Source organism: Symphalangus syndactylus, chromosome X (genome assembly GCF_028878055.3).
Source record: "Symphalangus syndactylus isolate Jambi chromosome X, NHGRI_mSymSyn1-v2.1_pri, whole genome shotgun sequence".
Taxonomy (NCBI): Eukaryota; Metazoa; Chordata; class Mammalia; order Primates; family Hylobatidae; genus Symphalangus; species Symphalangus syndactylus.
Genome location: NC_072447.2, coordinates 107,649,030 through 107,721,118, shown reverse-complemented (window position 1 = coordinate 107,721,118; position 72,089 = coordinate 107,649,030). Strand labels below are relative to the sequence as shown.

The 72,089-nt window shown below is 36.4% G+C and overlaps 1 protein-coding gene and 1 long non-coding RNA gene across 9 annotated transcripts; one reads left to right on the top strand and one right to left on the bottom strand.

The window, feature by feature from the left end:
• Positions 1 to 17,339: 17,339 nt before the first annotated feature.
• TCEAL4 (transcription elongation factor A like 4) lies at positions 17,340 to 28,822 on the bottom strand. Of its 8 annotated transcripts, XM_055267024.2 has the most exons (5): positions 28,521 to 28,822; positions 27,836 to 27,955; positions 19,310 to 19,445; positions 18,769 to 18,851; positions 17,340 to 18,420 (listed from the first exon to the last, which is right to left on the bottom strand). In XM_055267024.2, exons 1-5 carry the CDS (start codon positions 28,581 to 28,583, stop codon positions 17,746 to 17,748), a joined length of 1,077 nt encoding a protein of 358 aa, XP_055122999.1. In that variant the 5' UTR covers positions 28,584 to 28,822; the 3' UTR covers positions 17,340 to 17,745. The 8 variants fall into 8 exon arrangements, with proteins under 8 accessions (XP_055122999.1, XP_055123002.1, XP_055123003.1 ...); XM_055267027.2 differs by lacking the exons at positions 19,310 to 19,445; positions 27,836 to 27,955; positions 28,521 to 28,822 and adding an exon at positions 19,446 to 19,562 and having other exon boundaries at positions 18,618 to 18,851; XM_055267028.2 differs by lacking the exons at positions 19,310 to 19,445; positions 27,836 to 27,955; positions 28,521 to 28,822 and adding an exon at positions 19,446 to 19,562 and having other exon boundaries at positions 18,779 to 18,851.
• On the top strand, positions 19,541 to 70,783 carry LOC134735951 (uncharacterized). The gene is made up of 4 exons (XR_010119555.1): positions 19,541 to 19,649; positions 34,263 to 34,478; positions 70,417 to 70,514; positions 70,661 to 70,783. It is a non-coding gene; the product is annotated as an uncharacterized lncRNA (long non-coding RNA).
• Positions 70,784 to 72,089: the final 1,306 nt, after the last annotated feature.

The following is a 72,089-nucleotide window of genomic DNA, read 5'->3' as shown; positions in this document are numbered from 1 at the left end:
AGGCTGAGACAGGAGAATGGCGTGAACTTAGGAGGTGGAGCTTGCAGTGAACTGAGATTGCCTCACTGCACTCCAGCCTGGGTGACAGAGCGAGACTCTGTCTCAAAAAAAAAAAAAAAAAATTGCATAGCTATCAAGGCATCATTTGGAAATATAAGAGGAACTATATATACTATATGAGCTTCAGTGATACTAGATCAATAGATTATGAGATGGAAAAAAATACTGCACTATCAGTTGCTCTTCTGCCCCATTATTTTAACTTCTAGATAAATATCTGGGAAGCACAGGTATATGAGACACAGAAACGCAAGGCACTGTGGATGCCTCTTCTGTCTGGACAGAAAACTGGAGTCAGGAGACCTCTCTGAGTCCCCAGAGACAGAATCATCACTACTGTGTGTCCTTGGGTAAGTCACTCCTAATGTGCTGACATCACCTCTGTAACACACAAAGATCTTCACATCTTCGGCACTCAATAAAAGGCAATCATAATTATTTCTTGTATACATACTGGGGTATGTCAGGATGAGGGAGACAAAGGCCAACCACAAGGAAACAATACTTTCCTCTAGAGGCCTTTGGGAACCTCACTATTAACTGAGTGCCTGCCATGTGCCCTACATGGGGATAGCTGCTTTATGTAGTAGAGTGGGATATCCCAAGTACCCTCTCAACAGCCTGTGAGTAAAGATTCTTTGCCCCATTAGATGAATGAGAAACCCAAGGCTCAGAAAGATTTAAGTAAACTGTTCAAGGTTACACAAGCTGGTTACTGCCAAGCCTGAGAACCAACCTAGGTCTTAGAATGAGGACTACTATCTCAATGTGTCCCTATGTTATCTCCCATTTTCTCTACTCAACTTCCTTCCCTGTGATCACTGATGAGTCAATAATTATTTCTCAGGGACCTACCGATGTCTAGCACTTTACTGTGTTCTTTAAGAGAAAAGGGCTAGGTATCAGAGGAGGAAGATCTTTCACCTTGGTGAATGATATGCTCTCTGGGTAGGCAGAGAGCATCTTCACATGAGGCCGCTTGGAGAAAGAGCTAAAGGAAAAGTCACTAGTCCAGTGACTTTGGGCCACTGTCAATGGGCCAATAGGGAGCTCAGCGAAGGCAATGGCCAGGTTTGCTGAAAATAAACAGAGAAAGCTTCAAGGAGGAAAAGGACCTTGACTTGGGCCTCAGATGATGGGCGGGACCTAGAAGGAGGTAGGGAGAGAAAACTCAGCTGTTTGACTATAGTTCCTGGTCTTACATTAATTATACTGGCCTATCTTTATTAAATGGTCAGGTTGCCCCAACTTGAAATCAAGGTCTCATCTGATTTCTCCCTCTCCCACAGACAAAGCTCTCCTTCTTGCTTCACTGTATCTCCTGAATCTGTCACTACCTTGGAGCTTCACCATTTCTCATTTGAACTCTTAGAATAATCTCTTCTCTAGTTTTCCTGCTTCCAGCCCTGCCCCTTCCTTCAGATAAATCTTGTACATTACCATCAAATTAAACTTTACTCTTCCCTGCTTTTAACTGCCATTCTCCTGCTTTTAACTTCCCTGCTTTTAACTGCCATTCTCCTGCCTGAAGGCACACCACCCACAGAGTAAATCCTGCACTCTTCATCCTGACATTCAGCATCCATCAGAATTCAGCCCCAGGACACACATTCCCAACCTAGTCATGCACTTCTCTGCCCTCAGTGTGCCCCAAGTATGCCTTATTCTTCGCTCTCATTGTCCTTATGTGTCATTTACTTCCTGCCAACTGCCTTCTTATTCCCCCTAGAGGTCCTAGTCCTGCTCATTCTTAGAGGCCAACCCTCATCACTCAGCCTCTGAAGCCACCCTAGCTAGAAGTGATCTTTCCCTCCCCTGTTGCAGCTACACACAGGGTCTCTACCCTTCATGTTGCCCTTAACAAAGGTTTTTGTACCATATATCCTTGTACCTTTCCATGTCTCTGTGTGTGTGTGTGTGTGTGTGTGTGTGTGTGTGTGTGTGTGTGCATGCACTGGGAGAAAGAGTAGTGGTAGCTCATCAGGGAGGTGGTCAGATGTGGAGATCAGATATGATCTTGTCTTCTATGGTCCCTATGCTGATACATGGTGATTTGCTCAGAAAATCTCAGTCTCCGAAGAAGCTGTTTTCCAATTGGCTCATAGCTGAACCTGCTTTCTGTGTTCACAAAGGCTGGAGTAGAGGTTTAACTCCTCTTCTGTTTAATGGGCTATTGATATAAAAAGAAATTAATCATATTCTGAAAGAAGAGCCATCCCTGAACTCTCAAGTCTAGATCCCTTATCTGTTCTTTTAGCACCGTTATTTCCCCATTGTTAATACTCATTAGGCTTTGTAATTGGCTCTATTTCTGTATCCCCCTACAAGCCCCCTAAAGATGGAGACTGTGCCATATTCATCTTTGCATCCTCTTGCATGATTATTCAAATATCCCATTGATGAAGACAGGTATATATATGTGTGTGTGTGTGTGTATATATATATATATATATGTATGTGTGTGTGTGTGTATGTGTGTGTATATATATATATATCTGCTTCTGGTAATGGCGGACTAGATGATTTAGAGCAACCTACCCATTGAAAAGAACTACAAAAAGTCAGATCTCTAAAAGGCTACAAAGTTAATACAATTGTGAGGAATTACTAGGTTATACTACAAGAGAACAGAAGCATCCAGAGAGGTAAGCCTGGGTCTTAGAACTATATTTTTACTGAAGGCATCTGTGATTGAGTAATAAGCCTGTGCTAAACTGCGTGGAACTTATGGCACATTCAAGGCACTATAGTAACAGAAATCAGAGCCCAAGGCCCATCAAAAGGGGTGGAGTGTTTCCTGACAAACCATCACCCATAGTATGCTGGGAACCTCAAATGTTTATACCTTCAGGGTAATTGTAATAGAAAAATATACTAGCCCTTACAAAGTCTTGTAGCTTGGCTTTGCATCATCTGGGTGGACTAGTGAACTGTAAGCTCTGAACAAATATTATGGTGGTAACAGACAGGAAGCACTTTTTTTTTTTTGAGACAGAGTCTCACTCTGTTGCCCAGGCTGGAGTGCAATGGCGCAATCTCAGCTCACTGCAACCTCCATTTCCCAGGTTCAAGCGATTCTCATGCTTCAGCCTCCTGAGTAGCTGGGATTACAGGCACGCACCACCATGCCCGGCTAATATTTTTGTATTTTTAGTAGAGACAGGGTTTCACCATGTTGTTCAGGCTGGTGTCAAACTCCTGACCTCGTGATCCACCCGCCTTGGCCTCCCAAAGTGGTGTGAGCCACCGCATCTGGCCAGGAGGCACTCTTATGGGCCTGACCAATGCAAATAAAATCTTCTCTGGAGTAAGATTTTTATCATCTTAGGCCTTAGATTATTACAACAATTGCTGAAATACAATATCCACACACAAAGATAACCAGGTGTATGAAAAATATACGTTATGAGTAAGAAATAGAAACAACAGGCAACACAAATAGATCAATATGATTTGAATTATTTGATTGATCAGGTACAGATTATTAAACCACAATACTTACTGTATTCAGATAAATAAAACCTCATCTTGAAGATTTCAATATAAATAAATAAGAAATAAGTAAATAAAATTCATATTTAAAATCTTCCAAAATGTTTCCGACCAAGAAAATTTTAGGCCCAGATAACTTCACTAGTGAAGAAAATAATATCCATCCAACACAGTCTTCCAGAGAATTAAAAAAGAGAGAATACTCTGCAAGTCATTTTAAGATTTGGTATAACCTTAATATCAAAACCCGACAAAGTCATTATGGGAAAAGAAAAATATAGGTCAATGTAACTCATTGACATAACTGAAAAAAAATTTAAAGAAGAAAGAACCTGACCATATATGAGAATAATAATATACTACATATAAGTTAAGGTATTCCAGAAATGAAAGATTGGTATAATATTTGAAAATCAATTAATGTAATTTACCACATTAAGAGAATAAAGTCTAACAATCATATGATTATTTTAATAGATGAAGAAAAAAGTATTTATAATAGAAGCCCTTATTAAATGGGAAGAGACAGAAGGGGACTTCCTTGATTTGTTAGAATATGTTTATAAAAAACATATAGCAAACATAAAATATAATGATGAGTATAGAAAGCTTTCTCTTTGAAGCTGAAGCTGAGATTAGGAAGCCCCAGATCTTTTTAAAATTTGACTGTAGGTCCCAGGCCAGTGAAAAAATAAAAGATGAAGGCAGGAAGGCAAAAGGAAGGAAGGAAGGGAAGAAGAAAGAAAAGGTAGAGAATTGGAAAGGAAGAAATGAAACTGTCATGCACAGACAACATGACTGTAATTTAGGAAATCTAAGAGTCCATATATAAAAATTTTGGAATGAATAAATGAGTTCATCAAGTGTTCTGGAAATGACAATATACAAAATTCAGTTGCATTTCTTAATCAGCAAAAAAACAGTTACAAAATAGAAGTTTTAAATCCAATACATGATGAATGTTACTGAGATCTTTAAATAAATAAATGGAATATATATCATGGTCATGGGTTGGAAGACTCAGTGTTAGGAAGATGTCAATTCTCTTCTAACTGACCTATAATTACAATGCAATCCTAAACAAAACTCCTCCTTCTTTCTCTCCTTCCCTTCTTCCTTCCTTTCATGGAACTTGACAAGCTGATTCTAAAGATTATATACAAACACAAAAAGTCAAGAATAACTTACACATTATTGAAAAAATACCAATCTGGAGGACTTTGCTCTGTCTACTAAATACCAAAACTTATAAAATCTAAATATTGACACATGTTATAAAGTCATAGTAATTTAGTGTGATACTAATCCAAGGATAGCCAAAGAGACCAATGGAATCAAAGAGAGATCCCAGAAACAGACCCATGCATTACGGATTGCTGATTTACAATAAACGTGCATTGTTAAGCACTGGAGGAAAGGATAACTTTTATCAAATGACACTGAATGAACTGCAATATATAATATGGAAAATGTAAATCTTGACCCCTACCTCACATTAAACATGTGATGGTTAATTTTATTTGTTAACTTAACTGGGCCACAGAATGCCCAGACATTTGTTTAAATGTTATCCTGGGGTATTTCTGGATGAGATTAACATTTGAATTGGTAGACAGAATAAAACAAATTGCCCTTCCTAACATGGGTGGGCCTCATCCAACCAATTGAAGACCTGAATAGAATACAAAGGCTGAGTAAGAGGGAACTTCTGTCTGACTGTTTGAACTGGGACATTGGTCTTTTCTTGACTTCAAACTTGAACAGAAAAATCAACTGTCCTTGGGTCTTGAGCCTGTCTCGAACTTGCTGACTATATAGATCTTGGGACTTCTCGGCCTCCATAATCACATGAGCCAATTCCTTGTAATCTCTCTCTCTCTCTCTCTCTCTCTCTCTCTCTCTCTCTGTGTGTGTATATATATATATATGTGCTATATATATTTGCTATAGATTGGTTCTGTTTCTCTGAAAAACCCTAATGCAATACACAAAAACTAATTTGTGGTCAATTATACATCTGTCTTCTAGAAAATAATATAGAATATCTTTATAACTATGATGTAGGCACAGACTTTTTAAACTGGACACAAGAGTACTTATCATAACTATCATTCCATTGAAATTAAGACATTCCATTAGTCAAATGACACCACAAAGAGAGTAAAAAGACATGCCACAGAGTTGGTGAGCTATTTGCAATACATTTCACTGACAAAGAGCTCAGATGCAGAATATATTTTTAAAATCCTACAAATTAATGCGAAAAGGACACATAAGCCAATAGTAGAATGAGAATAATGGGAATAATACAACCACTTCGTAAAAGAGGACATCTAAATTGTCCAAAAAAATGAAAGTGTGCTCAGCTTCATTAGTTATCAATGAAATGAAAAAGGCAGATAATAACAAGCAATGGTGGTGATGTAGAGCACCAAGAACTCTTATCACTACTGATGGAAGTGTAAACTGATACAACCAGTTTGGAAGTTTGGCATCATATATTACAGTTGAACATGCAATTCTCCTTATAGATAGCTACCCAACAGAAATTTGTGTACGTGTATACTGAGAGGTATACATAAGAATTTTCATAGCTGCATTATATATAATATTGAAAAGCTGGAAATAACCTAAATTTATATAAAGAATAAAACAACAGCATAAACTGTGATATGTTCAATAATAGTGTACTACACATCAATGCAAATAAATTAATTAAATCTAAACATAAAAACATGGATTCATACCATAAACATAACGTTTTAGCTCAGGCTGCTATAACAAAATACTATGGCTTATAAAAAAACAAATTTATTTCTCATAGTTCTGGAGGCTGGGAAGTACAGGATCAAGGTGATAGATTCAGTGTCTGGTGAGGGCTGTCTTCCTCACAGATGGCTGTTTTTCACGGTAACCTCACATGGTAGAAGAGTGAGGGAGCTCTCTGGGGTCTCTTTCATAAGGGCACTAATCCCTCCCACTGGCCCCAACTCCTAATACCATCACCTTGGAAGTTTGGATTTCAACATATAATTTTTTGGGGGAGGGACATAAACATTCAGTTTCATTGAATAAAATATGCCAGCCATAAAAAATACATGCTGTATAGTTCCATTTATATACAGTTCACAAAACAGGCAATATCCTAAACTATACTGCTTAGGATGTAAAATATAAAGAAAAACAAGGAAATGATTACCATAAATTTCAGGATTATTATTAGCTCTAGTGGTAAGGAAGGGGGATGACTGAAGGGGACATCAATGGCATTTCTGGACTGCTAACAGTATTCTACTTCTTGACATGAGTGGTGATTACCCAGTTTTTCATTTTGTAATAAATAATTTAGCTCTACATCTTGTGTATGTGTGTGACTCTATATGTGTGCTATCTTTCATGATCAAATGTTAAAATGGCAGAACCACAAGAGAAACAAATTCACAACCATAATGAGAACCTTAATATGTTAAGTTTCAATTGTTAAGTTATCAATAACTGATAGAGCAAGCAGATAAAAATTCAGAAATGATAAAGAAGCTTGGAACAATTTGACAAACTTTTCTAAAGGACATACACAGAACTCTGAACCCAGTAAATGTAAACATTTTGACAAAAATTGACTATTAGATCATAAAGATGTCTCAATAAATACAAAAGGATTGCAGTTATACACATGTTCTCTGACCCTCAATACACTTATACAGAAATCAATAATCAATAGCAAAAAGAAAACTAGAAAATTTCCATATTTGGGAATATTTTTGCCCTTTTCTCACATCATTCCTCCTGGCATTTTGTACTAAGAGAATTTGATTTGGTGTTAGAGAATTCAGGCTCTATGAGGGGCATACTTTTTGGCCCAATATAACTAGTGGGGGTTACAAGTGAAAGGAGAGTCATCAAATCTACTGTAAATATGGGATAATTGATATTTGGAGTGGTCAAAAAATGGTTCCAAGATCAAAGAGCTGATAGTAAGTTCCAGTAGTAACTGGAACTCATGACCCCAATAGTCCATGATCTAAGATACTCTGCTAGACTGCATCTCTCATATCCTGTGAGTTGTATGTGTGGTGATGGGCAGGAGTCTGCTACTTTGTGCTCCATTTTGAAGACAAAAAGACAGCTGGTCCTGGAACCTAAGTCTGTGGACTCTATTCTCAGTAAATTCAATGACTGGCCTGTGTAATTTAAGAAGGCCCTGCTCTCTACATCTCAGAGCTTTTTTCATAACAAATGTCTACTCTCTAGGGGGAAAGATTTTACCAGAGCTCTGTCTCAGAGCTGTGGGGTAACAGTGATTACCTAGCTCCATCACCCTCTACACTGCTTGTGTCATCTAAGGGGAGGATCAACGCTATACAAAAAGAAACACTTGCGAAGGTCACAGGCCAGAGACATAGGTCCACTAAAAGATGGAGATTTAATTGGAAGATTATAGAATACTCCCTATCTCCAATGTCTTATCACTACACCATCAGGGCTCTAGTATAATAGTAAATTACAATGGAAAGAGCTGCAAAAACCAGAGTCTCTCTGTTTGGGAAGCCCAAAGTCAAGAGGGGAGACAAAAACAGGAACACTGAGAAATTTGATGCCTCTAGCACCTATAGCAATAGAGCAAACATTAATCAAATCACAACTCCTAGCCAGATTAACATAGCTCCTTACACTAGAGGCTTATTTACCTTATTTACCTCAGTTCCTATATACCTGATATAGCATGTCTGGTTTTTAACAAAAAATTACAAGACAGCAAAAGGCAAGGGGAAAAAAAGTTCTGAAGAAACAAAGCAAGCTTCAGAACCAGACTCAGATATGATACAGTTTTTGAAATTGTAAGACAAGGAATTTAAAATAACTATGATCAGAACAGGTGTGGTGGCTCATGCCTGTAATTCTAGCACTTTGGAAGGCCAAGGTAGGAGGATCGCTTGAGGCCAGGAGTTCAAGACCAGTCTGGGCAACAGAGCAAGACTTCATCTCTTAAAAAAAAAAAAAAATTAGCTGGGCGTGGTGGTGCCTGCCTGTAGTCTTAGCTACTTGGGATGCTGAGGCAGAAGGATTGCTTGAGCGCAGGAGTTTGAGGCTACAGTGAGCTGTGATCATGCCACCACATGCCAGCCTGGGCAGCAGAGCAGTATCTTCTCTCTAAAAAAATAAAAATAATAATAAATAAAATAACTATGATCAATACATTAAGGGCACTAATGGAAAAAGTAGACAACATGCCAGAATAGATGGATAATGAAGCTAGAGAGAAGGAAATGCCCATAAAGACTCAAAAGAAAATACTAGAAATTAAAAAGAAAACTAACAGAAACAAGGAATGCCTTTGATAGGTTCATCAATGGACTGGACACAGCTGAGGAAAAAGATCAATGAGCTAAAGATATGTCAGTAGAAACCTCTCAAACTGAAATGCAAATAGAAAAAAAAGAGTAAAAAATAAAACAGAACAGAATATCCAAGAACTATGGGACAATTTCAACACGAGTAACATATGCTAAATTGGAATACCAGAAGAAGGAATAGAGAATGAAGCAGAAGAAATATTTGAAGTAATAATGGCAGATAACTTTCCCAAATTAATAGACACCAAACAATACATCCAAGAAGTTCAGTGGACAATGGGCAGAATAAATACCAAAAGAAAACACCACTACACCTAGGCATATAATATTCAAACTGCATAAAACCAAAAACAAAGAGGAAACTGCTGAGACCAGCTCAGTCGTGGAGACCCTAGCCCAGCAGCACTAGAAGAATTAAAGACACACACACAGAAATATGGCATGTGGAGTGGGAAATCAGGGGTCTCACAGCCTTCAGAGCTGAGAGCTCCAAACAGAGATTTACCCACATATTTATTGACAGCAAGCCAGTGATAAGCATTTTTCTATAGATTATAGATTAACTAAAAGTATTCCTTACGGGAAACAAGGGGATGGGCTCTGGCTGGTTATCTGCAGCAGGAACATGTTCTTAAGGCACAGATCGCTCATGCTGTTGTTTGTGGCTTAGGAATGCCTTTAAGCGGTTTTCCGCCCTGGGTGGGCTAGGTGTTCCTTGCCCTCATTCCGGTAAGCCCACAACCTTCAGCGTGGGCATCATGGCCATCAAGAACATGTCACACTGCTGCAGAGATTTTGTTTATGGCCAGTTTATGGCCAGATTTGGGGGCCTATCCCCAGCAGGAAATAATGAAAGAAACCAGAGGGGGAAAAAACACCTTACCTGTGGAAGAACAAGGATAAGAACTGCAGTGGAATTGTCACCAGAAACCATGCAAGCAAGAAGAGAGTGAAGTGAAATATTTAAACTGTTGAAAGAAAAAACAACCAACCTAAAATTCTTTTTTTTTTTTTTTTGAGACAGGGTCTCACCCTGGCTTGGGCTAGAGTGCAGTGGTGCAATCATGGCCCCCTGCAGCCTTGACCTCCTGGGCTCAAGCTATCCTCCCACCTCGGCCTCCTGAGTAGCTGGGACTACAGGCACATGTCACCATGCCAGGCTAATTTTTGTATCTTTTTGTAAAGACAGAGTTTCTACATTTTGCCCAGGCTAGTCTCAAACTGCTGAGCTAAGTGATCCACCCGCCTTGGCCTCCCATAGTGCTGGGATTACAGTTGTGCGCCACTGTGTGCAGCCTAAAATTCTATATCCAGCAAAATTATCCTTCAAAAGTGAAGGAGAAATAAAATAAATACTTTCTCAGACAAACAAAAACTGATGGAATTCAGCACCAGCAAACCTGCACTTTAAGAAATGTTAAAAGATTTTCTTCAGGCAACTGAGATCTACATAAAGAATGAAAGAGGATTAGAAATGAAATAAATGAAAGTAAAGAAAAATATTTATTTTTCTTATTCTTAATTGATCTAAAAGATAACTGAAGAAATAATAGCAACAATATATTGAGTGATTATAGTGTATGAGTAATTGAAATGAATGACACATGCTCTGCATTAAGGTATGTGCACTACATACAAGTTAAGCATAAGAGTGTTATTTGAAAGTGGACTTGGCCGGGCGCGGTGGCTCATGCCTATAATCCCAGCACTTTGGGAGGCCGAGGCGGGCGGATCACGAGGTCAGGAGATCAAGACCATCCTGGCTAACACAGTGAAACCCTGTCTCTACTAAATATACAAAAAAAAATTAGCTGGGCAAGGTGGTGGGCGCCTGTAGTCCCAGCTACTCAGGAGGCTGAGGCAGGAGAATGGCATGAACCCAGGAGGCAGAGCTTGCAGTGAGCCGAGATCGCACCACTGCACTCCAGCCTGGGTGACAGAGCGAGACTCTGTCTCAAAAAAAAAAAAAAGAAAGAAAGTGGACTTAGATGGGTTAAAATATGTAGTAAACTCAAGAGAAATCACTAAAAGTTGTTTAAAAAAGTATAACTGATACTCTAAGAGAGGAGACAAAATGAAACCATGTAAAATAATTAAAACCAGAGGAGGCAGAAAAAGAAACCTTGGACAACAAAGAGAAAACTGTTACAAACATGGTTGATATTAATCCAAATATATCAAGAAACACTCTAAATGTGAGTGGTCAAAATACACCAATTGAAGACAGAATTTGTCAGAGTGAATTTAAAAAAAAACCAACTAGGCCAAGCGCAGTGGCTCACGTCCATAATCCTAGCACTTTGGGAGGCCGAGGTGAGCAGATCACTTGAGCCCAGGAGTTTGAGACCAGCCTAGGAAACGTGGCAAAACCCCATCTCTACAAAAAATGCAAAAATTTGCCAGGTGTGGTGGCATGTGTCTATGGTCACAGCTACTCAGGAGGCTGGGGTAGGAGGCTCGATTGAGCCCAGGAGGCCAAAGCTGCAGTGAGCCATGATCATGCCACTGCACTGCAGCCTAGGTGACAGAATGAGACCCTATCTCAAAAAAAAAGAAAAAACCCAACTACATGTTGTCTACAAGAAGCCCACTTTAAACATAAGACTGAGAGGTTAAACATAAAGCAATGGAGAAAGATATATCATACTACACTAATGAAAAGAAAGCTGGAGTAGCTATATAATTTTAGACAGAGCTGACTTCAGAACAAAGACAATTATCAGAGATAAAAAGGGGCATTACATAATAATAAAGGGAACAATTCTCCAACACATAATAATAATAAAGGGAACAATTCTCCAACACATAATAATTATAATTAGTTATGTACCTAACAATAGAGTGTCAACATATGTGAGGCAAACACTAATAGAAATGAAAGGAGAAATAGATAAAAATCCATTATTAGAGTTGCAGACTTCAATAACCCCTCCTGCCAGTCAGTAATTGATAGATTAAGCAGGCAGAAAATCAATATGGATATAGTTGATCCAAAAGGCATACTAATCAACTTTAGCTAAATGACATTTCATCTAATTTACAGAACACCCCAACAGCAGAACACCATTTTTTTCAAGCTCACATAGAAAATTCACCAAGAGAGAACATATTCTGGTCCATAAAAGATACCGTGACAAACTAAAAATAAGAGAAATCATAAGTATGCTCTCAATAAAATTAAACTAAAAATCAGTAAAAAGATAGATGGAAAACAAATATCTGGAAATTAAACATACTTCTAAATAACACAGCTCAAAAAGAGCTCTCAAAAGAAATGAACCAACCCAAATGCCCATCAATGATAGACTGTATTAAGAAAATGTGACACATATACACCATGGAATACTATGCACCCATAAAAAAGGATGAGTTCATGTCCTTTGCAGGGACATGGATGATGCCTGAAACCATCATTCTCAGCAAACTAACACAAGAACAGAAAACCAAATACTGTATGTTCTCACTCATAAGTGGGAGTTGATCAATGAGAACACGTGGACACAGGGAGGGGAGAATCACACACCAGGGCCTGTCAGGAGGTAGGGGGGTAAGGGAGGGATAGCATTACGAGAAATACCTAATATAAGTAACGGGTTGATGGGTGCGGCAAACCACCATGGAACGTGTATACCTATGTAACAAACCTGCACGTTCTGCATATGTACCCCAGAACTTAAAGTAGTAAAAAAAAAAAAAAAAAAAAAAAAGACACAGCAAGAAGCTCACAGTCTGCAACTTGGAAGAGGACCCTCACAAGAACCCAACCATGCTGGTACCTGATCTTGGACTTCCAGACTTCCAGAACTGTGAGGAAAAAAACATTGCTGTTGTTTATAAGCCACCCAGACTATGGTATTTTATTATAGCAACCTGAACAGACTGGTATGGTTAATGTATGGATTTTTGCCAATTTTTACCTTACCCTCCAACATTAAAGAGACTTGTTACTTTGCTACTTTATTTTCTTCCCCTTACCCATTCTTCAAAGATGGTCCTTTCTGGACAGATTTGTTCTTTTGGGCTAATGAAAAATCGATGGTTATGGGTGGAAAACAGGACCAGATCAGTAATAGAGAAAGGGGGTGACTTAGCAAAATAATTTGCCAGTCTGTTTATTAATACTGAGGAGGAAAACATAGAATGAGTTAAAACCATGAGAGCAGATTAGAGAACGAATTTTTTAAGAATTTAGAATTAGAGAAGTGAAAAAGCACCCACAATGTGCAAGAAAGGTGTAAAGGAGAGAAATGGAGAATTTGCTGTAGTATATAAATGTTCTTTTTGTAGAATCATAAAAAAAAATCCACAGGGAAGCTATGATTCAGTATAGGTTCATCTGTACCTAGTTGTTATTAATAAACATTTAATTACTTTGAAAAAATATTTTGAACTAAATGAAAATATAACATATCAAATTTGTGGAAAAATATGATATGGCAAATGATAGAAATCACAAGTATGCTCTCAATAAAATTAAACTAGAAATCAGTAACAGAAAGGTAGATGGAAAACTCAAATATCTGGAAATTAAACATACTTCTTTTTTTTTTTTTTTGAGACAGAGTCTGGCTCTGTCGCCCAGGCTGGAGTGCAGTGGCACAATCTCAGCTCACTGCAAGCTCCATCTCCCGGGTTCATGCCATTCTCCTGCCTCAGCCTCCCGAGTAGCTGGGACTACAGGCGCGCCCGCCACCACACCTGGCTAATTTTTTATATTTTTAGTAGAGACGAGGTTTCACCGTGTTAGCCAGGATGGTCTCGATCTCCTGACCTCGTGATCTGCCGGCCTCGGCCTCCCAAAGTGCTGGGATTACAGGCGTGAGCCACTGCGCCTGGCCTGGAAGTTAAACATACTTCTAAATAACACAATTCAAAGAAGAATCCTCAAGAGAAATGTAAATGAAAATACAACATACCAAATTTGTGGGATTCCCCAAAGCAGTGCTTAGGGGAAAATTTCTAGCTTAAACGCATATATGAGAAAGGAAAAATCTACAATCAATAATCTAAGCTTTCAAATTAGGAAACTAGAGAAAGAGGAGTAATTTAAGCCTAGAGCAAACAAAAGATATAATAAAAATTAGAGAAGAAATAAATGAACCTGAAAAGAGGAAAACAACAGAGGAAATCAATGAAACCACAAGCTGGTTCTTTTAAAAGCGTAAATAAAATTGACGTATTACTTGCCAAGCTAACCAAGAACAAAGAAAGAAGACAGGCCGGGCGCGGTGGCTCACGCTTGTAATCCCAGCACTTTGGGAGGCCGAGGCGGGCGGATCACGAGGTCAGGAGATCGAGACCACAGTGAAACCCCGTCTCTACTAAAAATACAAAAAATTAGCCGGGCGTGGTGGCGGGCGCCTGTAGTCCCAGCTACTCGGAGAGGCTGAGGCAGGAGAATGGCGTGAACCCGGGAGGCGGAGCTTGCAGTGAGCCGAGATTGCGCCACTGCACTCCAGCCTGGGCGACAGAGCAAGACTCCGTCTCAAAAAAAAAAAAAAAAAAAAAAAAAAAGAAAGAAGACAAATTAACAATATCAGAAATGAGGCCAAGCGTTGTGGCTCATACCTCTAATCTCAGCACTTTGGAAGGCTGAGGCTGGAGGATCGCTTTGGCTCAGGTGTTTGAGACCAGCCTGGGCAACATAGCTCTACAAAAAATTTAAAAAAAGAAATTAAGGTGGAGTTATCATTATTGATTCCATGGACATTAAGAAGTTAATATGAACAACTCTATGCCTACAAATTTGTTAATATAGATGAAATGTACCAATTCTACAAAATAAAATTTTTTAAGGGAAATGAAACATATACAGATTGGAAAGCAAGAAATAAACTGTCCTTATCTGCAGTTGACATGGCTGCCAAAGAACTGACAAATGCCTGGTGCAAAGTCCCAGCATACAAGATTAAGATACAAAAGTCAGTTGCTTTCCTATATACTAGCAATGAACAATTAGAACTTGAAATGTAAAAGTACCATTTACAATAGCAGTCCCCAAATGCAGAATGTGACAAAAGAATTTTAATGTATCACAAATGTATGAAACAACCTCACTGAAAGGGATGGGGGAATAAGGTACTGACATAGGTAAATTTGGAAATGAGTGGAGTCTGTAAGACTAGAGGCAAAAGGAACTGTACATAGCACTCTACTCCAGTTGATAAAGTTGTTTTCCACAGGGGCACAAGTTTACAATTTTGAAGCCACTATATATTTATATAATTAATAAACAATTAGTAAAATGGATGGCAGATGGTAGGAGACAGGTTTCTCACAGTTGGAGTAGAAGGTTACAAATAAGCAAGGGGAGGCTAGAATGATCCATGCAGTAATAGACTGTAGTTGGAGACACTAGTATAAATTCATGTTTAGCCTTATATAAATACAGATGGTTATATACAGAAATATTTGTATTTCCATAAATACTTTATATATGTATGGGTATTATATACACATATCTTTTTGCTATGTCAACTGAGAAGGCCTAGAAGCAATTATATTTCAGCAGCAATGAGTATGTCTAGCACTCCGATCGTTTTTCTAACACCATTCTCCAACATAAGATACCAGGGCTACTTGGAGAAATGGCTGATTCTAGGACTTGGGCAATATGAAAGATAAAGCTATAGCATCTTGTAGTGCCAGAATGTGAGTAAATACTAAAAAAAAAAAAAACCCTCTACAACATAACAATGGAAGCGTGTCAAATGAATACAGGAGCCAACTGAAAGCTCCCAATGACCAAAGCTGGAACACTTTGAGCAAAAACATGTGAAGTAGTATTGTGTTAATCCAAAGTATAAAATAGTCATGAGTCTACATTGACACAAATAAACTGAATATATAAATAAGTGGGGAATAAGAGTCAAATATCCTCTTCAGAAGGATTCCAAATATTTTTTGTCAATACTCTGCCTTCAAGGAGGTAATAATGCCCTACTCCTTAAGTGTGGGCTGCCAATAGTGACTTTATTCCAAAGAATACAATATGGAAAGGGAAAAATAAAACTTAACCTTGGAGAAACCTGACAAACACTACTTCAGTCAGGTTACCACGGATAAGAACAGTGGTAAATATATTGATGGTATGTCCCCTTTATATGAGAATGGTATTTTACCTCTGGTCTTCTTCCCAAACACATAACGCCTGTGTAATCACAAGACAAGCAAACCCAAGTTTTGGGACATTATACAAAATACCTGACCAATACTTCTCAAAAGTGTCAAGGTCATCAAAAACAGGCAAGGTCTGAAAAACTCTCACAGCTAAGTGGAGCCTATGGAGACATGACGACTAAATGTAACCTGAATGGGATCCTGGAACAGAAAAAGGACATTAGGGGAAATCCAAATCAAGTACATACTTTAGTTAATAATAATGTATCAATATTGGTTAACAGTGACAAATGCACCATACTAATATGTTAATAATACGGGACAGTGCATATGGGATACTCTGTACTATCTTTGTAATAATTCTGTAGATCTAAAACCATACTAAAAGTTTATTAAAAAAATACTGCAAGGAAATAAAAAGCTACTCAAGAGCCAGGGGGAAAAAATCACATAGGTAGATAGGTCTGTTGAAATAGTAAAGCAGGGCTTAGCAGAAATTTCCTGGGAGACAATTCCTAAGAAAAAAGTGTTAGCAGACTAGAGATTAACAAATGAGAACAGCACAGCATCTTGTCACTCAGCTTTTTCTCCTGGCTCAATCTCCACTATCTAAATCTGGTGGAAACGGCTATATGCAAAAATATACACAAATCAACAAAAAACATGGAAAGCAGTGTTTTGTAAAAACTTTATAAAATATCAAGGCCCAAGTGACAATTGGGTACTAACAACCTGAGTTAGGATAATTCTATTGCAGGTAGAGAGGGAATTCTCCACTTTTCTGTTGGGACAGTGTTGCTTAGTCCATCATGGTCTCCAGCCCACCAGCAGCAGCTGGGGCCTTAGGAGGGTGCAGGATCCATGAGAAGGGGCACACTACCTTTCAAGTATGGCATTACCCAGGAAGAGTGGCACCCATCTCTCAGCTGTCTGGACTTATTTCTGGGCACAGGTGAGACCCTCCTTCAGCCCTCCCCAAGCACCTGACTGGGTACTGGTTCTGCTAGTGCAAGGGGAGAGAGTAGGAGCCAGCCTAACACAGCTCACACACTCAATACTTCATTTGATCTTCTCCACATGTCTAGGCTAATTTTATCCCAGTTTCACAGATGTCAAGGCTGTCCCTTACAACAATGGAGCTGTAATAACCATCGAGTTGACTCCTCCAGCTTCCAGTCCCAGAGGTAATGCAACTTTTACCTATCATTTTATGTCCTGACAAGAAGAATTTTAAGTATATCCACTGTCTTTATAAGTTCACTGGGCAGTTCATTTGAATGCTTATTCAAATGAATGAAATTCAAATATTCACTGTTTTCCAATATTTTATCTTTTATTATTTTTATGACTAAAGAAATCTGTTTTTAGGAGAAAAATCGACAGATGAACAAAAAAGAACAGAAAAAATCACCCACAGATAACCACTGTTAATCTTTTAGTGGACACAGCTTTCAGAATTGTTTTCTATACTATATTACTAGGTAAGTATCTTTGTAGCTTTACAAAAATGTACTGATGCCATATATTTGGTTCTGCAAGTTGTGTTTTTTAATTTTACAATGCACCATCAACATTTTTTCCATGTAACAGATGAACATTTGCTAATGAGAACACTGTGTTGCAGACAGGTCAAAAGGCTGCTAGTAACAGGAGGGATGCCTAAAGTAAAGTATTACCATAAGGTTAAAGCACATGGCCTGGTAAATGCCTGCCAGGGACACTACACATAAGGAATGTCTTCAATGTCCCTTCGTGGGGCCCTGCAGCCACCCCTGAATTCCCTTGGACCTCTAGGGTAGAAGGGGTCCTGTAAGTTTCTTTGCATCCACAAAAATGCCCCCAATTTCTGTTTGCTTTTTCTCTTCTCATCCTGCACCTTAGCCATATTGTCAAATTCTCTTATCATGTCCTCATTGCTGAAATTCATATCGTGTATGGCCTCTTTATACTCCTTGAGGTAATGAGCCAGCCCCTTATTAGTTTTTCTTTTGGCTTTCCTGGGTACATCATCCTCAGCTGGGCGCTTTCCTGCAGCCCTTGTTTCACTCCCTGGCTCTCCTTCATTCTCTGGCTTTCCCTCTATCTCTGGTTTTCCCTCTCTCTCTAATCCTCCCTCCATCTCTGACTCTCCCTCCCTCTCTGACTTTCCTTCTTTTGCCTTTCCCTCACTCTCTGGCTTTCCTTTATCCTTTAACATTTCCTCATCTCCTGTTTTGCCCTTGTTTTCTGTCTTTCCCTCGTTTTCTAACTTCTTGTCTTCCAGAGTACAAGCTACTTCTGGCTTTCTCTCGTCCTGTGGTTGTTCTTCATTTTCCATCTTGCCTTGGTTTGAAGCCATTCCTTCATTTTCATTGTAGAGTTTTTCCATGTCGAGATTTCCCCTCCTTTTCCTGTCCTGGGGGATGGGGGTGGAGGAAAGAGGAAACAAAGAGGAGACATGGGAGACTGAGTGCATAGGGTGGAAGGCAGGTCTGGATAGTACTTGCATCTCACCCCTGATGAGGGCTCCCCTAAGCTGGCCGGTCCTCCAAGAGGGCCTTCTGCCCACCACGTAGCCCGCCACTCCTCCCACACACGTGAGCCAGCCATTACCTGGCAGGCCCCGCCACTTTCCGTGCACTGGTTCAGCCTGGTAAGGTGTGTGTTCATGTGGGTGGGGGAATGGGCAGGGGCCCCAATTCGGCCCTAGCCGGGCCCTCTACACTCTCAACCCTTGTGGGCCCCTGTCCATGCAGCCCCGTACTTTCACGGACCTACGGGGATTCTGGACAGGTTGCTCCTCCTTTTCAGGCTTCGCAGAGCGCTGGGAACAACAGACGCGCAGACCTGCAGACAGACAGGAGACAGGGGCAGGGTCTGCGCGCTCAGCGGGCTCACACGGACGCGGTTCCCTTTCCTGAGTCCAGGCCCTTCTCATCCAACGTTTTCCTCCCCTACCTCCCCCGCACCCCAGCCGCCATTTCTTTCCAGGCCTCGGGCACCAAACCAGGATGCTTTCCGAACTAATTTTGGGTCTCTGTGCCCTTCTTCCTCAGAGGCAACTCTCCTCCCCAGCCTCGCGGTCAACGTTTTTCTCTACGCACGGGAACGGCAGAGGGGGTTTACTTCCACTGTCTCACTACTGGGGCGTACCCAGCCCACCATCTCCGGCTCCAACATGGACGGAGGGCAGAGAAGAGGATGTGCCTGGAAAGCGAGCATGGATACTTGGGGGTGCTCGCCTTCCTCACCCTCTGCCCACTGCCTACGTGCTCCCCCTCAGCCACCCCTAGCCGTTTTCCCACCGCCATCTCTGTCCACACTCGGGCCAGCTTCCCTCGACTCGACCCGACCCCACCCCCAGCCTTTCCCCCTACCGTACTCGTTCCCCTTCCGCCATTCCAGTGTTCCGCTGGCAGCGTGGAAGGCCCGCACACTGACCTGGAAGAAGCTGGACCAAGAATTAGGAGCCCAGGAACCGGAGCAGACGAGACCCAGCCGCGGGGACAGAGGGCAGGCACTCGGACCGGTGCCCACATCTGCGCCCGGGCAGATCACGTGAATGCCGCAGAACAGGAGTTCCACCGCCCCACGCCCCGCCTCCTAGCCAGCCGCTTCCAGCCACCCACCACCTCTCTCCAGCAGGTACCCTCTCACCTCCCTGGGCCCTTTTGTCCTTTTCTTCTTGTTAAGAAATTAATCAAAGAAGGAATTTTAATGAAAATCACAAAGTTTTTTTTTTTTTTTAATGAGTTGGGCGGTCCAGAGGAGGAGTCTTGATAATGTTGCTCTTAAATTCCACTGAAATAACGTAGACCCACCCGATAAAATCGTATGAATGTGAACTTAAGTACTGTATAAAGAATAGAATATTGCACTTTAGAAAAAACTTAAGAAAAATTTTCCAAAATAAATGAAATTGTCCCTTTTTCCTGACATGTACAAACATAAATTTTCAAATGAATAAAAAATAAAGTTGTATTTGAAGCAAAATAAAAGAACGATTAATTTATCTTAAGTGAGAAACTGAATATACAGAGACAATGACCAGACCACATAGGAAAATTGAACTGTGACCCACAACCTTTGCTGCAAGCAGCTCAAAAAGCCAAAGTATAGCATCTGCAGAAATGTTCAGGACTTTAATCAATTTGCTAGCCTTTCTGGCCTTTTTAATTTTTTTAACCTGATGACAAACAAGAAAAACCCAAATATGAACCCATACTCAATCACATAGGATGCTTGCCTCTAGCTGGCCTGCCTCTAGCTTCCTCACGTCAACAACATCCAATCAGAGCATACTTGAAGTCTTTGTGTTTTTGTTTTCCACTGTAAAGCTTTCCCACTCCCCTGCCTGCCTTTGAATCTCTGCCAGACTCAAATGATGGTGGCTTGACTTCCTTGCTATAAAAAAGCTGTGAATAAGTAGCTCTTGTTTGTTCTCTTATGGGTAGTCTCCGTTTATCTCCACATAAGCTTTTGGTGTGGAAGGCCTTTAAATATAGTCACGTGCCACTTAATAACGGGGATATATTCTGAGAATTGCATCAGGCAACTTCGTGGTGGTGCGAACATCGTAGAGTGTAGTTATACAAATCTATATGGTATAGCCTACTACACTCCTAGGCTACATACTATAGCCTATCGTATTCTATGCTGTCCCTTGTCGTTGACCAATCGATATGCAGTGTGACTATATAACAGAGACAAATGCTGATAGATTAGATTACATGAAAATTTTTAACAGATTTGTTGAAGGATTGGGGACACATGCACTCTCCCCTGCTCTTATTGAATATATTGGTGAAATTTTTCTGAAGATCAACTTAGTAAATTATTTAAAAATAAAAATATCGGCCAGGCACGGTGGCTCACACCTGTAATCCCAGCGCTTTGGGAGGCTGAGGCGGGTGGATCACCTGAGGTCAGGAGTTCAAGACCAGCCTGACCAGGATGGTGAAACTCCATCTCTACTAAAAATACCAAAACTAGCTGGGCGTGGTGGCAGGCGCCTGTAATCCCAGCTACTCGGTAGGCTGAGGCAGGAGAATTGCTTGAACCCAAGAGGCAGAGGTTGCAGTGAGCTGAGATCACACCATTGCACTCCAGCCTGGGTGACAGAGTGAGACTTCGTCTCAAAAAAAAAAAATTAATATTTGATCTTTTGTGCCAGTAATTTCACTTCTAATAGTTACCCACAACGATAATTTTCTTTCTTCAACTTTTATTTTAAGCTCAGGGGCACATGTGCAGGATGTGAAGGTTTGTTACGTAGATAAACATGTGCCATGGTGGTTTGCTGTATAGATCATCCCATCACTCAGGTATTAAGCCTGGCAGCCACTAGCTATTCTTCCTTATGATCTCCCTCCCTGACCCCAGCAGGCCCCTGTGTGTGTTGTTCCCTGACATGTGTCCATGTGTTCTCATCATTCAGCTCCCAGTGAGAACACACAGTGTTCAGTTTTCTGTTCCTGCATTAGTTTGCTGAGAATAATGGCTTCTACCTCCATCCATGTGCCTGCAAAAGACATGATCTCGTTCCTTTTTATGGCTGCATAGTATTCCATGGTGTATATGTACCATATTTTATTTATGTAGTCTATCATTGATGGGCATTTCAGTTGATTCCATATCTTTGCTATTGTGAATAGTGCTGCAATGAACATACGGGTGCATGTATCCTTATAACAGAATGATTTATATTCCTTTGGGTATATATCCAGTAATGAGATTGCTCAGTCAGATGGTATTTCTGGTTCTAGGTCTTTGAGGAATCACCACAGTCTTCCACAGTGGTTGCTGATTTATACTTCCACCAACAGTGTAAAAGTGTTTCTTTTTCTCTGCAGCCTCGCCAGCATCTGTTGTTTTTTGACTTTTTAATAATAGCCATTCTGACTGGCTTAAGTTGGTATCTCATTGTGGTTATGATTTGCATTTCTTGATCAGTGATGTTGGGCTTTTTTTCATATGTTTTTTGGCCTCATGTATGTCTTCTTTTGAGAAGTGTCTGTTCATGTCCTTTGCCTGCTTTTTAATGGGTTGTTTTTTCTTGTAAATTTGTTTAAGCTTCTTGGAGACTCTGGATATTAGACCTTTGTCAGATGGATAAATTGCAAAAATTTTATCCCATTCTGTAGGTTGTCTGTTCACTCTGATGAGTTTTGTTTGCTGTGCAGAAGCTCGTTAGTTTAATTAGATCTCATTTGTCAATTTTTGCTTTTGTTGCAATTGCCTGTGCCTATGTCCTGAATGGTATTGCCTAGATTTTCTAATAGGGTTTTTGTAGTTTTGGGTTTTACATTTAAGTCTTTAATCCATCTTGAGTTAATATTTGTATATGGTATAAGGAAGGGGTCCAGTTTCAATTCTCTGCATATGGCTAGCCATTTCTCCCAGCACTATTTATTAAATAGGGAATCCTTTCCCCATTGCTAGTTTTTGTCAGATTTATTGAAGATCAGATAGTTGTAGGTGTGTGGTCTTATTTATGAGTTCTCTATTATGTTCCGTTAGTCTATGTGACTGTTCTTGTACCAGTACCATGCTGTTTTGTTTACTGTAGCCTTGTAGTATAGTTAGAAGTCAGGTAGTGTGATGCCTCCAATTTTGTTCTATTTGCTTAGGATTGTCTTGGCTATTTGGGCTCTTTTTTGGTTCCATATGAGTTTTAAAATAGTTTTTTTCAATTCTGTGAAGAATGTCAATGGTAGTTTAATGGAAATAGCATTGAATCTATACATTTCTTTGGGCAGTATGGCCATTTTCATGATACTGATTCTTCCTATCCATGAGAATGGAATGTTTTCCATTTGTTTGGGTCCTCACTGAAATCCTCTCTGATTTCTTTTAGTAGTGGTTTGTTGTTCTCCTTGAAGAGGTCCTTCACTTCCCTTGTTAGCTATATTCCTAGGAATTTTATTCTTTTTGTAGCAATTGTGAATGGAAGTTCATTTATTATTCGGCTCTCAGCTTGCCTGTTGTTGGTATATAGGAATGCTAGCGATATTTGCACATTGATTTTATATCCTGAGACTTTGTTGAAGTTGCTTATCAGCTTAAGAAGCTTTTGGGCTTAGACAATGGCGTTTTCTAGATATAGGAGAATTTCATCTGCAAACAAAAATAATTTGACTACCTCTCTTCCTATTTGAATACCCTTTATTTCTTTCTTTTGCCTGATTGTCCTGGCCAGAACTTCCAATACTATGTTGAATAGGAGTGGTGAGAGAGAGCATCCTTGTCTTGTGCTGATTTTCAAAGGGAATGCCTCCATTCAGTCTGATATTGACTGTGGGTTTGTCATATATGGATGTTATTATTTTGAGGTATGTTCCTTCAATATGTAGTTTATTGAGAGTTTTTAACATAAAGGGATATTGAATTTTATCAAAGGGCTTTTCTACATCTATTGCGATAGTCATGTGGTTTTTGTCTTTAGTGCTGTTTATATGATTAATCACATTTATTGATTTACATATGTTTAACCAACCTTGCATCTCGGGGATGAAGCCAACTTGATCGTGATGGATAAGCTTTTTGATGTGCTGCTGGATTTGGTTTGCCAGTATTTTATAGAGGATTTTTGCATCAATGTTCTTCAAGGATATTTGCCTGAAGTTTTCTTTTTTTGTTGTATCTCTGCCAGGTTTTGGTATTAGGATGATGCTGGCCTCTTAATATGAATTAGGGAGGAGTCTTTCCTTTTCAATTTTTTTGGAATAGTTTCAATAGAAACTATTCCAGCTGTTCTTTGTACCTCTGGTAAAATTCAGCTGTGAATATGTCTGGTCCTGGGCTTTTTTGTTGTTGTTGTTGTTAGTAAGCTATTTATTATTGCCTCAATTTCAGAACTTGTTATTGGCCTATTCAGGGATTCAATTTCTTCCTGGTTCAGTCTTGGGAGGCTGTATATGTCCAGGAATTTATCCATTTCTTTTAGGTTTTCCAGTTTATGTGCATAAAGCTGTTTGTAGTATTATCTGATGGTTTTTATATTTCTGTGAGGTCAGTGGTGATATCCCCCTGTCATTTCTGATTGTGTTTATTTGATTTTTTCTCTTCATTAGTGTGGCTAGCAGTCTATCTATTTTATTTTTTCCAAAAACCAGCTCCTGGATTCATTGATTTTTTGAAGGGTTTTTCATATCTCTATCTTCTTCAGTTCAGCTATCATTTTGACTATTTCTTCTCTTCTGCTAGCTTTAGGGTTTGTTTGCTCTTGGTTCTCTAGCTCTTTTAGTTGTGATGTTAGGTTGTTAACTTGATATCTTTCTAGCTTTTTGATGTACCCACAGAGATAATTAATACAGTGCTAAAATAGTCTTATATTTAAAATTTGCACTTTGGGAAGCCAAGGTAGGTGGATTGCTTGAGCCCAGGAGTTTGAGACCAGCCTGGGCAACATGGCAAAACCCTGTTTCTGCAAAAATTACAAAATTTAGCCCAGTGTGGTGGCGCACACCGGTAGTCCCAGCTACTTGGGAGGCTGAGGTGGGAGAATTGATTGATTGCTCTCGGGAGGTAGAGGCTGCAGTGAGCTGTGACTGTGCCATTGCACTCCAGCCTCGGTGAAAGAGCCAGACCCTGTCTCAAAAAATTTATGTTAAAAAGATTCCCATAGCAATTATTCATTGAAAACTTATTCTTTGTTTGTATTATAACTACAGTAGTGATTCCATTGGCTTAGTTTATAATTAAAAAAAATAGAACAGCACAAATGTCCATCATTACAGATTTAGTTACATAGTATTAGTATACCTGCTTAATCTGGTTATCTTTGGGTGTTTGGTTTATAAAAATAATTAATCCTTACATATTGGGCACTTAATACACAGTAAAAATAATTCTTTATTAACTGTTCATCATCCCAATTGATAGTGACACTACTATGTGTGGTGGGACACAAAGGACAGCCACAAGTATGTGATATTGCCCTCTAGAGATGCCACTTATGTTAGCAGCACTGTGCTAGCTACCTTGTCTTATCTGGCGTGCTATTTCATTTATCCCTGGTGGGGCAATTCACACTTCAAGGAAGCAGAATGACTTATAAGGCTACAATTGTAACCAATATAGTACTGAAATAAGCACAGTAAGAGAAATAAAACAAGAAAGCCCACTAACACACCCAAGTATACAAGTTTTTAGTGTGTGATAGGGAAACATTTCTGATCAGTAGTAAAAAATAGGCTATTATAGAAACTATATTTGTATAATTAGTTAAATATTTGAGGGAAAATGAAGAGCTTTATTTTCTGACATTCAGATATCTTCAGGGTAGGCAAGAGACATGAAATAAAAGGCATCCAGGTTGAAAGGAAAGAAGTAAAAGTATCTATTTGCAGGTGATGTGATCTTGTATATAGAACATCCCAAATAATTCACTAAAGAACTGTAAGAACTAACAAATGAGTTCAGCGATGTGGCTGAATATATGATTGATATACAAAAATTAATTGTATTTTATGTGCTAGCAATGAACTATTCAAAGAGGAAAGTAAGAAAACAATTCCACTTAAAATAGCATAAAGATAATAAAACACTTAGAAATAAATTCAATAAAAGGTCCAAGACTTGTACACCAAAAACTAAAAAAACATTGTGGAAAGAAATAAAAGAATACCTAAATAAATGGAAAAACATTCTATATTCATAGATTGGAAGACTTAGTATTTCCAAAATTGATCCATAGAATCAATGTAATCTCTATCAAAATCTTATCTGGCTTCTTTGCAGAAATTGGTAAGCTGATCCCAAAATCCACATGAAAATGCAGGAAACCCAGAATATACAAAACAATATTTAAAAAGAAGGAAAACATTGGAGGTCTCACACTTCCAGATTTCTATCAAGGCAGTGTGGTACTGGCATAAGGACATATAGATCAATGGAATATAATTGAGAGTCCAGAAATAAACCCTCATACCTACAGTTGTGCCAAGAAAATTCAACTATGAAAGAATAGTCTTTTTAAAATGGTGCTGAGACAAATGGATATCTACCTGCAAAAAAAATGAATTTGGGCCTCTTTCTCACACCATCTACAAAACAATTCAAAATAGATTAAAGTCCTAATTGTAAGAGCTAAAACTATCAAATTCTTAGAAGAAAACTTAGGTGTAATTCTTTATGACCTTGGATTAGGCAATGGTTTTTTAGATATGACAACAAAAGCTCAAGAAACAAAAGAAATATAGATAAATGAGACTTCATCAAAATGCACAATTTTTATGATTCAAAGGACATCATCAGGAAAGTGAGAAGACAACTAACAGAATAGGAAAAATTTTTGCGAGTAATGTATCTGATAAGGGACTTGTATCTATAATACATAGAGAATACTTACAACTAAATAATTTTAAAAACCCAATTTTAAAATGAGCAAAGGATCTGAATAGGTATTTCTCCAAAGAAAATATACAAATGGCCAATAAATACATGAAAATGTGCCCAACATCATTAGCTATCAGGAAAATGCAAATCAAAGCCATAATGAGATACCACTTTATACCCACTAGGATGGATATAATAAACAAGAAATATAATGACAGGTGTTTGCAAAAATGTAGAGAAATTGGAAACATCACATACTATAGGTGGGAACATCAAATGGCACACTACTGTGGAAAACAGTTGGGCAGTTCCTCAAAATGTTAAACATGGCATTACCTTATGACTCAACAATTCCACTCCTAAGTATATCCCCAAGGCAAATGAAGCAATATGCCTACACAAAACTTGAATGTGTATGTTCCTGGCAGCATTATTCATTATAGTTAGAAAGTAGAAATATCTTAAATACCTATCACTCAATATATAAAATATGGTATGTCTATACAATGGAATATTATTTGGCAAAAAAATGGAACAAAGTGCTGATACATGCTAAAACATGAATGAACCTTGAAAACCTTGTGCCAAGTGAAATAATCCAGTCACAAATTATTACATATTGTATTAGTCCATTAATATGCAACATTTAGAATTGGTATATCCATAGAGACAGAAGGCAAATTAGTGGTAGCATAGGGCTAGGGGTGGGAAATTGAAGGGAAAATGGTAGTGACTGCTAATGAGCATGAAATTTCTTTTTGAGGTGATGAAAATGTTCTAAGGTTGATTGTGATGATGGTTGCACAACTCTGTGAGTGTACTAAAAAACCATTGGATTATTACCCTAAATAGGCAAATTATATGGCATGAGAATTATATCTCAATAAAGCTGTGATAAAAATCTGTCATAATATTGATTATTTCAAAGTATTATATACGCAGATTTTCACTATAATGGATTGAATTAAAGTCACATAATTTTTCTCTATTATGCATGTTTTAATATTTATATGTTAGTACATTTCCTTGATTATTTTACTTGGATTTATTCTAAGAACTTGAATTAATGGATCAAAAGTTATGAGAATTTTAAGATTTATTGATATATGTAGCTAAATGTTTACTATGTTGTTAATTATAAAAATTACAGAAAATCAAACATATATATAATGTAGAGGGTGGGGTTGTATGCTATATTTTATTAAATTTTTCTATGCTTATTTCATATAAAATTTGTGTATTTAATGAAATTGTATATACTGTTCTGCTACTTGATTCTTTCACTTAAAGCTATATCTTCAGAACATTCCCATGTCAGTCTACATAGGACTACCTTATACCTTTTAATGGTTGCATAATATTCTACTCTTTAGAGTTACCAAAGTTTATTTAATCAATTCCCCATTGATTAGCATTAGAAATGTTCCGTACTTTTACTATTAACAACATTGATCTATTGAATATCTATATGCATATTGCATCCATTTATTTACCTGGGGAAGAGATTTCATTTCCAAAGTTGTTATGTCCCATTCCACATATGATATGTGACCTTTCCATTCTTCCCATTGACAGATGTGGACTTTGACTCTTCCTTTTGAATTTGGGAGGCCCTGCGACTATTTTGATCAGTATAATACAGTGTAAATCACTTTGTGTGACTTTTGAGGTTAGGTCAAAACACCTCACAAGGTTATCTGCCTGGCATTTTTGGAATATTCACTCTTGGAGAAGCAGCTGCCATGTAACAATTCTTCCTACCCTGAAACCACCATGCTGAAAAGGCCATATATATGCTCTTTGATTGACAGCTCCAGCTGTGTTGTAATCCAAAAGCCAGCAATAACTGCCATCCCTGTTAGTGAGCCCTCATGGATTTCCATCCCAGTCCAACTTTAAGATGATTGCTGTCCTAGCTGACATATTTTATTGATTGATTGATTGATTGAGACAGAGTCTCGCTCTGTCACCTAGGCTGGAGTGCAGTGGTGCAATATCAGCTCACTGCAACCTCCGCCTCCTGGGTTCAAACAATTCTCCTGCCTCAGCCTCCTGAGTAGCTGGGATTATAGGTGCGTGCCACCACACCAGGCTAATTTTTGTATTTTTAGTAGAGACGGGGTTTCACCATGTTGGCCAGGCTGGTCTCAAACTCCTGACCTCAGGTGATCTACTCACCCTGGCCTCCCAAAACGCTGGGATTACAGGCGTGAGCCACGGCGCCTGGCGTCCAGCTGACATCTTGACCTCAATATCATGAGAGTCCCAGAATAAGAACCTAGCAGCTGAACACTTCTTGAATATCAATGGTTAAATTTTGGAGTAATTTGTTATGCAGCAATACTAACCTTAATAACCTGTATAAAAGATGAAATAATACTAGGAGTAAAATAAATCATAAATAGATACCCCACAAAGCCTAAAATATTTACTATCTGGCCCTTTATGGAAAAAGTTTGTCAGCCCATGTCTTAGACCAAAGGAAACAATTTAACCTCAACCACCACAACAATCGTCATCATTGAGATGTGATATTGAGTGACTACGAATATAGATGCATATCAGGGTACGGGTATCATTCTATTCATTTGTGGGGGTAACTCAAAATGCATGTAATTTTTTGATTTTTTATTTTTGAGACAGAGTCTCACTCTGTCACCCAGGCTGGAGTGCGGTGGCACCATCTCGGCTCACTGCAACCTCTGCCTCCTGGGTTCAAGCAATTCTTGTGCCTCAGCCTCCTGAATAGCTGGGATCACAGGCGTGTGCCACCACACCCGGCTAATTTTTGTATTTTAGTACAGATGGGGTTTCCTGTGTTGGACAGGCTGGTCTTGAACACTTGACTTCAAGTGATCCACCTGCCTCGACCTCCCAAAGTGCTGGGATTACAGGTATGAGCCACCGCACCCGGCCAAAATACATATAATTTTAAAGTTACAAAAGTATTATCCTGTGTAATTTTGGAACAACCAATACTTGAGCACTGGAAACTCATAATCTAAAAGTTGATAACCTGGCATAGTGGAAAGAATCTAGAATTCAGACTTGGTATTTACTTTAGAAAAGTAACCTCTTCTAGGCCCAGGGGTTAGCCCATCTGTGAAATGGGCGTATAATAGTTGAAAGACAAATAATGTGGAGAGTTGGTAAGGATACAGAGTAACTAGAACTCACATATACATTCTGGCTGGAACTATGAATTGAAAAAGCACTTTGGAAAACTGTCAGTATTTACTAAGGTTAAACATTCATGTATGCTCTGACTCAGCAGTTGCACTCCTGGTATATATGCATCAGAAATGAGTTTTTATGTCCACCAAAAGATGTGAACAAGATTGATCATTAAGTACAAAACATAAAGCAATGCAAATGTTCATCAACAGAAGAATAGTGTTATAGTCCTATAATGCATTACAACACAGAAATGAAAATGAACAAATTACAGCTTCAAACAACATGGGATAAAAACACAAATATAGCACTGATACTTCCATTGTAATCCCTCTATCACCCTCCTGTCTACAAAACCACATACCTGTGGAGTTGAAAATGGGTTCAGTTTTGAGGCCACAAGAAGAAATTCAAAGACAGTGAAAAGCAGAAGCAGCCCCTGGAATTCAGCATGATTGCTGATATCCCCAGTTGTTGGAGTTTGTTAAGAGAAAAATGTGCTTACACATTTTAATTTGAATTAATTACCCAAGTGAATATTGAGGGAGATCAAGCAAATCAACATAGCATTCAGATTTTATTTTAACGTATTTCTTGGCAAGCAGGTTAATGCAGACAGGCACAGTTTCTATGAGTCTCTGACAGGCTCAAACACTCAGTCTAATGCCATGTCTGATAGAGCAGATGCTGGAGTGAAATTCAGGAGATTGTCCTGGGTTCTGGTGTCAGACCTAACCCAAAACTTACCTGGCCATGGGTAAGGTCCTTAAGTTCTGTGAGAAGATTCCATCTGGGAAAGGACTCTCAGTTACTAGAAGGGACAGAATTCATTATTAACAATTATTTTAACAAGTGCAATGACTATGCATATTATTTATTCTTAAAACAAGATTCCTTATAGTGCATGACAAAATATCTGATCAAGCATCAGGTCCACCCAAAGCCATATGGTCCCTGCCTAGTTTCGACCTCCAAAGGCTGATGTTGTTCACACTTACCTCTGTGTGGGAAGATCTTGGAAGCAGAGGTAGTTAAATTATGGATGGGTTTTGGTATTACTTAGTAATAGTAGAAGCCATGAGGGGCAGGGCTGGCCTATCACATCTCTCAGATGGACCACGGGTCAGCATGCAAGGACTGGACTGATGACCCACTAAAGAGAAGTCTGGGTGCTCTCATGTTCCCCTAATGTCCTTCTCAGGGACTGGGCAAAACCTGCCTGTGACCCTAGATTTGTTTTTAAAGTCCCTCAAAATAAGGGGAAAGAGTGGCTACTTTTTCAAACTTTCTCCTCCTCACACCATCCTTATTCTCCTCTTATCCAGTAGTAACAGGCCAGGATCAAAGAGGAGATGGGCAGTAAGGGGCCAGGAATAAGGACCAAACCCATTGTATTGGTGACTGCACTGGGAGCTGGGATTTCATCCTTCCAAGTTGGCGTGGTGGGTTTTATTTTCAGGCATATGTGCTTGGAAGTTAAAAAAATAAGATAACATTCATTTAGCTTGTGTGTGTGTGTGTGCGTGTGTGTCACATTATTTTTCTTAATCAGTTGCCATGTGCTATGGTTTGAATGTTTGTGTCTACTCTAAAATTCATGTTGAAACTTAATATCCAATGTAATGGTATTAAGAGGTGGGGGCCCTAGCAGGTGATTAGGCTGTGAGGGCTCTGCCCTCATGAACAGGATAAACGACTTTATAAAAGGGCTGGAGGGAACTGCCTAGGCCCCTTTTGTCCCTACACTTTCCTTCAAATGAGGATGCAGCAACAAGATGCTTTCTTGGAAGCAGAACCTGATCCTTCAACCGGGTATCAAACTTGCTGGTGCCTCCTGAATTGTGAGAAATAACTTTCTGTTCCTTATAAATTACCCAGTCTTAGGTATTTAGCAGCACAGATGGAGTAACATGATGTATGAGGCAGGAATTATGTCCACGACTACTAGCCCTGAATTTATGTCCTTAAATCTCCATGATTGGAAGCAAAAGATTAGACAATAAAGCTACCAAACCTAAGCAAAGAGCCACACCAGTTTCCTCTTCAACATCCAAGGCTGAACATCCCAGGAAGGCTCTTATTGGTTCAGCAGGGTCACCTCCCCACACTCTGGGCCAATAGCTCAGGGGCTGCAGGTCCTACATTGGCTGACCCAGCAGAGAGTGGGATATGAGCTGTACTCACTGAATGCTCACATCATCCGAGTCATGCATAATTGCAGCTCATTAGGATTTATGATTTTTAAAAAGACTTTTGACTGGGAAAGAACAGAATTGAATAAACCTCAATGAAATAGAATACAAATTTCAGAGTCCAGAGAGCTTGGTAAGGGGATTGGATTGTTTCTTGAAATTTTTGATATATATTTCTGTGCTTTTTGTTTGTTTTCATTATGTATTAACATGAATTCAAAAAAAGCTTGTGATATTTTCATTCCAGTAACACTGTTTCCCCAGGAGTCCTGCTTATAGTACGTTATTTACAGCAGTTAAAGCTGTTTCCCTTAGTCTTTTTTTTTTTTTAACACAGAATTAGAGCACTCTTGCCCAGTCTCCTTGTTCGTCATGCACCCACCAGGTTAATAATCAATCTCATTGCCCCATCTAACCTTTCAGCATCAAGCCCTGTTTTTTTTTCTCTACTTACCAGATTCATCTGTCTCAATCACTCCTGCACTCTCAGTCAAATTATAATGCATTTTTAATGTTCTTTCACTAATGTTTCTATTTACTTTCTGAATTTACAAGAGGAAAATGGCAAAAACGCCGTAACTGTCCTCATGGATTTGATATATTAAAAATGTCTTTTTCCATAATACAATGTGTATGAGACCAATATGCTAGAATAATTTTGGTAAAACATTTGTATGGCATACTGATGGACATTGGCATTTTGAAGCAGCATGATATAAATTAAGTGACTTAATGAAATGTTTTTTTACAAATATGTCCACAGCTCTTTCTCTGAAAGAGAAAGCCTTTTTTTCAAGCCACACATGGCTCTGAAAAGAGCCTTGGTTTCCCAAAATGTTGTCCCAAATGTGTAAGTCAATCATGTGGTACCTCTTTGGGCAGTTTGCTTGCAGATGATTTTGTTGTAGTTTTTCCAGGTCTCCTCTGCAGTAAAATCCTTTTTCAAGTCCTTTTATAAGATTTTTTTAAATACACCAGATCATGATAAATAATAGTCTTGATGAGAGGGCTCAATTTTTCTGAATCCTGACTCTAATGATGGTAATGCTAGTATTTTACCATGAAACAAACATTGTATAACTCATTATATTAGCAAAGGAAGTTAAATCATGTACTAAGATTAACTGAAGATTACCCTTTTTTCCTTTAACATCATAAAGTGAATCATACTTGTATTTTACTGGAACATCTTTGTATTTTTGGATGAATCCTGCTTTGTCCCTTTTTGTTCATCATTAACTATGATGCCAGATGTAATTGCTAATATTTTATGTAGGATTTTATATTCTTGTTTATAAATGTCACTGGTCAGAACTCTTTTTAGCCTATTTTCTTTACATCAAAATGATATTTTTTCCCTTCATAATCTGACACCGTTCCATTAAGAGAAAAAAACACCTGTTCCTTAGTGGTTTGACATGAAATACTTTTGGAAGCCTGGCCTTTTGGGATGGTAGCTCACTGGTGACCTCGATTTCTTCCATTCTTCTTAGTCCTTAAATCTCTTTTGTGGGGAGGAGAGTGGGTTTAGTTTCTGTCATTTATATTTTCCACAAATTTATACATTCATTCAATATTTTCAGTTGTATTATCATAGATATCTGAAAGAGATATCCTTTCCATTGAATAGTATTTCCTACATTATTTCCCTTTTCTCCCTAAGGAGTTTAGTTAGATGTTTAGTTTAGTAACTTTTTTCAGCCAAGAACCCTGATATTTATCCACAAATTATACAGTTTAAAGTATGTTTCTAGGACCTAAATATTGTCAAGAAAACTATTTTTAAATTGTTTATTGCTCATGAATATTTTACATTTTAATAAATATTCCTGTTTTTTTGTGTGTTGTTTGGAGACCATAGTTTTGTCATCTTTCCTTGAGTCACTGGGGTTTTTGATAAGAATTGGAGGCAGTGGTTTGTTAGCCAGGTCTCTTGTTTTCCACGAGCTCCCCTCCCATGTGGGAGGATTCCTGCTCAAGCCACAGTGGCTTAGCCCAAGGTGACATTAGATTCTGGGCTAGTGGACAAACGGCCTGAACGTGGCCAGCATCATTCCTCTGGCATCACGGACCGGGTTATGGAGATCAGAATCACTCAACAAGTTGAAGCTGAAATTGCTACAATTTAGCTGCTGTAGATGGTGTCTTCAAAGTGCTCTTGGTGGAGCCTACTGGAAGCTTTCAGTCAGCCTGACCGTTTCATGCCTTCTCATTGGACTGTGCCACATAGAACTATCCAATCACATTTGCCATTGTGTGGTTTATTGGCAGGGTTTCCTCGAATTACATTTCATCTAATTAGAAATTGTGTGTGTACCCAGTCCTTCATTTGAATACAGGGCCTATACATGGGCACCGCCCTGTCACCAACCACTGTCTTTTTCATTTCAAGGTACTGAAAACAATGTCTGTCATGGCTGAGCATTCTTCTGATTCTGACTTTAACAAAAAGGGCTTTAAGAAAGTCATTTCCAAAACACAGAAGGGGAAGATGTGAAAAGAGATGCTATGGAGACAGTTGAGTAACTGTCTATATTTACATCTATGTTTACAGGGTTCTGAAGCAATTTCATCCTGATATCAGCACTACATTAAATTCCTTGGGCATCATAAATCATTTTCTTATCGACATCTTTGAGCACATCACCACCAAGGCTGGCTGCCTGGTTGCTACACTGACTGCTCCACTATCACCTCCAGAGAGATCCAGACCACCCGAGCCTGATGCTGTCTGGGAATATACACAAGCACACTGTATTCAAAACCAAAGGTAAGAACCATATTCCAGTAACATTGAATCTACTTTAGTTCTTGAAGTGTGATGTCCTGCTAATTTTAAAACTTTTTTTTACAACAAACTAGATATTATCAATTTTAGTTTAACGTATCTATGGTCCAATTTGTTTAAAAAATAAAATAGTGGGTTATACTTAATAATGTTGCATTATACCACTTTACCAACGAATCAGTTCTTTTAGTTATTTTTGTAGGTCAGCCATTCACGGGACCTGTAAGATGTTATCTATATTTTTCATTCTCATTCCCTCACAAATATATGCTGAAATTTTCCAGAGATACCTTAAATATTATATCCAACAGATTAATTGCAGGAACATATGTAAGAATTCAACAGACTTCTGTTAGAATAAATATTAAAGAGATTTTCAAATAAAAAGTCCATCTCCTTATGACTTGTTTTAGAAAACATATTTTTCATATAAATTTACAATGTAGGTTTACAGAGTGTAATGGATATTTTATTGTAAGTTTAAAATGAATTAATATAAATATATTAACAATTTCTGTTTTACTATTTAATATAATAAATATTAACAGATATGACTACATGAAATTTTAAAGCTTCATTATTTTTAAACTGAAAATAGCCTCTTTCTCAGAGGTTTTGCCACAAGAGAGGAAGGCCATTCTTTTCCACACCCTCACCATACAAAATTCATTTGCATATTTATAGACTGGAATTATTTCCATTTCTTTAAGTAACTAAAAGCGTACAGAGCTATAAAATTGCTCCCATAGAATCAGAATCAAACAACCCAGAAGGGTGTACTATAAATAACACACAATTTTCCTTTGAAGAACATTTTTCCTATAGTTTTTCTATTTTTGATAAACATTAATTTCAAAGTATGGTTATTCTTGACCACAAAATGAGGCTGAACTCATTAGATTTGGCTTGTTTATTTACACAGGTACAGCAGAAATCCTAATTTACTATATAGTCCTTCTTTAGTATTCATTGCTAAGAGTTTTCATAATGATCACATTGGACTTTTTTACCGTATTTATATATATATATATATAAAAAACATAAAATTTACCGCATAAATCATTTTTGATGTACAGTTTAGTGACATGAAATATATTCACATTGTTGTGCAACCATTGTCACCATCTGTCTCCAGACTTTTTCATCTTCCCAAACTGAAGCTGTACCCATTAAACGACAACCTCCCATTCCCCCCAAAACCCAGTCCCTGGTAACCACCATTCTACTTTCTGTCTCTATGAATTTGACTACTCTAGGTACCCCATATAAATGGAATCATACAATATTTGTTTTTTGTGTCTGACTTATATCACTTAGCATAATGTCTTCAAGGTTCATCCATGTTATAGCATGTATCAGAATTTTATTCCTTTCTAAGGCTGAATAATATTCCATTGTATGTCTGTATCACATTTTATTTATTTATTCATCCCTTGGTGGACACTTGGGTTGTTTCCATCTTTTGGCTATTGTGAATAATGCTGTTATTGACCACTGGCATACAATATCTATTCAAGCTCCTGCTTTCAGTTCTTTTGGGTATCTACTACAAGTGGAATTGATGGATCATATATTAATTGTATGTTTAATTTTTTGAGGAATTGCCATGCTGTTTTCCACAGTGGCTGTACCATTTTACATTTCCATCAACAATGCACAAGGGTTCCAGTTTCTCTGCATCCTTGCCAATACTTCTTATTTTCTGTTTTTTTTTCTTGTATAATAGCCATCCTAATGGATGTGAAGTGGTATCTCATTGTGTGGTTTTATTTGCATTTCCTTACTAATTAGTGATGTTGAGCATCTTTTCGTGTACTTATTGGCAATCTATATATCTCCTTTGGAGTAATAATCATTCAGGTCCTTTGCCAAGTTTTTAATTCGATTTTTTTATTGTTGAGTTGTAGGAGTTATTTATATATTCTAAATATTAGTCCCTTATGAGATATATGATTTGCAAATATTTTCTCCCATTGCATGGATTGCATTTTCACCATGTTGTTAGTGTCCTTTGATGCACAGAAGTTTATTTTGATAAAATCCAATTTATCTATTTTTTGTTGCCTGTGCTTTTGTTATCCAAGAAATCATTGCCCAAACTAATGTCATGAAGGTTCCCCCCTATGTTTTCTTCTAAGAGTTTGATAGTTTTAGATTTACATTTAGGGCTTTGATCTATTTTGAGTTTATTTTTGTATATGGTGTAAGGGAAGTATCTAACTTCATTCTTTGGCATGTGGATATTCAGTTTTCCTCACATATTCACTAAAAAGACTGTCCTTTCCCTCATGGAATGGTCTTGGCACCCTTGTCAAAAATCAATTATCATATAAGTGAGAGTTTATTTCTAGGCTGTCTATTCTATCTCATTAGTTTATTTATCTGTCTTTAATGCCAGTACCATACTATTTTGATTACTGTAGATTTTTGGTAAGTTTTAAAATCTGGTAGTGTGAGACCTCCAACTTTGTTCTTTCTCAAGATTGTTTTAGTTATTCAGTATCCCTTGAGATTCTATATGAATTTTAGGATGCATTTTTCTATTCCTGCAAAAAACATCATTGCATCATTGGGATTTTGATAGGGATTGAATCTATAGATCACTTTGGTTAGTATTAACATCTTAACAATACTAAGTCTTTCAATCCATGAACACAGAATGCATTTCCATTTATTTCTGTCTTTTAAATTTTCTTTCATCAACATTTTGTAGTTCTCAGTGCAGATGTCTTTTGCCTCCTTAGTTAAGTTTATTCCTAATTATTATATTCTTTTTTAATGCTATTGCAAATGGAATTGTTTTCTTAATTTTCTTTTTGGGTTGTTCACTGTCAGTGTGTAAAAATGCAACTGATTTTTATTGTTGGTTTTGTATCCTACAACATTGCTGAATTTATTAGTTTGAACAGTTCTTTTGTGGAATCCTTAAATTTTTCTACAAACTAGGTAATGTCACCTGTGAACAGAAATAATTTTACTTTCTTTATAATTTGAATGCTTCTTTTTCTTCATGTAATTGCTTTGTCTAGAACTTCCAATATTATTTTGAATGCAGGTGTCTTGTTCCTGATCTTAAAGGAAAAGCTTTCAGGCTTTCACCATTGAATTTGATGTTAGCTGTGGGCTTTTCACATTGGATTTTTAAAAGCCTCTTATTATTTGCTCATCCTGAGGCTATGAAGGAAACTCAAGAAACTTTTCTCACTGGATTTCAACTGCACTATATATAATTTGGGCCAATTCTTTCTTCTTGAGGTTATCAAGCTATCTCAGAGGTCCTGGCCTTCGTTTCTCACCTATAAGGCTGGGACCCTGAAAGCCAGGTACTAAGTTGGTTTTCCTCAGTGGGCTCTCTAGTTTAAATCTTAATTCTCTAACTGTAGCTGGTTATACTTGATTAAGTGAGCATCATTCTCAAATATGATATTTCGGACAAGGCCTTATTTGCGTAACCAAATTTGCCAATTATTAATATATCCTGGTTAAAGGAGAACAAGTTCTTATTGAACCTGTATAGATCACTATATTACCATGAAAAGTAGAATACCTAATTTGAATTTGCAAATTCTACAGAGGGTGGGGGTATCAGAGAGAAAAAGATAATTTGCAAATATTTTGTTTCAGTTTACAAATGCCAAGTCAACTAAATTGTTATGGGTTACAGATATGTAAGAAAGACAAGGCTGCATTATATATCCAGAACATAGAACAACATCAGCAATATTAAAAAAAACTACAATAATCCCTCATCAGATAATTCAGTCATATATGACAAACTCTTGTTCTGATGGATTTGGGGTTGGCAGTCTCATGAATCCATCTGCTTCTCAATTAAAAAAATTCTGGAAATCCTCAGTCTATTGGTATGGTTTTTAAGTTGCTGAAGCAGTGACTTCAGAAGTTAGTCAGGTGCAGTGGCTCATGCCTGTAATCCCAGCAGTTAGGGAGGCTCAGGTGAGAGGATTGCTTGAGGCCAGGAATTAGAGACCAGCCTGGCCAAAATAGACCTCCATCTCTGCAAAAAACAACCAACCAACCAACAACGACAACAAGAACAACAAAAACACCTCAGCCCGGCATTGTGGTGCACACCTGCAGTTCCAGCTACTTGGGAGCCTGAGGCAGGAGGATTGCTTGAGCCCAGGAATTAGAGGCTGCAGTGAGCTATGATCACAACACTGCACTCCAGCCTGGGTGACAGAGCAAGACCCCCATCTCAAAAAAAAAAAAAAAAAAAAAGAAGAAGCAGCCAGTACCTTTCATGTGTCAAAAGACTAAAATACATAGCATAGTTTTGGGGGGAGGGATACAGCTCCTTTCCAGCACCCTAACATCTTTGCATGTATTGACACAGGCCATGTAGGCAAAATTTGAACCCCTGCTCGTCTAAATCTTGGAATAATACCTTTTTGGTCTTGCTTGAGCATGACAGCATGGCAAGTCTCTGGGCAGCTGTTAACCACACCATTTCTCACTTGCCTCCCTATCTAGCAGGAGACTATCATGAGAGTTTCTTATTGCCTCTTGGATTCTGATGAGGTGTGAGTCATTCTGCCCTACTCCTTTGGGTTACAGCTGCAGGCTGTAAAACTTTTTAGCTGCATTTATCATTTTTTTTTGTGGTGGCGACATTCACAACCTACTCTGTTAGTAATCTTGAACTATGCAATACATTGTTATTTGCTACAAGTCATCCTACTGTCTAATAGAACACCAAGCTTATTCTTCCTGCCTAACTGTAACTGACTACCCCAATTTGATCATTATACTATTTATACATGCATCGAAACATCACATTGTAGCCCATAAATATATACAATTATCATGTGCCAATTATAAATAAAAATTAAATTTAAAAAACTGTGGCTGTAGTACAGCACTGACTTCTTAGGAACAGGATGTCCTCTCACGCATGTTGCAGTCATTTGGCCCCTTTTATTTTGCCCAATGCAGGGGACAATTTGCTACTCATTAAAAAAATATGTATGTGAATAATAAACTCTCTGAATCGGATAAGGGCTAATTGTTTCTTTACTGAGCAAATCTATCACCCTGCTTAGTGTTGACATCCATTTCCGCAGGGCTCTGAGACAGTCCTCCTTTCTTGAGCAGACAAACTCCAGCCTGTGACTGATTGCAGAGTCTTCTGGCAAGCTTCAGAATAAAACAAAAACTATTTGTGGATGACAGGCTTAAAATGGGGCTGTGGTTAATTTATTGATGGTAATTTTCTGAAGTGAAAGAACTGATGTGTCTATAACAAGAATAATGCAATTGACAGAAAATTTGGTTATTTCTGTGACACAAAGGTAATAAAGTTAATCCACAAAGTTTTAAACACAATGTATATAAAGATAGTCATTATACAGATTTTCAATGAAGACAGTGAATATTACATCTGATTTACAAAAAAGCAGATGAACATAATTTTTATAAAGGAAAAATATTTGGATTTAATAATTCAGGAACACACAATGTACATAATATACCATGAGTATATTAAGAATTCAGTAGTAATATATACCGATAAAATATCAAGTTGAGATTCAGTAAGTCCAGAGTAGATCCTAAACATCTATAATTTAATAAAGCCTCATAGGAAATATTTTACAGGTATATGTACACAGGTTTAACTAGGTATCATTGTGTAACTTGCAATTTTCACCAAATATTGTTTCTGAAATTTATCTACATTCTAATTGCTGAAGCTTTAGTCCATTCATTTTTACTGGTATATTGTATTCCATTGTATGATTGTAGTATGATTTATCCAGAATAATCTGTTGATGGACATTTCAATTGTTTTCAGATTTGTGCTATTAAAAAGAGTGGTGCACAAATATTAATTTTACCTGTTTTTAAACATACCAGTGGGATTATACAGTATTCCCTTTTTTGTGCTTGGCTTCTTTTGTGTTTTTTTTAATTTAAAATTTTTAATTTCTGCGAGTGCCTAGTAGGTGTATATATTTATGGAGTACATGAGATGTTTTGGTACAGTTATGCAATGTGAAATAATCACATCACAGAACATGAAGTATCCATTCCCTCAAGCATTTATCCCTTGTGTTACAAACAATCCAATTATACTCTTAGTTATTTTAAAATGTATAATAAAATTACTATTGACTATAATCTCCCTATTGTGCTATCAAATACTAGGTCTTATTCATTCTGACGACTTTTTGTGCCCGTTAACCATCCTCCTTCCCCTTCATCCTTCCACTACCTTATCCAGCCTCTGGTAACCATCCTTCTACTCTCTGTTTCCGTGAGTTCAACTTTCTTTTGCTCAACATGTCTGTGACACTTAAGAAACATATCAACCAAGTGCAATATGGGGACCTTGTTTGGACCATAATTGGAACAAACCAACTGTACAAAAAGCATTTGTGCAACAATCAATATTGATATTTGATATTAATGAGTTACTATCAAATTTTTTCTAGGTGTGACAATGGTATTGTGCTTATGTTAAAAAGAGCTCTCATCTTTTAGATATTCATACTGAAATACTTATGGATGAAAATATATTATTTGCTTCAAAATGGTGGAGGTGGGAAAATGTGGAGTATATGACTATGAATTGATAATTCTTGGAATTAGGTGATGAGAAATGGGTATTTAATAGACTATTTTCTCTGCTTTTGTATATATTTGAAATTTTCCATAATAAAAAAGTTTTTAAAAAAGAGTGGTACAGAGGTCATTTTGTACAAATCTCCTTGTATACATATGCCATATATATATATATCTGTGGGTCCATTTGAGGTGTTATCAAATAGGTACAGTCTGCTAGATATGACCAAAATGTTCTGCAAAGTCTATATGTATGCCAGGTCACAACCTAACCAATTGTGTATGGAAGGTCTCATTGGTCTACCTTGTTCATCTAAAGAGGAGGTTGAGTGCCTGGTTCCAAACACAGGCCTTTTAGTCAAGCACATGGGGATTGAGATAGCAGCTGTTTCTCTTAGAAGCTGTGTTACCCTGGAACCTGTGCTTAACCTCTCTGAAACTCAGTCTTATAATCTGTAAAAGGAAATCCTGATACCAAATAGAATATCTAGAACATATAGAAAGACAGCATTTGTCTGTTTCCTTCCCATTCTATCTTTTTTAAAGAGAGATTTTATTTTTAACCTCAAGATCATCGCTATGTCTTAGCATTTTGGGAATGTTAAAAGGAGAAGAAAAAATAAACACGCTCATGTACTTATGTAACAGATTCAAGGCCATTTCTGTGAGACAGAATGTTATAGAATGAGTTGTCTGATAAAAACAGGTAGGAAAAAAGTGCACACTTTCCTATTGAATGGTTGTACCTTCCCTGTGGTCTTTGTGGCTTTGTGGGTCCAATTAGTTTCAATTCACGTGTTCCCATGATTTAAGAGTCTGGGATCTTCTTGGAGCTCCAGAAACACTAGGCATTTGGTGACTGTGGATCTGCAGGGAGGGACACTGGGACAAGAATCAGGAGCTCTGCCTGAATTTCAGTGCCCGAGCCTTCACTGTTGACAGGAAGTCAGGTGAGTCATTTCCTCTCTCCTCTCCTCAGCTACCAAAGAGGATAACACCAGGGAGCCAAGTTAATAGGAGTCTGGTACCTAGATTGAGGATTTACTATGTTCCAAGCACTGTACCATTGGCATTATTTGCGTTTCTCTCTTTTAGTCAAGTACTTTTACTCAAGTGGCCTTCATGAAGCAAAGTCCAGCATCCCAGAGAACAACATTGGGAATATAATTTAGATGCGAGGGGGCACAGAAATCCCTTGTGAGAAATTACCTTTAAATGGCAGCCTGAAGTGTGAATAGGAGAAAGCTAGGGTGGGAGAGACTCCCAGGCAATGGGAGCAGCATGTGCAAAGGCCCTGAGGTGGGAAGTAGCGTGGCCCATTTGGGCTGTGGGGAGGCCTGTGTAGCAGAGTGAGTGTGAGAGGGGAGTGGACTTAGATGAGGGTAGTAAGGAACACTGGGCAGAGTGAACAGGTCTCTGCAGGGTATATAATACAGAGTCTGCATTTTACCTGCTGAGTTCTGGCAAGGCACTGGAGAGTTGTAAACACATGTGATCCCATTTGCTTTTGGCAGCCTGGAAGGTGTTGGACGCTGAGGGTAAAAATACTGCTCTCAGAGTTGAATGAAGCAGAGCAGCCATGAGGAGTAACCCTGTGGATGGAGCCTCTGCTGCTGAAGTGACAGAAGTCTGTCCTGTTTACTGTGGAAACCTAACATTGGGCTGGTGACAGTGGTAATGAGGACATGTGACAAGACGTGGGGCTGGCCGGTGGGACTCTCCTCATTCCTCTACTCCAGTGAGTGTGTTGCCCGAGGTGAAGAGGGTTGGAGGACAGTTGATCCCTCACAGAATTTAGGTCTGGCTCTAACCATATTAAGAGAGGACAAAGGTCACTGAGATACATGGTCCCACTTCCTTCATATAGGTCTTTAAAAATGTTTATATATATAATATATAATATATTATATATATTATATAATATATAATATATATTATATATTATATAATATATAATATATATTATATATTATATTATATATAATATATATTATATATTATATTATATATAAATATATATTATATATTATATTAAATATACATAATATATATTATATTATGTATATTTAATATATATTATGTATATTTAATATAATATAATATATTATGTATATTTATATATAATATAATATATTATGTATATTTATATATAATATAATATATATTATGTATATTTATATATAATATAATATATATTATGTATATTTATATATAATATAATATATATTATATTATATTTAAATAACATAATATATATTATATTATATTATATATTTATATATAATATATATTATATATATTATATAATATATATTATATTATATAATATATATAATATATATATTATATATTATAATATATTTATATATAATATAATATATGATATATTATATATAAATATATTTAAATATTATATTATATATAAATATATTATATATAAATATTTTATATATATATAATATAATATAATATATATTATATATTATATTATATATATTATATTATATATTATATAATTATATAATTATATAATTATAATATATATTATATATTATATAATTATAATTATATTATATTATATATTATATTATATATTATATTATATATATTATATTATATATATAAAATATTTATATATAATATATTTATATATAATATAATATTTAAATATATTTATATATTATATTATATATAAATATATTATAATATATAATATATGTAAATTATATATAAATATTTTATATATATAAATATTTTATATAAATATATAAATTTTATATAAATATTTTATATAATATATAAAATATATTATATAAATATATATTATATGTAATATATAATATTATATATATTATATTATATGTAATATATAATATTATATATAATATTATATGTAATATATAATATTATATATAATATTATATATTTTATATAATATTATATATATATAATATTATATATTTTATATATAATATTATATATATATAATATTATATATTTTATATATAATATATATTTTGAGACAGGGTCTCACTCTGTCCCCCAGGCTGGAGTGCAGTGACGATCATAGCTCCAGCTCCTAGACTTGAGCAATCCTCCCACCTCAGCCTCCAGTGTAGCTGGGACCACAAGTGCATGCCACCATGCCCAGCTAATTTCCTTTTTATTTTTTGTAGAGAGAAGGTCTTACTCTGTTGCCCTGGCTGGTCTTGAACTCCTGGGCTAAAGTGATTCTCCCGCCCCGGCCTCCCCAAGTGCTGGGATTACAGGCTTGAAGCCACCACACCTGGCCCCTCGTATAGGATTTTAAAAAGCTGAAACACCTAGAAATTCTTCTGTTTGTGACAAAAGGGCCCATATTCTTCCATTACATTTTCCCTATTATAATCATTTCCAGCCATAATTCTTGATCATTCTGATATTGTTTAAAAGATATTATTATTCACCAGAGCATAACCATTTCCCTTAATGAATTATAATTCAGAAGGAGCATAGATCACATTTATTTAAACTTTTAGCTGTATCCTACTGAACATAATTTATTTTTACGTTTTTACATCATAAATCATATGGAACTACTTATCATTCCTAAATTAATTTTAATGGAACAAAGAGACAAGGGTGTTTTAAGTGTATATTGAAAATCACTTTTATTCTCCTCTGTACCCTTACTGCCTATCAGAATATCTTCCATAGATACTGGTTTGTAATAGATTATAAATAATTTACATGTGGCTTAAAATGTCCCCACAGCTAGACAAAATGAAATTCTGTTTCCTGACCAACATTCCCCCATCCTACTCTCTAAAGGTAACCACTGCTACACTTATTTATTTATTTTTAAGATACCAAATTGCAATCACAGAATAACACTGATGTGCTAGTTGTGTTCTTCACATAACAAGGTGCACATTTTAAAAAATCATTTTCATTAAGCTATTATTTAGATAAAGTAAAATTCACTCTCTTTAATGTACAGTTCTTCAAATCTTGAAAAGTGCATACAGTTGTGCAAGTATTACCAAAATCAAGCTATACAACAGTTGCATCACTCCAAAAAGGGGCATCCTGTGCCCCTTTGCAATCAGCCTGTTCTCCACACCCCAACCCTGGCAATGAACTATTTGTTTTCTGACCCTCCAATTTTGATAGCTGTAGGTTTTCATTTTGCATTTTCATTTTAATTCTGTTCTATGTATTTTTTATTTCCCTTGAGGCTTCGTCATTGACTCATGAATTAACTAGATATGTGTTTAATTTCCAAGTTCTTGGAGACTTTTCTGTTGTCTTTTGTTGTTGATTTCTAGTTTTATTCGCTATTGTGAGATAACACATTCTATTCAGTTTCAATTTGTTAAAAGTTGGTTTTATGATCTAGGATGTAGTTTGTCTTGCTGAGTGTTTCGTGTGCACTTGGAAAGAGTGTGTGTTCTGCTGTTTTGGGGTGGAGTGTCCAGTAAATGTTAATTAGATGCAGTTGGTTGATGGTGTTGTTCAGTTCATCTATAACTTTACTGATTTTTGCTTTACTAATTCTATCTATTACTGAGAGAAGAGTGTTGAAGACCCCCCATTATAATTTATCTATTTCTCTTTCAGTTCTGTCAGCTCTTGCTTCATGTATTTTGAGGCTCTGATGATATCTATATCTATATCTATAGATATAGATATGCATATCTATATATATATATGCACTTAGAATTGTTATATCTTCTTGCTTAATTGGCCTTTTTTATTCCTAGTAATTTTGTTTATTTTCAAGTCTACTTTGTTTGAGAATATAGATGCACCAGCTTCTTTTTGATCAATGTTTGCATGGTATTTCTTCAATCATTCTATTACTTTTAAACTATCTATATCATTTATATTTGAAGTGAGTTTCTTGTAAACAGTGTATAGTTGGGCTGTTTTTATTTTTGTTGTTTTTTAAAAATCCATTCTGATAACCTCATCTAATATGTGTTTTACCATTCACATTTAATGTAATTATTGATATGTTTCTATTTAGGTCTACTACTTTATACCGCGTCTGATTTTCATTACCTTGTTTCCTCTTTCTTGCATTCCTTTGGTTTATTTGAACACTTTTTAGTACCCAATTTTAATTTTTCTATTGTGATTTTGAACATATCTCTTTGCATAACATTTTTGTGGTTACTGTATAAATTACAATCTACCTACTTAACTTTTTACAGCCTATTTAGAATTATTGTTTTACCACTTCAATATGTAGAAACCTCACCTTAAAAAGTCCCCTTATGCTCCCTGCTTCATGCTATAGTTTCCTTATATATTATATCTATGTTGAAACATACATAAATATCTATTATATATAAATTATTTAGAACCCCATCAGTCAATATTATATTTTGCTATGGTTTTCCCACATTTCTCATGCTTTTGGAAACCTATTCAGCTATATCTTCATATTTACTTCCTCCTTAGAATTCCTTAGAGTCCCAAATTGGGGCAGAAATTAGCAAGAATGAGAAATTTGCCATTCAGTGTTTAAAAATTGTCAATAATATTATAATTTAAAAGCAATATAAGTCATTAATAGAAATTTAAGCAGTATCCTGGGCAGCATCAAATGCCAGTGCCCAGAAAGATTAGAGTATTCAGAGCCCTGGCAATTTCAGGACACAATGGGAAAAGCTTTAGAATAATTCAAGGTTCCACTACTGAGCAGGCATTTAAAGCAGTTTCCCTGAAGTACTTAACCTGCCCTAACTTTCTATACCCTGATCTGAATTATAGAATTAAATAGGTAACTTGAATAAGTGTTAAGATTAAAGAATATATATAAATTTTATAATTTATAAAATTTAGAGTACCACTTATTTACATTACTTTTGTAAACATTAATTTTCTACTATCAAGATCATTTTTCTCAGAGGAAATATCAGTTTTTCTGACTGAGCACTTTCTGTCTACCGCCTTAAAAACCAGTCAATTCAAATAGTCACCATATCCAGGTCTCTTAGCTCCAGGGGCAGGATTTCATTTATATTGTCATCATCATCATCATCACGACCACCACCATCAACCCCCAAAAGAGGTTGCTGAGTGTGTATCCATGAGGAAGTATAAAATAATCAGTCCCTAAGTTCCTGTAGCCCATCATCTACATAAGAGGTTGCTATGTATGTGAAGTGTTTGGCAATGTTCTTTCATTCTTACTTCCCCCTAACTCCAGGAGACTTTTCAAACATTTTTTTCCTAATCACCCCCTCTCAACTGCAGAAGGTGAGATTTTTAATACCACAGATGTAATGTATATATGTTTATGTACTGTGGTCCTTTGGAGGGTCAAAGATTATTGTAATATCTATGAAAATCCTACCCCCAAAATCTAATTTTTGGCCCCTTGGGCATAATGCCACATATATTGAGAATGCATGGTATATTGTGATTAGGACAAAATTTGGAACCTATTCCTCCTCCATCCATCTCTTGGTCCATACTAGAAAATATATCATCACCAGATGTTCAGCCTCAATAGACCATCCACAGAGCTACCTCAAGTGTTGATATGGAGCAGTGCTCAGGTCCCTACTCCTGGAGGAGACTGTAGACCTCTAACCTCATCCCTGTCTGGAAGAAATTTCCCTTCCTTGCCCTCACTGTGTCTTCAGAGGTTCTCTCTTCCCTACCAGGTAAAAACAGCCCAATCATTTCTATAAATTTAAGTTTTCATAAAGGATGGAAGAAACACTTATTTCAAATAGCTTCTGCTTCCATCTCTGCCATAAACTTCTCTTGAGGCAAGGGGAAGGGGCACTCCCTGATGCAAGGAGGATACACACAGGGAGAATAGAGATTAACCACCTCAACAATACGTGTCCTGATATATTTGCTAAAGCTATGCAATTAGCCAATAAAGGGGTTCAGGCTGCCAGGTTCTATCTCTGGCTCTGGCAGAGGCCTGATGAGAAACCTCTTTGCCATCTAGCTCTGTGGTTAGGAGCATATGCTTTGGAGTCACAGACATCCATGAAGAGAGGATACTGACACCTCACTAGCAGGGCTGTCATGAGATTAAATCCAGACACTAACATGAAGAACCTAAAGCTGGATCCTCTAAACACTCTGCTCCATAAGTATCTGTCTTTCCTCCCTGGAACAGGGAACTCATGTGGCTCCTGAACTGCCCCCTCAGCCAGGACTCCTTAACTAGACTGTAGGTCAGAATCCCAGTGGTATCCTTTTCTAAACCCTCAGTTGAATGTCACTTGGTGGTGGAAACAGGACTTCTGTATCAAAAGGCATTCAAGTTATTAATCCATAATAATATGGGCCTCAGAAAACTAATATGCCCATTTGATACCAACACTGTATGTGATTGTTTCCCCTTCATACCATCAGCACCAGGTATTTTCTTTATTGCCAATGTAATCTGCTCATTTTTTCCAGATCTGCCCCATTGCATGAGTCATCCCAGAGGGTCATTAAGCTTATAGGTTAACATTCTCCTCCCCTAGGGCTGCCAGATTTAACAAATAAGCATACATCCAGGACACCCAGTTGTATTTGAATTTCAGATAAACAAAACAATATTGCATCAGACTAAAAATTATTTGTTGTTTATCTGAAATTCAAATTTAACTGGCTTATAATAAATTCAATCTGGCAACTGTACACATGGAGGACTCTGAAGTAGAACCAAAGGGCTCCAGTCAACAGTCCCCACTGAGCTCCCAGCACACACCTGCGCCAGTTGTCATTCATGTGAGTCAGCACGCTCAGATATCCTAGCCAAGTGTAGCCTCCAGGACCACAGCCCAGGTGACAGACACCACATGGAGCAAAAAACAACCAGCAGAGCTCAGTCAACACACAGGATCCTGAGAGATAATAAGTAGCTATTGTTTTGGGGTGTTGGGTTAAGCAGAAATAGATATTCAAAACATGCCATTTGAGTGTACTCTTTCTATCATTGGATAATACAGGTATTCCCTTATTCTAGAAGCCTTGGTAGGACTTTGTTATAATTTTAGATATAGTCTGTCTGTGGGTTAATGTGTGAGTATAAACTTCTGAACATTCCATCAATTCCTTCTTGAAGGGATTTCCAAGATAAATTTTTCTGATGTATGATTTTCATTCTACTCTTGGAATTTAGAAATCAATTCTAATCCTTTTCCATAAGGTGAGCCTCCACTATAATCATGCTTGTTAAGGGAGTAAGAAAGTGTTGTCATAAGTAGCTCTGCAGGCCACATGGAAAACCATATCCTCAGAAGTTTGCTTGCTGAGTATACAATCAGACCAAAGAGGTGTTTATTCACTTTGAGAAATATTCCTCAAAGAAGGTGTCCTGGAATATTTTCTCCTCCTATAGAGATAGCCTTTAGCAAGGAAGTCACTTTCCTTGGGCACACAAAGGCAGGACTCCTTCAGCAGGTAGCAGATGGAATATGCATTTTAGTTCTCGACGTTTGTGGCTGTCTCAGCGTAGCCCTGCTAGGTGGATAAGTCTGTCCAATTCTGTAGCTCATTAATATGAAGGCCACATGCCAGCACATCTAAGACACATTCTCCAATCTCACCTTTACAGGGAATAAAGTTGATGTACTATTCTCCTTATGCTTTTGCCATAACTCTTAGTTGGTTTAGAGCTCAAACTTGGAGTGGGAGTTATTTTGGAGGCCGCTTAAAGACCCAAGCATTTTGGAGCAAGATCATAGAAACAGTTGGGAAGCCAGTGAAGTCCAGAAAATGGAAGGAGAGCTTTGAGCCTATTGGAAGACCCACTCCTGAGGGCAGAGCAGAACACATTTTCAAAAAGTTAATACATAATATTGTACATGTTTATGGGGTACATGTGATATTTTGTTACATGCATAGAATATGTAATGATCAAGTCAGGGTATTTAGGGTTTCCATCACCTCAAGTATTTATCATTTCTATATGTTGGGAACATTTCAAGTCCTTTCTTCTAGCTATTTTGAAATATATAATACATTGTTGTTAACTATAGTCACCCTTCTCTGCTATAGAACATTAGAACTTATTTCTTTCGTACCAAGAGTTTTAAAGGGAAAGGGCCTTGGCTGTGAAACCCATGGTTCTCCTTCTCAACTTGCTAATCAGGTAACTGATTCCTGTGATAGAGAGGGATTGAGTGTGCAGAGAGGATGGAATTGTTTTTGTCATGGATGCCCCACCACATGGATGAAAATATCAGAAATGGAGGATAAGAATCCCCCAGGATAACTCAATACCAATGGTCCCTGACTTATGATGGTTCAACTTACGATTTTTCCACTTTATAATAGGTTTAGTGATGTATTAAATGCATTTTTGAGTTACGATATTTTCAACCTAAAGAAAGGATTGTCAGGATATAGCCCCATCCTAAGTTGAAGAGCATCTGTATATGTTTCAATTGAATAAGTTTCTGCCTACTAAGTAAGTATAATATTCTTGTCCTGATTCCTTGAAATAACTCTGAGATTTCTTAAATGACATATTTTGGTGTCTCTAGGTCATTCAGTCACGTGATTATAGGCAGTCTCTTAGTTTTCTGCCACAGATGTCTGCTTAGCATGATCTGTGAGTTGTACATGTTCCCCCTCAGAGGGCTATCTCATCACCAAGAGCCTTAGGATAGCTCCCTGGGCTCTGTGTACTGATGATACTCCTCTACTGTCACTTTTAAGCAAATAAAATTCCTGACAACAGAGACATGCTTTGTTTCCACAACCTGCAAAATTCCTCCAATTGCCTGGGTCCCAGCCTAGTTCCTCTAATTATTACTATTAGGTTTTCTCAGGTGGTGGCCTGAAGAGTGAAGGTGTTTCGCTTCCAGGGAAAGGTGAAGGCTTGAAGGGGAGGGTCGTGCAGAAGCATTTTCGGTATGGAGGACAAGCCTGCGCATCGCAGTTACCATAGTAACCTGATGTCATTTTGGCGACTGTGACAACCATGATGACTTTTTAATGGAGACCAACTTGGCCTGGTGAGGAGAGCAGGGTTTCGTCTTCAGGTGTTTAGACTTAAGTGTGGCTGCGGGTACTCTGTGATGTAGAGAGAGGAAGAGATCCCATATCCAAGTTGCCTTGTTCCCGCTTTGGGACAAGTTGCCCTCGCAGTCTGATGAGGCAGGGAGAAGTAGGACTCTCTTGGCCCCAATGAATGCGGTGTCCTGCTCCAGGGGTGTCCCGGAGCTACTTTCCAAGTAAAGGCAAGGTGCCAAAAAATGAGACAGGTAAACACTCTCTCTGAGCCTAGCGTCTTCCTCTCTGAAATGGGGATAAAAATGCTCACTCATAGGATTGCTGGAACCTTCAGTGATACAGGTGCAAGCTGGTAGGTAGCCCTGTGATTATTGCAGGATGGTGAATGTCTGTGTGAATTCAGGCCTCTTATTCCTTTTCAAATTTGTTGTTGGGAGACAGATGGGAAAAGGAGAAGAAAAAGGCCCTGGTGAGAAACCCATTGTATCTCTGGTTGTTATGATCACTACCCAATTGTATCATTGTCACTGGTCACTGAGTCAGTGCCTAGCTTAATGCCTGGCACATAGTTACTGCAAGAAAGCACAGTGATTGCTGGATTCTCTCTGTCCCTGTGTAGCTCTTCATCAGGTGATTGAGCTCATATCAGGTATCTGAAGAAGGTAGGTTTTGAAGATCAGGGTCATGATGGCTGCTGAAGCTTCTACTCCAGATTTGAAGGGCAGCAGTACTAAGGAGACCCCCCAACACTTCCATCCCTGGTGGGATATGACACTTGGCTCAAGTGAGCTCATAGATCTGGACAGAAGCATGTTGTGGAATAGCTCTGTGAGGTTTATAAAATAGCCTACAAGCAGAGAAATTCCTTTGATCTCATCATTGGAGAAGAGGTTTAGCAGGTAGAATTTCCTTCCATCAGCAGCTATGTGCTTTGTGGTAGCTTTTGAGGCCCATGTTAAAGATGCCTTTCATTGTCACAAAGCAATGAATAGTTCATTTGGGGAAGCAACTGGATGTTTAACATGCATTTGCAATACATTTACATATATTTTTCTGCCTATGTAAATAATCATCAGTGATTCCTATGTATCTCTCAAATGAATATGGAAATATGCAGTCGTTAGGTCTTTCTAGCATTTTGAGATTGTAATATAAATTATATAAATTATCTCCTGGTGACCATGGTATTTTTCCATCCTATAAGGATTTTTTAAGCCAGAAATTTTGCAAGTGTTAGTTAAAATGTCAGTTACTATACCTTAATAGTTTCAGAAATAAGAATTACCCTAGAATTCGCTCTATTATAATGATACTAAGCCATGTTCCCTAAACAGTTAGTCTTAAGTATCATCATCATTTTCTTAGAATGTAATATTTTTATTTTTGTACTTCAAAAAGAAATGAGCATCCACTTTTCCAAAAATATTTAAACACTGCAAGTGATTATTATGGTTATATGTAGTGTAGAATAATTTGATCAGACATAGTAAGGATCTGGTAATATAACAAGAGTGTAGTAGTTGGAATCTTTTGGATGATTTAATTGCATCAAAAACTTATTATTATACAAATGTATTTCAAATACTTTCTTTGAGCCATGTTGACATACTATATACTGTACATGTTTAAAATATATAGTTTAATAAGTTTTAACATATGTATACTCTGGTGAATCCAGTATTATAGTCAAGATAATGAACATATTCATCACCTCAGAAAGCTTCCTTATGCCCCTTTGTAATCCTCTCCATCTGTCTCTAGCTTCCCTCTCCATGCCAACCTGTCCCATTCCCGGACAATCACTGGTCTCCTCTTACCATAGATTAGTTTTTGTTTCTTGCCCTTTTAAGTAAATGGAATCATAGGATGCTTATTCTCTTTTGTCTGACCTAATTCATTTGTTAACCCCAAAAAAGGTGACCGAAGCAAGTGTCTCAATCACTAGAGGTTTATTGAGCCAAAGTTTGAGGACATGCCTGGGGGAATTGCAAGTCACAGGAGCATCTCTGACTTGTGCTTTACAAAGAGGGCTTTGGGAACTCAGTATTTAAGGGCAGAGAGCAAGCAAGAGGGAAAAAGGGAGAGAGGGTAGGCAGTGAGGCAAATGGTTACATTCTTGTAAGGCTCTAATTAGCACTCAGTAAATCTGAATTTTACATAAGATAAGATTTGAAAAGAGAGGAAAGAGTCAATTATGTATTCGTTTCAGGGTAGGTGAAAGAGTGATTGATCTTGTCTGTGTTCTGGAAAGATAAGCTTGTAACTGACACTGTCAGTGTAAGATTTAACAGAACTCAGTTTTAGGAGTCAAACTTAGGTTGCAGACTTAAGGTTACAATTGGCATGTGTTGGTTTTATAGGGGGATATGTGTCCTGAAAGATTTAGGGGCTAGCAAGGAATTTCCTTGTGAGCAATATTTGAGGATGTTCATCTGGGAAGGTATAACGCCTTTTACTGTTGTGGGAATCTGGATTATGTATTATGCTATGACACAGGGTTGTGAAATTACAGTTATGTGGGGACAAAGGTTGGTAATGTTGCACAATTCATTTCCCAGGCTTAACTTTTCCCTTGGTGTGATGAATTTGGGAATCCTGAGATTTCATGTTACTTTACATATTTGACCTAATTATTTTTAGATTTATCCATATTGTTATATATATGAATAGTTCCAAATTTGTTCATTTATGCTTTGGATGTTGCTCTTTGTGTCATATCTAAGAAATCTTCTCTTAAGCCAAGACCGCAACAATTTTCTCTTGTGTTTTCTTCTTGAAAATTTATAGTTCTAGCTTTTAAATTTAAATCTTCTTTTAAGTTCCACTTTGAGTTTTTTTATGATGTGATATATAGATAAAAGCTTATTTTTGTTATCTACCTGTTCCAGCACAAGTTGTTGAAAGGATGATCTTTCTGCACTGAATTGTCTTTGCATTGTTGTCAAAAATCAGTTGTCTTTATATTTGTGGGTCTATTTCTGGACTCTATAGTTTGTTCCTGTGATATACATTTCTTCCTTGAAGGCAATAATGCACTGTTTTGGTTAATGTAAGTTTATAATGAAGCTTAAATTAGGTAGTGTTTTTCCTCCAACTTTGTTCTTTTACAATGTTGTTTTTCATAGTTTAGGGTCATTTGCATTTCCACATGATTTCTGGAATAAGTTTATTGATTTCTTCTTAAAAATATATGCTAACATTTCTATTGGAGTTGCATAGAATCTATACATCAGTTTGAGGAGAGTAAATATCTTACCAATACTGAGTGTTCTGACTCATGATGATGGCATTTCTCTCCATTTATTTAGGTCTTCTTTAACTTCTCTCAGCAATGTTTTGTGGTGTTCAATGTACAGGCCTTGCACACATGTGGACAGATTATCCTCATGTATTTTATACTTTTTGTTGCTATTATAAATGGCAGTATTTCTTTTTTTAGACTAGAGTGCAGTGGTATGATCACAGCTCACTATAGCTTCGGGCTTCTGGGCTCAAATGATCCACCCACCTCAGCCTACCGAGCAGGTGGGACCAGAAGTGCGTGCCACCATGCCTGGCTAATTAAAAAATTAAAAAAAATTTTTTTTAATAGAGGTAGGGTCTTGCTTTGTTGTCCAGGCGGGTCCCAAACTCCTGGTCCCAAGTAATCCTCCCACCTTGGCCTCCCAAAGTGCTGGGATTATAGGCATGAGCCACCATGCCTTGCCTAATGGCAGTATTTTCAATTGCAATTTCAATGTATTATATTTTTACTGAATTGTCAGAAGCTGAGTGTTTAATACTAGCTGCTGGGGAACCTTTTTGGTTAAAAGCACAGGCTACTCTAGGATAGAAAAGATGCTTAATACTTAATGTCTGTATTAGTCAAGGTTATCCAGAGGAATAGAACCAATAAGATATCTATATATCCATATATCTTTATAAATGTATATATATATATATATATATATATATATAAAGATATTTATTTTAAGGAACTGGCGTATGTGATTCTGGACGCTTGGTGAGTCCAAAATTTGATGGGGGAGGCCAGCAGGCTTCAGACTCAGGAAAGAGTTGAAGTTAAAGTCCAAAGGCGGTGTACTGATAAACTAGGAAGAGCCAATATTACAGATGAAATCTGAAGAGTGAGCTGGCAGAATTCCCTCTTCTTTGGAGGATATCAGCTTTTTATTCTATTTAGGACTCCAGCTGACTGGATGAGGCCCACCCACACTGGGGAGGGCAATCTGCTTTACTTAGTCTGCCAATTTAAATGTAAATTTCATCCAAAAACACCCTCACGGAAACATCCAAAATAACGTTTGACCAAATATCTGGGCATTGTGACCCAGCCAAGTTGACACATAAAATTAGTCATCACAACATACATTTGCCAGTATTTCCGCTATCAGCTTTTATAAGTCATTGGTAATATACTGAAACCAGGGAGAAAAATGTCACTGAGACATTTTTCTAAAGATCGTCTCCAGAAAAATGAATTACTAAAATAAAATAGTTTTGTAGCTCTTGACTTTCTGTGTGTGGGTAGATTTTAATTGTAGAGTTTTCTTTTTATACTCCCAAACAAATCTACCTTGATGAATTCTTGTATACTTGGGTGATGAGAAAAAGAGGGAGAGAGCATGTATGTACGTGGGTATCTAGGTATGTATGAAGGTGTATATTGCTGAAGCTGCTGGGAATGTTTATTGTGAGAAAAAATTGAGGTTAATTACTGTGCATCATGTCAGTCCTATTCAGTTCTTAGCACATGTTAGGAATAAGATCGAGGAGATGGTTGGTTTTTTGTTTTGTTTTGTTTTTTCCTCCCAGCTTTCCTTGGCCAGCATGGTTACCATGGTGACTCAGTGATTGCTATGGGATTTGGCACAGAATGAAAATCTATTTACGATTCTTGCTTGAATCATTTACTACAGTGATAGTTGTCAGGGTTGCTTTTATAATTCTGTCACTTCGTTTAGATTTATTAATTGACATTTGACTGTTGGAGATAGATATATATATATATTTCTTTTTTGAGACAGGGTTTCGCTCTTGTCGCCCAGGCTGGAGTGCAATGGCGTGATCTTGGCTCATTGCAACCTCCGCCTCCTAGGTTCAAATTATTCTCCTGCCTCAGCCTCTTGAGTAGCTGGGATTACAGGCACCCACCACCATGCCCGGCGAACTTTTGTATGTTTAGTAGAGACGGGGTTTCCCCATGTTGGCCAGGCTGGTCTCGAACTACTGACCGCAGGTGATCCACCTGTCTCGGCCTCCCAAAGTGCTGGGATTACAGGCGTGAGCCACCACACCCAGCTATTTATTTATATTACTGTGATTCATAGATTCCTGTTTTGCTCAAAGATATAACATTTGTTATTATAAATATTTATTTGATGCTCAAATTATTCCAGAATTGGCCAGTGGAAGCCCCTCAAGTTGACCTCAGTCCATTTGATGCCTTCCTAGAATTCCTGGAGCATGTATTTTGCTCTCTGAGTCTATCTCCCCATAGGTAAAAAGGATGTAAGCCTATCTTCCCATAGGTAAAAAGGATGCCAACCTCAGAGCATTGCTCTGATGATTTGAAGAGTGAAAGTCTGAAAATTACAACCTACCACATGTGTAGCATCTAGTAGGCCTTAAACAAATTTTAGTTGTCCATTCCCACTTGCCTTCATTCTGTCATTGTAATGCTACTGACATTAACATACTAGCACAGTGGCTCATGCCTGTAATCCCAACACTTTGGGAGGCTGAGGTGGGCAGATCACTCGAGGTCAGGAGTTCGAGACCAGCCTGGCCAACATGGTGAAACCCCAACTCTACTAAAAATACAACAACAACAACAACAAAACCCAATTAGCCAGACATGGTGGTGCACTCCTGTAATCCAAGCTACTTGGAAGGCTGAGGTGGGAAGATTGCTTGAACCTGGGTGGCAGAGGTTGCAGTGAGCCAATATCATGCCACTGCACTCCAGCCTAGTTGACAGAATGAGACTGTCTCAAAAACAAAAACAAAAACAAAAACGTAATAGCATGATTACCAGAGAGAATATTTAGAAATGTAACACCAAGCAGTGATAATATTATTAAACTTTATTTTTTAAAAAATATTTCATTAACAAAGATTCTATATATTTAAGTTGTACAATGTGATGATTTGACATACCTATACATTATGTAATGATTATCACAATCAAATTATAATACATCCATCACCACTCATGCTTTATTCTAGATTCCCAGAACTTGTTCATCTTAAAACTGAAAATTTATGCCCTTTGATCAACACCTTCCTATTTCCCTGACTTTCTAGCCTCTGGCAACCACTGCTCTATTCAGCTTCTATGAGTTTGACCTTTTAAGATTTTACATATAAGTGAGATCATGCAATATTTTTCTTTCTGTGTCTGACTTATTTCACTGCTAATGTTTTCTAGGTTCATCCATGTTGTTGCAAATGGCGGTATTTCCTTCTTGTTTGTGGCCGAATAATATATATATATATTATATATATTATCTATATAATATGATATATTATATATTATATGATATATTATATATTATATGATATATTATATATTATATAATATTATATATTATATGATATATTATATATCATATAATATATATTATATGATATATTATATATTATATAATATTATATATTATATGATATATTATATATTATATGATATATGATATATTATATATTATATGATATGTGATATATTATATATTATATGATATGTGATATATTATATGATATATATTATATATTATATGATATATTATATATATTCTATATATTATATGATATATTCTATATATTCTATGATATATTATATATTATATGATATATTATATATATTCTGTGATATATTATATATTATATGATATATTATATATATTATATGATATATTATATTGTAGATATATTTTATATATACACACACACACACACACACACCACATTTTTTATATCCATTCATTCACCGATAAACAGTTAGGTTTATTCCGTATTTTGGCTATTTTGAGTAATGCTGTAATGAACATGGGAATACAGATATTCCTTCAAGATACTGATTTCATTTCCTTTGAATATATACCTTGAAATGGGATTGCTGTATTGTATGGTAGTTCAATTTTTAATTTTTTGAAGAATCTCCATACTGTTTTCCATAATGGCTGTACCAAGTTACTTTCCCAGCAACAGTGTACAAAAGTTCCCTTTTCTTTACATACTTGGTAACACTTGCCTTTTGTCTTTTTGATAATAGCCATCCTTACAGCTGTGTGGTGATATCTCATTGTGATTTTGATTTGCATTTCCTTATGATTAGTGATATTGAGCACCTTTTCCTACACTATACCTGTTGGCCATTTTTATGTCTTCTTTGGAAAATACCAGTTCAGGTCCTTTGCTATTTTTTATTGAGTTGTTTGGGTTTTTTTTTCCTATTGCATGGTGTGAGTTCCTTACATGTTTTGGATATTAACTCTTTATCAGCTATGTGGTTTGCAGATATTCTCTCTCATCCCATAGGTTGCCTTTTCATTTTGTTGTTTCCTTTGCCATGCAGAAATTTCTTAGTTTGATGTAATTCAACTTGTTTATTTTTGCTTTAGTTGCCTTTGCTTTTGGAGTCATATAAAAAAAAAATTGCCAAGACCCATGTCAAGGAGCTTTTTCCCTATGTCATCTTCTGGGAGGTTTACAGATTCAGATTTTATGTTTAAGTCTTTAATGCATTTGAATTAATTTTTGAATATGGTGTAAAACAATGGTCCAATTTCATTTTTTTTTTTTTTGCATGTGGATATTCAGTTTTCCCAACACTATTTATTGAAGACACATTCCTTTCATCATTGTGTATTCTTGGTGCCCTCGTCAAAGATTAGTTGACCCTGTATGTGTGAACTTATTTCTCGGCTATACTCTGTTCTATTAGTCTATGTGACTGTTTTTATTATGCCAGTACCATGCTGTTTTGATTACTATATCTTTGTCCTATAGTTTGCAATCAGGGAATGTGATGCTTCCTGCTTTGTTCTTCTTTCTCAAGGTTGCTTTGGCTATTCAGGGTCTTTTGTGGTTTCTTATAAATTTTAGGATTGTGTTTTCTTTTTCTATGAAAAAAGTCATGGGAGTTTTGATAGGGATTGCATCACCTCCTTGGTTAAATTTATCCAGTGTGAAATAGATCTTTCACCTACTTGGTTAGATTTAATCCTAAGTATTTTATTCTTTCTGATTCTATTGTAAATGGGATTGACTTCTTTTTCACATAGTTTGTTGTTAGAGTATAGAAACACAACTGCTTTTTGTATGTTCATTTTGTATCCACAGTTTTACTGAATTCATTCATCAATTCCAACAGTTTTTGGTGGAGTCTTTAGGGTTTTATATGTAGAAGATCATGTCATGTGCAAACAGATAATTTAACTTATTCTTTTCTGATTTAGATGCTTTTCATTTCATTCTTTTGCCTAATTTCTCTGGCTAGGATGTCTAGTGTTAAGTTGAATAGAAGTGGTGAGAGTGGACATCCTTACCTTGTTACTGATCTTAAAGGAAGCTTTCAGCTTTTCACCATTGAATATGATGTTAGCTGTGGTCTTGTCAGATATGGGTTTTGTGTCTGTATGTTGAGGCTCATTTCTTATATACCTAATTTGCTGAGAGTTTTTATCCTGAAAGGATGTTGAATTTTGCTGAATGCCTTTTATTCATCTATTGAGATGAACATACGGTTTTTGTTGTTAATACCATTAATGTCATTTATAGATTTGGATATATTGAGTTACCCTTGCATCCCAGGTATGAATCCCACGTGATCATGTTGAATGATCTTTTTAATGTGCTATTTAATTTGGTTTGCCAGTATTTTGTTGAGGATGTTTGCATCTATGTTCATCAAGAATATTGGCCTGCAATTTTCTTTTCCTGTAGTGTCCTTGTCTGGCTTTGTTACCAGGGTGATATTGGCCTTGTAAAATGAATTTGGAAGTATTCTCTCCTCTTTAATTTTTGGGAAGAGTTTGAGAAGAAGTGGTATTAGTTCTTTACAAGTTTGGTAAAAATTAGCAGTGAGCCATCAGGTCCTGGGCTGTTCTTTGATGGGATACTTTTTATTACTGATTCAATCCCCTTGTTGGTCAGTTCATATTTTCATATTTTCTACTTTTTCATTGTTTAGTCTTGGTAGGATATATGCATCTAGGAATTTATCCACTTCTTCCAGGTTACCCAATTTTTTGCCGTATGGCTGTTCACTTCTCTTCACGCTGTTCTTCTCTTTTGAGGTAGTCTTTTATGAGCCTTTATATTTCTGTGATGTCAGTTGTAATATCTCCTCTTTCATTTCTGATATATATAATATATATATTTTATATAATATATAATATGTATATTATATACAATATATAATATATATTGTATATAATATAAATTTTGTATATATTTTCTATTATATATTATATATATTTTATAAAATAGATATTATATAATATAGTATATAATATATAATATGTTATATAACATATAATATATTATATACAGCCGGGCGTGGTGGCTCACGCTTGTAATCCCAGCACTTTGGGAGGCTGAGGCAGGCGGATCACAAGGTCAGGAGATCGAGACCACGGTGAAACCCCGTCTCTACTAAAAATACAAAAAAAATTAGCCGGGCGTGGTGGCGGGCGCCTGTAGTCCCAGCTACTCGGAGAGGCTGAGGCAGGAGAATGGCGTGAACCTGGGAGGCGGAGCTTGCAGTGAGCCGAGATTGCGCCACTGCACTCCAGCCTGGGTGACAGAGCGAGACTCCGTCTCAAAAAAAAAAAAAATAATAAAAAATAATATATTATATAATATAATATATGTTATATATTATATTATATAATATATGTTATATATTATAGAATATATAATATATTATAGAATATATATAACATATATAATATATTATATATGTTATATAATATATTATATATGTTATATATCATATAATATATATTTTATATAGTATATAATATATATAATATATTATACATATTTTATATATTATATATATTTATATATATTTATATATTTTATATATTTTATATTATATATTATATAACATATATTATATGTCATATAATATATAATATATACTATGTTATATATTTTATATAACATTTGACATATATATAATATATTATATAACGTATATAATATATATTATATAACACATATAATATATTATATAACATATATATAACACATATAATATATTATATAACATACATATATAACATATATAATATATTATATAACATACATATATAACATATATAATATATTATATAACATATATCATATATAATATATTATATAACATATATAATATATATTATGTAACATATATAATATATTATATATAGTATGTGATATATTATATATTTTATATACTATATTATATATATTTTTTGAGACAGTCTCGAATATATATTATATATTATTTATTTATATATTATATATTATATATAATATATATTTATTATATATTATATATAATATATATTTATTATATATTATATATAATATATATTTATTATATTATATATAATATATATTTATTATATATTATATATAATATATATTTATTATATATTATATATAATATATATTTATTATATATTATTTATATATAATATATATTTATTATATATTATATATAATATATATTTATTATATATTATTTATACATAATATATATTTATTATATATTATATATTATTTATAGATAATATATATTTATTATATATTATATATTATTTATAGATAATATATATTTATTATATATTATATATTATTTATAGATAATATATATTTATTATATATTATATATTATTTATAGATAATATATATTTATTATATATTATATATTATTTATAGATAATATATATTTATTATATATATGTTATTTATAGATAATATATATTTATTATATATATTATATATTATTTATATATAATATATATTTATTATATATATTATATATTATTTATAGATAATATATATTTATTATATATATTATGTATTATTTATATATTATATATTTATTATATATATTATATATTATTCATGTATAATATATATTTACTATATATATTATATATTATTCATGTGTAATATATATTTATTATTTATTATATATTATTCATGTGTAATATATATTTATTATTTATTATATATTATTCATGTGTAATATATATTTATTATTTATTATATATTATTCATGTGTAATATATATTTATTATATATTATATATTATTCATGTGTAATATATATTTATTATATATATATTATTCATGTATGATATATATTTATTATATATTATATATTATTCATGTATAATATATATTTATTATATATTATATATTATTCATGTATAATATATATTTATTATATATTATATATTATTCATGTATAATATATTTATTATATATTATATATTATTCATGTATAATATATATTTATTATATATATTATATATTATTCATATATTATATATTTATTATATATATTATATATTATTTATATATTATATATTTATTATATATATTATATATTATTTATGTATTATATATTTATTATATATTATATGTTATTTATATATTATATATATTTATTATATATATTATATGTTATTTATATATTATATATATTTATTATATATATTATATGTTATTTATATTTTATATATATTTATTATATATAATATGTTATTTATATATTATATATATTTATTATATATATTATATGTTATTTATATATTATATATTTATTATATATATTATATCTTATTTATATATAATATATATTTATTATATATATTATGTTATTTATATATAATATATATTTATTATATATATTATATCTTATTTATATATAATATATATTTATTATATATATTGTACATATGTGTATATATATATATTTTTTCAAGATAGAGTCTTGCTCTGTCACCCAGGCTGGAGTGCAATGGCGCGATCTCGGCTCACTGCAATCTCCACCTCCCGGGTTCAAGTGATTCTCATGCCTCAGCCTCTCAAGGGATTACAGGCATGCACCATCACGCCAGCTAATTTTTGTATTTTTTATGGAGACGGAATTTTGCCATGTTGACCAGGCTGATCTTGAACTCCTGGCTTCAAGCTATATGCCTGCCTCAGCCTCCCTATGTGCTGAGATTACAGGCATGAGCCACCACGCCAGGCCCATTTCTGATTTTACTTATCTGAGCCATCTGTCTTTTTTACTTTGTTAGTCTTGCTAAAGTTTTGTTGAATTTTGTTTAATCGTTTCATAAAATCCACTCTTACTGTTGATCTTTTCTATCGTTTTTCTCATCTCTATTTCACTTATTTCTAATCTGGTCTTTATGATTTCATTCCCTCTACTAACTTTTGGCTTAGTTTTTTTTTTTTCTTTTTCTAGTTCCTTGATGTATAACATTAGGTGGTTTATTTGAAATCTTCTTCTCTTTTGATGTAGACATTAATTGCTATAAACTTCTCGCTTAGAACGGATACTGCCACAACTCATAAGTTTTGGTATGTTTCCATTTTGGCGTGTTTCCATTTCTATTTGTCTCAAGGTATTTTAAAATTTCCTCTTTAATTTCTTTACTGGCCCATTGGTTGTTTAGGACAATGTTGTTTAATTTCCATATTTTTATAAAATTTCTGAAATTCCTTCTGCTATTGATTTCTAGTTTTATACTATTGTGGTAAAAAAATACACTTGGTATTATTTTAATGTTGAATTTGTTAGGACTTCTTTTGTTGCCTAACATATGATCTATCCTCCAGAATATTCCATATGTGCTTGAGAAGAATGTATATTCTGCCGAGGTACAAAGCACAGGTATGCATGAAAGGACTATGGCTCTGGTATTCAGTGCAGTAATGTACCTGATGTCTGGGATGCTGGCACCCCTGCTGTTGTGTTATGGCAATATGTAAGGTGAAAATTCTCGTGAAGTAGCTAGAGAGCCAAGAATGGGAGCACAGATGCACACAAAGTTAGAGAGACTCTGTCATTAGGGGAAGGTCTCGTTCTCTGTGGCATCTGAGCTAGCACCTTGAGTTGGGTCATGCATAGCGAGGACTTGGTTCTTGAGCCTGGAGTGTGGACTAGCTCATTATGGCAATGGCTCTGGTGTGAGTCATCAGTGGGCCCAGTGTAGCCACAGAGCCTGGGTCTGGAGTGTGATCACTCGCAAAGAGGTTATGGCTCTATGTTAAGAAATGCTCAGGGTTGGAAGAGGTGGTGGTTCCTTTCCTGAAGCAGCTCAATGGGGTGGCCACTTCTTGTGGAGAGGGAGAGGTATGCAGCTGTGTCTCCCTCTCTGGATTTCCCTGGTAGGAATGGCTGCTGGTTACCTCAGTGGCAAGGGATACTGGTGTCCTCTGTGGAGCACTCTTCTGGGTACCACGACAGTTCCCTGTGCATGGATGACATGGCACCTTTCTTCTTTGCTCATAGCTGTCTCCGGGTGTCTCAAGTATGCTGTTCTCACCAGAAATACTTTCTGTGTGGGTAATCTCCTTTTTTTTCTCCATTGTGCTGCTGCAGATTTTTTACTGGCCCGTTGAGCCCTTTCTGGTCTATTTTGGTTTGTGAATAGATGTTTGTATTTGTTTTTGTTGGGGGATGAAAGCTGATATCTCCTACTCCACCATCTTGGTCAGTTTGTTTTCTTTTTTAATTTTTGAGACTTTTCTTTATAGTTTCTCCTAAAGTAAAATATGATATTCTTTTTTTGCACGATTTTATCTATAGATGCCTACTTCATGGAAAAGAAGGAAAAAATAATTATGAGAACAAATACATGTTCACATCTCATCAGTGGGACCTGCCATAGATGCCTCCTTGTTATGTGTATCTTCTTTCAGACTTGCTCAAACAGACACACCGTGTTCTGTGGTGGACAGGTCTATGCAAACCTACCCCCCAAAGTCCAAGGAAGCTGAGAGGCCAAAGAAAGAGGCTGATAAATCCAGTTTCTTAGAAAGAAACATGTAATAGGGACTAACAAACAGAAGCTATGTCTGTGCCTCAGACAGTGGTGAGACAAGATGGTGGATTCCCACCTAATTACCCTCCAAATCCAGGGCTTACATACCATAAGGAAAGGGTATACATGATTCAGAAGAAATGTGTAGGAAAATTGAAGTACAATAACATCAAGATTGTTTTGACCTAAGGGCAAGAATTATGGTAAGTATGTACTCTTACACAAGGAACAATAGATAAACTGGAAATTTTTAGAGGGTTTCCTGGAACTGAGGTTAATCAGAAGTAAATATGGCAGATTAGCATCCAAGATAGAGTAACTTTAGCCTCCACATACCCATTTTCTCAGTTTATGTGCTGCAGGGAGCACTAACAGAATCTGCAGATAATATTTGCTGTCACTTTTTAAATCTAAAGTGTCCAAAGTCTTAGAGTTTCCCAGGTGCCATCTAGCCCCAAGTAATGAACATGAAACATCTTTCCATTTGTCCATGCTTAGTTTTCCATCTTTCATTTACACTATTACTCATTACATTGTTATACTTGTACATCTGGAACCTAATCTGGAAAATCTTGGTGCAAAAAGGCAGTGATTTCTGGAATTTAGTTTTCGTGTGTCCACACTACTACACAAATCCCTTGGTTGGTTTAGGGATGCATCCCATTTAGAACCTGACCTGATTTTGTGTTATAAGTGCTGGGCATGTGTATCTTTTCCATTCCTTTTATTATTTTTAATTGCACAAGGAAAGTACTTTAAGAGTGTTTTAATGTTGTGCATATATTGATTGTTCCTGGGCCCTGGGCTGAGTGGGACTCTGACTCAACTTGTACCCCGAACCCACTGTGTCAGGATTCTCCCCCTCCAGAGGCTGTGATGCTGAGCCCTGGGTGGTTTCATGCAGTCTCTCCCGCTTTCCATCCCTTGTGGAAGTCACTGCTTGGCTAACTAGGTGGCTAAACAGAGGAGCCTACTTTCAATTTCAATTTAAGGGGATGTATTTGGGAGAATACAGAGAGAGACATGGTGTTCGTGCATTTTGAGTTGCTATAAAGGAATAATACCTAAGGTGAGGTAATTCATAAAGAAAAGAAGTTTATTTGGCTCACAGTTCTGCAGACTGTACAAGAAACATGGTGCCAGCGTCTGTTTCTGGAAGCTTTTACTCATGGTAGAAGGCAACAGGAGGTGGCATGTCACACAGCAAGAGAGGAAACAATAGAGAAAAGAGGAGGTGCCTGGCTCTTTTTAACAATCAGATCTTATGGTAACGAATGGAGCCAAAACTCACTCATTACCACAAGGATAGCACCAAGCCATTCATGAGGGATCTGCCCCCATGAGCTAAACACCTCCCTCCAGGCCCCACCTTGAGCGTTGGAGATCACATTTCAACTTGAGATTTGGAGGAGACAAATATCCAAACTGTATCAAGCATGTTATGAAACTACTTTAATTTCATTTTCATTTCACGACCTTCACTAAAATCCTAGGAAGAAGAGACATTGTCTGACAGCAAAATGTAAGGTTCATTTGAGAAACATGCTTGTCCCTTCCCTGGGCATCTGTAATTTCGCTGAAGCTACTCAGTTGGGGCTGTAATTTCCCTGATGCTGCTCAGCTTTTCCTGAAGCTATCATGTGGATAGATTGATACATTAGTTTTGTGACAACCGTATTACCTAGTTCCTTTGGCTTAGGGATGTTCCTCATTCTGATGCTAAGCCGTTTTCCTATGGGAAGGACTGGAGATTTTTTTTTTTTTTTTTTCTCACTTCCAAACCTAACATGCTTTTGTTGGAAAATGCACAAAAGGAAAAATATCATTAGAAACCCTAAAAATTCTGTTACTCATGGATAAGAACTGTTAACTTTTGAATATTGCTATGGTTTGAATGTCCCTTCCAAAACTCATATTAAAATTTTATTGACATTATAACAGTATTGAGAGGTGGGGCCTTTGAGAGGTGATTAGGTTATGATAGCTCTGGCCTCATGAACGAATTAATGCCATTATTGTGATAGGAAGCTTCTAATAAAAGAATGACTTCAGCTTGATTTTCTCTGTCTTTTGCACTCACTTCTGCTTTCCACGCTTCCATCATGGGATGACCCTTGCCAGATGCCAGCCTTCAGAACAGTGAGAAATACATTTCTTTTCTTTATAAATTATCCAGTCTCTGGTGTTCTGTTATAGCATCAGAAAATGGACTAAGAGAAATAAACATTTTTCCAGAAGTTTTACTATGCAAATGTAACTATACTTAAAAATCAGATAATATCCTACTTCCAGCTTTATAAACTGTGTTTTTATGAAAAACATATTTTGAAGGTCAATCTATATCGATCAGTATAAATCCACATAATAACAAAAATGGCCATAGAAACAGTAATGGTCTATTCAGGTATAATAATAATAATAGCTAATGTTTATTGTGATTTCCTCAATGCCTGATACTGTTGCAGGTGCTAAGCCTATACTTAATCATTTAATCCTCACCACATTATATGATGAGGCACTGTTGTTGTCTGACTTTAAACATAAGGGAACTGAGGCATAGTGAGGGCAGGGCTAGCAAGTGCTGAGACTTCAATTTGAACACAGGCAGTGTTCAATACTGAGCTCCTACATCTAATCAGTATATGCCACTGCCTCTCATATGAGAACACCAACCTTATTATTTATCAGAATAAAGCAAAATATATGAAATTAAGATACTACGTTTTCCCCCATTTGACTAAGCAGAGATTTAAAATATTGAAAAAATGAATGTGATTTGGAATTTGGGGAAATATGTCCTGGAATACTGTGGAAGGGGCTGACCAGCATCTTGTCTCCCTTCCTGTTTCTCAAAGACGTTCCTATTCTGAGTGGAGGGGCTTTGCTGTAGGTGGAGCAGAGAATGGTTATGTTTCCCAGTGATTTTATTCTCTTGTATATTTATAAGACCAATAGGTGTTTATTACAGTTAAAAAGGTGAAAACATAGGGCATAAAATAAAATAACCATTCCTCAAACGTAACACCTAAAGATAAGACCTGCTAATGTTTTCATCTGCATTATTTTCTTAGAAGTTTTCTCATGTAGGAATGTATATACTTATGCATGTATGGATGCATTTATATATTTATATGAAAAAGATAAGATCTCATTTTAGTTTTTTAACCTGCCTATGTCAATATAGTGGGTTGGATAATATCCTCCAACAATATATGTCCAAGCCTTAGCCCTTAATACCTGTGAATATGATATTATTTGGAAATAGAGTCATTGCACATATAATTTAGGATCTCAAGATGAGATGATTCTGGATTTAGTGTGGGCCCTAAATCTAATGACTGGTGTCCTTGTAACAGAGAGGATGGGGAGGTTTAACATACACAGGAAAGAAGGTCATGTGAAGGAGGCAGAGATTGGAGTTATGCTGCCATAAGCCAGGGAAAGCTATGAGTCATCAGAAGCTGGAAGAGGCAAGAAAAAAATTATCCTCCCAAGCCTTCATAGGGAGTGTGACCCTGTCAAACCCTTGACATCAGGCTTCTGGTCTCCAGAACTGTAAGAAAATAAATTTCTGCTGTTTAAAGCCACGAATTGTGTGGTAATTTGTTGTGGTAACCCTAGGAAACTAATATACTCACTAACAACATCTAAACAATATCTAAATGTCAATAATATCTAAAATGTCGTTAATTGTAAATAAACACCAATGTATGTCTTATATTGTTATGGCTGTAAGGATAGTAATATCAGTGACACATTAAAGAAATTTTTAAATTGACTAAAATTTCTTGTTCCAGGTGATTTTTATATGTATTGAGTCATTCACTGCTCATAGCTCCCTTACGAGATAGATATTGTGGCTAATATCTGTTTTATAGATGAAAAACTGAGGGACAGAGAGAATGACTTTGCCCAAGACTACACAGTTAGGGAGTAGGTCAGCTTGGATTTGTGTCCGGTACATGTTGCTCCAGAGCCTGGAAGCTGTCACAAATTTGTTAAGTGAAAGCAGTCTGCACAAGTGAGCATATTTTTGGAGGTCATTAAAAGTAATACTAAGTATTTTAATATAGTTACACATTTATGCAAACACTGGACCTAGTGACAAAAGGTGGTTTGTGATCTTGGAGAGCCTGTTCGTTGCAATCAAGGAACAGAAGCCGTGGTAAGGGGCTAAGGAGTCAATAAAGTGAACGATGTTAACAGAGACTGTAGAGAACTGTTTTTGGTACCTTGAATTTGAGAGACAGAGAGAGAATGAATTAAATATCCTGTTGCTGAATGGGTAATAAGGGGTTAAGGAGGGATATTTTAAAATCTTCAATTCCTTTAAACTTAAGTACATTCAAAAATTAATGTAAAGGAGCTTTCTAATCTCAGATGTAACCTTGAAGTTGCCCACGTATTTATTTCCCTACTACCATCTCATTTCTATTATGGAGTTAATGAGACACCTCCATTGGAATACTATGGGCTTTGAGTGCAATACAGATTTAGTTATTAGTAATTAAAAGTGGGAAAACTGTGTGAAAGAAATGCTCATAACTCTTGGACTTTTACCTCTCAGGGAGGCAGCAGGCAGCTGAAATTCTGGCATGCTGTGGCTGGATAATGCATGATCTGAGGACCCCTATAATGACTGTGGATGGGGCCACATTTTTTTCTGCAAATATATTCATATACTGAGCAGTCAGGAGCAGCCCTTAGGCAAATACCACACCTTGCTTCTCTGCTGTAATTGATATCTGAGCTCACCAGGTGAGTTCAAAAACATGCCCATGTTCCCAGCATTGGGAACTGGGTCTGCTGAAAGGCCTGATGTTGCCAGCTTTTATGAGATTATGAAGCACCCAAGAATGTAGAGAACATTCTGTTTCTAAAACTTTGAACTCAAGGCATATCAGAGAGAGATTTGCCTTCCTTATATGGATGTCTGTGTTCTCATTAGGAGAGAAACAATGAAAAATAACTTTTCACAATGCCTGCCTTAGCCTTGAGGCTCAGCCAGCCCCCATTTCTGAGTCTCAGCATTTAAAGGGCCATTGAAGTCCCACTCTATGCTATATACTCTCAAGAAGTTTTCTCATTAACCCCTCAGGACAGCTCTGTAAGGATGGTATGGCCAGTCCCATTTCACAGATAATCAGGCTCAGACTCACAGAGTCTAAATCACCTAAAGCGACAGGACTGGAATGAGGTTCCATCTCTCACCCTCCCTAGGGGACCCTGAGCAGCCTCCCTTTTAGAAGATGGGCATCCAGGGCTTGAGAAACAGTCAGATTCCATTGCCCTGCTATTATGGCCTCATGCATCCTCACTCCACAGCGCCTCTGGGTGATGAAGAAGACAGAGAGATGATATCCTGCCCCTTGTGCCGAGAGACCTGGTTGTTGGGCCGCATGAATTGGCTGATCCCTGAAGTGGTGAGTGGGCTCAGTCAGAAGCTCAGGTGTTGGCCTTGGGACGGGTCAGCAGGAGAGAAGGAAAGTAACATGCACTGAACTACTGAAAGCAAATGCACTCTATATTTCATCTCCTTTAATCTTTTTGTTTTTGTCTGTTTTGGTAGAAACAGTGTCTCACTATGTTGCCCAGGCTTGTCTTGAATTCCTGACCTCAAGTGATCCTCCCACATCAGCCTTCCAAAGTGCTGGGATTACAGGCATGTACCACCTCACCTGGCCTCCTTGAATCTTAATTGCTATGCAAGGTACCCATTATTCAGATGAGGGTGCTGCCTTTAGGGGAGTTTTTGTGAATCGAGGAGAAAACTTTGTCTCCTGACCAGCTGCTAACTCTGGAATACTCTAAAGTTTTATCATTTTCTCTTGATGCCTCCAGGTCTCTGAATGCTCTAATCTCCCTCCTGGCTGACAGTACGGGCTCCCCAGGTATTTTCCGAAGTTTTTTCTTTTTAAATTATGACATGTATAATTTTTTAAGTCTCATTATGGAAATTTAAAATGCTTTCCAAATGTAAAATAAAAACCCAGTAACAATTGTATTAAAACAAGGGAGAAAACATTTTCAAACTACATCTCAGATATTGGGTTGGTGTCTGTGATTTGTGAAACATAGTCAGTAACAAAATGATTGGCAACAATTTCAACAGATAATTCAAATAAGTATATATGTGAACAATAAATATTAAAAAATACAGAAACCACAAGAACTAATGAGATGCAAATATTTTTAAATCCTGAGAATTTATAATAAGTGGAAACAACAAGATACAAAAGATGAGGACGTGATTGCACATTTGGAACAGACAATGTGTGTGTGTGTGTGTGTGTGTGTGTGTGTGTGTGAACGTGTTCATGTGCACCTCACAGGGACACATCTGGAGAGTATGCACCATCCTAGGGACAGTAGACCCCTTGGAATCAAGGGGTGGGAGTTGGACCAATGAGAGTGCAGATTAATTTCAATTTATGAATGTATTCATATATTGTTTAAAATTCAGTATTTGGGAATGAAAATATTTTGATAAAAATTTGAACACACAAGATAGTTTTGAACTGATTGTCAAAGATAATATGCACATATTTTCATTAATTTGAAAAAGAATTCATTGTGTTATATTATGAAATAAAAAATTTAATTGAATCTGCGTGCGTGTGTGTGTCCTCTAGCTCTGTCACCCCATATACACACTCACAGATGTAGCATCATCTTTAATTCAGACAGGAGCTGTAACCAATCTGAGTTTTATATATCCTAGAACATGATGAATACAAGGAGACTGCTATCATTAGATCAATAATTCAAAAAAACCCTCGCTGATATAGTGAAGCTAACTTCCAACCTCAATCCCTCTCCCTTCCCTGCTGAGCCTCCGGTCTGACTCTCAATGCTGCAATCCTGTCTTTGGCTACCAGGAGGCATCACAGCTATCTCCATGTCTTTTGTTCTTTTATTAATGAAAAGGGAGTACATTTTGCTAAGAGCAACAAATGTTGTGAAGTGATTTGTTTACTCTGACACCAGTTCTATTTGGA

What these genes read in the sequence shown, in the direction of transcription:
- TCEAL4 (XM_055267024.2), bottom strand. Translation starts at nt 28,583, where the DNA reads ATGTCAGCTGGACGCCAGGCGCCGTGGCTCACGCCTGTAATCCCAGCG. An exon ending in AAATGAAATCTCTTCCCCAG is followed by an intron (nt 19,446 to 27,835) that starts GTAAATAAATGG and finishes AGCTTCTTCCAG; the next exon opens with GTCAGTGTGCGGGCCTTCCA. An exon ending in ATCCCCGTAGGTCCGTGAAA is followed by an intron (nt 18,421 to 18,768) that starts GTACGGGGCTGC and finishes CCCATCCCCCAG; the next exon opens with GACAGGAAAAGGAGGGGAAA.